This window comes from Myxine glutinosa, chromosome 3 (genome assembly GCF_964187855.1).
Source record: "Myxine glutinosa chromosome 3, kmMyxGlut1.1, whole genome shotgun sequence".
NCBI lineage: Eukaryota > Metazoa > Chordata > Myxini > Myxiniformes > Myxinidae > Myxine > Myxine glutinosa.
The window spans coordinates 32121489-32193577 of NC_136263.1; the positions used below are offsets into that span (position 1 = coordinate 32121489).

The window sequence follows — 72089 nt, forward strand, 5'->3', positions numbered from 1 at the left end:
AAGGTGCAGCAGCAGCTGTATGGGACACCTTGCTGGCGGTTCTCCACTGATGATATGAAGGTCGCATAGTGACTGATATTGTTTTTGTAGTGTTGATTGTTGTTATGAATTGTTTTCACAGGTCTATTCTTGTTTGAGCTATTCTGTATGGTTTATAAAAATCTCCTTCTGTTGTTCATCTTGTTCAGTTCCATCTTGATCTATCTCTTGATCTTCAGCTATGTTCTATCTCGTCCATGAGCCTTGACTGCATAAAATAAAACTATATATATATATATATATATATATATATATATATTGTTACAGATCGCGGTTTAAGATGTTAGTTACCGAGCGGTTTGGTATATGACCGCGACCTAACAGGATCCCTGACTCACCCGATTCACCCAGAACTTTGGCCGTATCGCACCACAACTAGTCAATAGGGAAAAGACAAAGGCGACACGGATGTGAAGAAGAAGAAGCAGAAGACAAAAAGGTTGGAAATACCACTAAATTTATTCCTACTATTTACATGCTCAAAGTAACCAAGGAGAAGGAAAGATAATAAAATAATATACAGAAGGATTAGAGACACAGTGCAAATTTTAGCTTACCTACAGACTTAATTAACCCAGGACAGAACAAACAAAAGACACTGACTCACGCGGGGAATTGCAGGAATGGCAGGATGTGGATGGCTGGAGGTGAACGCTGGGTGGAGCCAACGCGGAGCTTGGCGGAGCTTTGGTGGGGGTGAACGCTTGGTGGAGCCAACGCGGAGCTTGGTGGAGCCTTGGTGGAGGTGAACGCTTGGTGGAGCCAACGCGGAGCTTGGGGGATTGGTGTGACGGGTTCTCTCTCCTTCCTTAGTCCCACCCAGTCCAACAACTTCCTCTCTTGCTTAGTCCCACCCAGTTCAACAACTTCCTCTCTTGCTTCAGGACTCTTTCTCTCTCTTTCTTGGTCCCTCACTCTTTACCACCGACTCCTCACCGCAACCAACGCAACCACTTGACCACCACCTCTACTGACTGACTCTTCACCACTCTGCACTTGACGACCGACTCCCAACCAACTCAGACCAACTCAAAGTGCATCTCTCCTGACCAACTCCTCTGTAAAAACGCATCTCTCTCTGGACACGCCCTGCCTTGGGTTATATAGGCCCCCGCCCCTCAACCTTTTCGAACCTCCCCGATCGCTCTTCCTCCGCCCTCTCTAGCCAAACCCCTGGCTCATGGTTGGTCGAGTGGGGCTGGCTCACTCCTCCCTTCTATGACGAGGTGGAGACACGCCTTTCTTCCCCAACCCTGCCTCGTGGCCAATGGTGGTTGAAGAAAACCGCCCAAAATGCGGAAGGCAATTGGAAGGGAGGTTTTGGGAATGGGAATGGAAGTTTTGGGAGTGGGAATGAAGGGAATCTATCTCTTTCACTGGTGCAATGGAGTATTTCAATTAATGGAAGACACAGCCTTACACTAATACACAGAATAAGATATAACTATCGAACATGGATATTCTATGATTGGCTGACGTGTATGCTTGTGGACTAATTATGGAACGCCCTTTTGATCTTTACACAGCTCCGGAGGCAGGAGGCACAGAATAACAATAACAACAATAATAATAATTCACACCAATTTACCACAATACAACACAATCAAAAAAATACAGTCCTCATCTCCGCAACACTGCACCCTCCTCCTCTTAGGCACGTCCCGGGCCTACAACTTTTACTTTTAGTGTGACACGTAGGTGTAGTTCCCTCTATTTTTAACCTGACCCTGAGTGCGACAGTTTTAAAACATAAATAAATGTGTCCCGCTGCTCCATTGCACCCTGCCTAACAGACTTACGCCCACAGTTAACCGAATCGCGGAATGGTCTTCAAACTATACACTGACGGTGGGGAGCATTATTTACACTTGACGCTACTTTTATTTACAAAACTAACCCAGGACCTGTGATTGTTCTTTCTGGGGGGGGAGACAGTCTGCTCTGCATCGACGCACCATGAAAGCACCATAAAAACGCCTCAATACACACCCAAGCACCAATCGGTGCAGTCACCATTGTTCATGAAAATAAAAACAACAACCCCTAACCCTGCAGGTGTCTCTTGCTCTTCGGCTCCCTCTGCTGGTGATTATTATTTGTCTTCCAGATGTTGTCATTTTCATTTTGCTTTGCTTACTGGCGGCCTATTTGTATTAAAACTTGCACCCAATGTGTCCTTTTTATTTATTTTATTTATGGCCCACAGGGCCGACTAGTGTGGTTCACCTGTGGGGCATCGGTGCCCTGTGGCCAAGGTCCGCCAGCAAGATTTCGGGCCCTCATGGCCGGTTCCAGCAGAGGGGCCATGCCCCAACCAATGGGGTCCATAAGTGGTGCTCGGCCACAGGCATGTGGTCCATAATGTGGTGCATCGATGCAGACAGCTGGTTCTGGGAATTTCGGGCGCACAATGGCCGACCCACGCACGCTCCCCTCGGCACCCAATGGCGCACAGGTCATGTGGGAGACAAAAGGGGAAAGACAATTGAGCGAGGGGTAAGGTCACAAGGGTACACATCAATAAGGCAATGCAAGGCGAAATGCGTACGGAGGGCGAAGTGAGAAAGCTCGTCCCTACCGTACGTCACCCCCCTGTCACCTACCCTACCCTTGCCCTTACCCCATATGTACAAAAATCTACACATTTACAAATTCGTCACTACTGTCACATCTTCCCCATATTTCCCCTATACCAAATTCGTCTCCACAATCCCTCAACTTCAAAATTTGCCATCACCAAATTCATCATCAATCCTCATAAGGAGGCAGAGATGGAACATCAAAGCACAATGTCACACCCACGTCATGATGCGTCTCACATTCCAAAACATTTGCATCAAAAATAATTAAACATGGCATGGTGCGGAGTACCTATCACCTCAGGTGAGTGGATGCAGATGGTGCGAGGAGACTTCATCCTAACTACTTTCTAAATGACATTAACACACTTTACACTACCCAGGGTCTTTCCCTGCCAATCCATTGGCCAACTTACACTACGGGTTCTAAAAACCAATTCCCATTGACCAAACTGTGGTGCTTTTCAATTTGGGGTCTCACTCCCCCGATTCATCTCCCGGTGCCCTCGCACAATTTCTGGGCCGCGACGTGTAACTCTCCCAGCAGGTCTACCCACCTGCACACCCCCACCACTGCAGTTGCCTCCGAGGTTACCTGCTCCCTGCCCTAACCTAACTACCTGGGGAAGGCCCTCTGGCGCTCTCCCCACTCGGTGCCCTCTCTGGCACTGGGCTACCCGGGTCCGTCCTCCGGATCCTCGGGCCCCACTGACACTAACGGCTCCCAGAGCCCACCTGCGGCCTCACCTGGCCGACATCCTCACAGTGGTGGAGTGCCCAAACCAACTACACACACTAACAGGCTACACGCCCAGCCATTTCCACAACACTAATGCACCCATCCAAATACCATTCTGTCACCCGCACCACAGATGCCAATATCCAACCACAATTTACCGGTACCCTCTACCTAACACTTACACTACCCGCCCCGGGTATCCGTGATGGGGGTCCACTCTTCCCCCATTCACACCTTCGCACCATCCACTCCACTCCACAATTTCCACCATTCTCACTCCACGACCATCCATTCCAATCCTCCAGACCATTTATTCCATACACCTGTCTTTCATTCACCTGTCGTTGCACACCTGTGCAATCCTACCTGGTGCCACCTGCACCCTCCTCCTCTTCCTGGACCATTTGGTCAACACAACACACATCACCACTACTCCCTCATACACTGCTCCACACACCTGTTCAGTTTCACACCTGTGCAATCACACCTGTTCAATCCTCACACACACGGCATCATCTCAGCTAACTACTCCCCTCTGAAACTTGCGCTTCCCAGTCGTCCCTTTAAACTATTGCGCTCCCACGTCATTATAATCCACACTAATCTACCTGCGTCCCCACTACAGGTATCAGTCACTAACTAATCTTAACGTTACCTAATGTCATCTTCGCTAGATCCCTACAATTATCCAAGCCCTCCCTGGCTCGGTTGTCATAGCCACCCCATAAACTATTGCGCATTTGCCCCCACCTGTGAGGGATGGTGGATTTGCCATCCCACCACATCGGGGGTCTCTCTATCAATTTTGCTCGTCCATATTCCAACCAATTCTAAATTTTCCATTTACTGCCAATTCTACCCACTATTACAAATTTCGTATCGAATCACTACCATTATCACTATCACCCGTCTACTTATTACATCCTCTCGGTGCGCCAATTTACGTCTACAGCCCGGCTTCGTACAGCCGAGCAATGAACGCGGATTCTTTTGTGCCGGCGGCTGGATGCGTCCCGCATTCGGGGCAGGGGCGGGGGCTTACCCGGGCCGAGATCCCACGCACCACCTCGGCGTGGAGCCATCCAATGTCCCGATCTCGACCTGCCGGCACGTCTCAACAAAACGTGGTCGCCATAACGACCCTTCCTATCGGGCGGCCCGCTCCGCCTAGTGGAGCCCGGACGCGGCCGTTCCACGCGAGGCCCAGCGTGGATCGCGCACGGCGGTCCTTTCGAACCCGCCGTGGCTCGGATCCCCGCTGGTTCTCGCGGCACGCGAAGCTGCCCGACGCGCACCGAGGGCCTGATTCGGCTATAAGTCGTTCTAACCTCTAGCCTGGTTACCGTCGACGCTTCACCTGGATTCTTACAAGCATACGCTACCCCTTTCTTGCTCATACATGCAGCTGTTCCCATTCTCCTCGTACCTTTCCTTACACACCTCGGTACACTCATTCCGCTCGCCGACTTGGTCACACACCTGACCACCGAACACTTTGGCACACATTCGTTGGTCGCACACCTCACCAACACACCTCTTCGCGCCCCCTCCTCGGTCACTTCCTCTGTGACAATCACGGGTGTGCTCTCATTCGCACACCCAACCACGTGCCTCACTACCAACTCAAATGTGCCTTCCCACACACGCTCTACCATTCCAGGTGTGCATCCTTCCATTCCAGGTGTACATCCTCGCTCACCTGTCACAACCAACTCACGCTCCGTTTCACTCTCACTACTCTCACCTTCATTCTTGACAGCGCACTCACCCTTACTCTCGACAGCATGCGCTTTCCCCATGCACCCGTCCGTTACACACCTCTCTCGCGCACACTTTTTCGTTACTTCCTCCGTAACACTCACCACACCGCGCTTCCATGTACCCCCTCGCACACGCGCTTCGACCAACTCACTCTTGACGGCACACTCACTCCTCGGCGTGCACTTTTTCCTCACACACCCCATGGTCGGACATTCTCGCACACCTCTTTTTTCGCACACCTGACCTGTCACACACTTCACCAACGGCCTTTCACGAACACCCGGATCCAAACCAATCCCCAAGCCGACTGAAGCTTTCCTCACATCATATACATTGCCACTCACCTCCGTACTTCGTCTTCGCACCTCCTTTGCCACCTGCAAACTTTTTATTTGGTTAGTGAGCATCACATCATGAGTTGAGCACCGACCTTGCACATATTCCATTACCTCCTCTGGATTTCTCTCTTAGTTTCTGTCCGTCCCTTCTTAATTTCACTCACCTCTTCTTCCACTTCCTCTAGTTTTTGTTTAACCTCTTTTATTTCTCGGTGCGTCTCCTCAAGTTCGTCCTCTAGGGCTACCGTGACCGTCTCTATGTGCATCCTCACCTGCCGATCCTTTGTCTCCATTATCTCTGTCACCTCGTCCACCCTCATTGTCAGTTCCTCCCGTACCATCTGACATTGCCTCTGTGTCGCTATTAATTCGTTTTTAATTTCTTTTTGTGTCGCCTTTAACCCTCCGAGTACTGCAGTGTTCCTTTGAACCTGCTCCACTAACTTCGTTTGTCCCTCCGTCAGCTGTTCCACCTCCTCCGTCAGATCTTCTATTCCCCCTTGTAACTTTGCCGTATTATTTCTCACCTCTTTCTCTATACGCTTTTCACCTCGCTTTACCTCCTCGCGTAGCCCCGAAACCTCCTCACCCACACCTCGTCGTATCTCCTCTTTCATCTCCCCCATCTCTTTTGTAGATGCCACCCTCATCTGTCCCAATTCATCCCTCTGAGCATCCAGTTTGGTTTCTACCCCGATTTTCACCTCCTCTATCTGCTCTCCCATTTGTTTGATTTCCCTGGCAGATTGTTCCCCTAGTTCCCGCAATTTGTCCTCCATCCTATTTTCTAGCCCCATTAACCCATTTTTCACCCCCTCTAACTGATTCTCCTGGGCAGCCATTCTGTTTTCCACCCCCGTTAACCCATTCTTTACCTCTTTTATCCCGTTGTCTAACCCCTCAAAATTATTGTCTAACTTCCCAAATCTCTTGTCTAACTCCTCAAAATTATTGTCTAACTTCCCAAATTTCTTGTCTAATCCCTCACCAGTACCCCTCGCTTCGTCCCTCATTGCCCCCATTTGGCCCCCCATACTATCCATTTTTGCATTCAGTTGGGTCAAGAATAATCTGAGGTCAAACCCGGTTTGCCCAGCGTCCCCAGCCGCCACCGCGGGCTCGCCCTCCGCGGCGCCGCTATTTTGGGACTCTTCAACCACGTGCGCGAGCGCGCCATTTTGTGCGTCTGATACTCCCTCAACCGCCTCCTCATTGCTCCCCTCCATTTGATCCTGGGTTACTCCTAACCCCTCTATCTCTCCCAGCGGCATCCCGTCGCCTTGACCAGCCATGGCGCGATTTCAAAATTCGGGTTTTGCTTTAAACAAAACAAATTTCGGCAGCTCGTAATTTTGACCCAATTTTTTTTTTTTTCTATTCGTTTAAAAAATTTGGTTCGGGCCTCGAATCCCACTCCCAGACACCAATTGTTACAGATCGCGGTTTAAGATGTTAGTTACCGAGCGGTTTGGTATATGACCGCGACCTAACAGGATCCCTGACTCACCCGATTCACCCAGAACTTTGGCCGTATCGCACCACAACTAGTCAATAGGGAAAAGACAAAGGCGACACGGATGTGAAGAAGAAGAAGCAGAAGACAAAAAGGTTGGAAATACCACTAAATTTATTCCTACTATTTACATGCTCAAAGTAACCAAGGAGAAGGAAAGATAATAAAATAATATACAGAAGGATTAGAGACACAGTGCAAATTTTAGCTTACCTACAGACTTAATTAACCCAGGACAGAACAAACAAAAGACACTGACTCATGCGGGGAATTGCAGGAATGGCAGGATGTGGATGGCTGGAGGTGAACGCTGGGTGGAGCCAACGCGGAGCTTGGCGGAGCTTTGGTGGGGGTGAACGCTTGGTGGCAACGCGGAGCTTGGTGGAGCCTTGGTGGAGGTGAACGCTTGGTGGAGCCAACGCGGAGCTTGGGGGATTGGTGTGACGGGTTCTCTCTCCTTCCTTAGTCCCACCCAGTCCAACAACTTCCTCTCTTGCTTAGTCCCACCCAGTTCAACAACTTCCTCTCTTGCTTCAGGACTCTTTCTCTCTCTTTCTTGGTCCCTCACTCTTTACCACCGACTCCTCACCGCAACCAACGCAACCACTTGACCACCACCTCTACTGACTGACTCTTCACCACTCTGCACTTGACGACCGACTCCCAACCAACTCAGACCAACTCAAAGTGCATCTCTCCTGACCAACTCCTCTGTAAAAACGCATCTCTCTCTGGAGCTAGACACGCCCTGCCTTGGGTTATATAGGCCCCCGCCCCTCAACCTTTTCGAACCTCCCCGATCGCTCTTCCTCCGCCCTCTCTAGCCAAACCCCTGGCTCATGGTTGGTCGAGTGGGGCTGGCTCACTCCTCCCCTCTATGACGAGGTGGAGACACGCCTTTCTTCCCCAACCCTGCCTCGTGGCCAATGGTGGTTGAAGAAAACCGCCCAAAATGCGGGGGGGGCAATTGGAAGGGAGGTTTTGGGAATGGGAATGGAAGTTTTGGGAGTGGGAATGAAGGGAATCTATCTCTTTCACTGGTGCAATGGAGTATTTCAATTAATGGAAGACACAGCCTTACACTAATACACAGAATAAGATATAACTATCGAACATGGATATTCTATGATTGGCTGACGTGTATGCTTGTGGACTAATTATGGAATGCCCTTTTGATCTTTACACAGCTCCGGAGGCAGGAGGCACAGAATAACAATAACAACAATAATAATAATTCACACCAATTTACCACAATACAACACAATCAAAAAAATACAGTCCTCATCTCCGCAACAATATATATATATATATATATATATATATATATATACTGAAACGCAAAAGAAACTTACCACTTGTTTGAAATGTAATAAAATTGTAACAGTTCAAAATAAAACAAACCAACAATTGCTAATTGAAACATTGGCATTTTATTGATGACATGTCAAGTTTTTGACCAAGATACACCATCTCATCAGTTTGTTCTACAGTACAGAACAGCACAGGGTGCAATGTCAGTCCCCTTTCAATAGCGTGTGTGGCCACCATTGTTTTGGATACAGGCAGTGCATCGTCGGTGTATACTGCCTACCAGTCTTTGGATGGATTGTTGCTGGTTTCTGTCCCACTCAGTCCTCAATGTCTGAAGCAGCTCTGCCCGTGTCCTGGCCCTGCCAACTACGCGTCTCCCAAGCTCATCCCACAGGTGCGCTATGGGATTCAGGTCAGGGGAGAGCGCAGGCCACTGCATGGTGTTGATGTTCTCGCCTTGGAGAAATGCAGTGGTAAAGCGAGCAGCATGGGGACGAGCGTTGTCATGCTGAAAGGTTCTCAGTTCTGGGTGGTCTAGCAGGAATGGCAGCAGATGAGGTCGCAGGATGTTATCGACATACTGCTGGGCATTAAGATTCCCATCCACAACCACCAGTGGCGTCCTGTACCGGCCTGATATGGCGGCCCACACCATCACACTTGGGCCACCCTACCTGTTGGCTTGACGCACGCAACAATCGGCATATCGCTCGCCAGTTCTTCTCCAGACACGCTCACGCCCATCAGGACTGTCCACACAGAACCTTGACTCATCGCTGAAAGCGACCTCGTTCCACTGCGCCAAGGTCCACCGCTGATGCTGCTGGCACCATCTCTGTCGGTTGCGGCGATGGGCAGCCGTCATCACGGGGCCTCTGTATGGTCTTCTGGCAGTCAGACCATAGTCATGCAGTCGTCTTCGTGCAGTATCATTGGAGATCCGTGGGTTTGCACGCCCCGGAGTTTCTGCCGCAGTGCGGGATGCTGGACGGAATCGATCCCGCAGGTGACTTCGGACCATCTGCCTGTCCTGCCTTGCAGTGGTGACTCTTGGCCTCCCTGATCGAGGTCTGTCATCTGCAGAGTTGTGGAGGGTGTCTCTGTCCACCAGGGCCGATATCGTCTGATGTGAACAGCCAAGGCGACGTGCCACCTCACGGTAGCTCAGTCCGCCTTGCAGCATGCCCAGGGCATGCTGCCGTTGATCCCTTGACAATCGTGGCATGTTGATTGAAATGCCCATTTTGCACTGGCCTTTTTAAAGCCAATATCAAGACATCACGTGCAGCTCATTAAAATCATCCCATACCCCTTGGCTAATCACTGACAGTCAAAACGGCTGTTCAACAGCTGTGCTATGAAGTGACCATTGAAGGTTCAAGTGACCATCCGTGCCCGTTTTGTCTGACAGTGAGGACACTATTGTCCACAAATAAGTTCACACATTTACTACACGCAGTGTTATTGTTGATATTTAAAGGTTTCAAAGGTGGTAAGTTTCTTTTGCGTTTCAGTATACTTATATATATATATGTGTGTGTTTCCTGTTGCGGGCAACGTATGTGCTTTCGTCACCAGTAAATTTGAGATTGTGGGGGTTGTTGCAGGAGGAGAGATGTTCTTTGTGTGGAGGTTTGGGAACGGTGCAGTAGCATGCTCAGTAGTGAGTGTAGCATGCATGCTCAGTAGCATTGGCAGCAGGAAGATACAAGTGGCGGCATGATCAGGTGCAGGCGGTGGTAGTGCAGATGATGCAACAAGAGGTGCTGAGATCGAGAGAGAGAACAGTGGAGAAGGAGACCGATGGGGGAGAGGTGTGGTTTGTCAAAGAGGGCCATGTGGTAGTTGGTGGAAAGAGGAACAGGTGGAAAGCAAGAGGGCTGTCAGATGCTTGTGATTGGCAGGTGATGCCAGACCTAAAGCCACAATTGGTATTCCCAGAGGAGATCTGTGTGACAAGGTTGTGGCCTGACATTGTCATATGGTCAGGTGCAACAAGACAGGTCATCTTAGGGGAAATGTCTGTACCTTGGGAAGAGAACATGGAGGATGTGCACGAGAGGAAGATAGAAAAGTACAGTGAGAAGGGTTGGCGAGTTTCTTGTCAGCCATTTGAAGTGGGGTGTAGATGATATATTGGCAATTCCTTTTCTGCATTTCTTGCTCGGCATGGAGTGTGTGGGACAGAAAGGAGGAGGATGTGTGACAAAGTGGTCCAGGTTGCCTTGAAAGGCTCACTTTGGATTTGGAGGAAGTTTATGGAGGTATGTCAAACGGTGTAGGTTGATGTTGTGGGTGGTGGTTCATTTCAGCCTGAAGGGGTAGTGGCTGAGTGTGGAAGAGAAATGAAGATGTGTGAATGGTGTGTGTGCGTTGCAGGAGTGGGTGTGGTTTTGCGTTTGAGTGGTGCATGTTGTAAGGGTAGGTGGTCGGTTGGTTCGGTGTGATGTTTTTTTTTTTTTTGGTGTGTGAGTGAGTGGGTGAGGGCTATGAATTCTGAGAGTGGAGGCGGTTTTCTTGTTGTAGTCCATGTTCTCACTGGCTGGGGGTGAGGGTATGTTTGCTCCAGGTGTAGCTGCTGCATGTGGATGTGTCTGTGCCCCTGCTGGCCCACCTTCGCTGACCGTATCGAGGTTGAAGGGCCGAAACGGGATGATGCTGAGGACCTCGCCTGAAGACCCGGTCAGTGAGGGACACTTGTGACCAGGTGTGTTTTTAAATGATGTGTGTGTGTGTGTGTGTGTGTGTGTGTGTGTGTGTGTGTGTGTGTGTGTGTGTGTGTGTGTGTGTGTGTGTGTGTGTGTGTGTGTGTGTATTTACATGTGTGCGTGCATCACCAAAAAGGCGGTGGATCTGGAGTATCACCTCCTTCTTCACAAATATTCTGTATTGTAATTATGTCTTTAGTTTGCGATCACGATGGCTTCATCACCTCCAGAATTATTGAACGATCATTATATAAACACATCAGTGTTCCAGTCTCACTTGCTATCAGGAAGACTTGCTATCATCAGTGTTCCACCCATAAAGCAAAATCATGACATTCTGCTCCAAAATTTGAACATCATGTGAAGCATTAACTATATGTATGTATCATGTTTAAATACTCATACCATTTGTAACATTTGATGTTCTTTTACCAGTAATCACTCCAAAGGGTTTCTTGCACACCTGATCATTTAAAACTGGAGGTAGGTTCAAACCAATAAACTTTTCATTAATCACAAACATCTAAAATTATTTCTATCGCACATTTGCTTGGTAAGAAGCATGTATAGTGTATAAAAACCCAGGGAGAGGAGGAATGAATCAGGGTTAAAGGAAACTTGATATTCCAGCATGTTCAGAGGAAAGAACAGAGATTCCTGAATAATGTATCGAGACCATAATGCTGACAAAGAACAAGTCATTGACCTAATTAAAAGTCAAACCTTATGATTAATTGAGTCCATTTGAAGACAAAGGAAGTCTTACAATGAACTCTAATTAAAGGTAGAAATATACTTAGGTATGCTGAACAAATGTGCTTGAGGGACGTTATTGAAAGGAACCAAAAAAAAAGACCATTTTAATATCTGCCCATGGTTAGGTAATTTATTGTCTGAATTGGAAATTCCACAAACCTCCGTTAATACATCCAGACTACACATGGCTCCTTTTAATGTTTAATCTCCTCCAGGTCATTCCTTTCTTGCCAATGCAATATGTAGAATTATAGCATGAGTTTGATGTACAATGAAAAATGAAAATGGACTTTTTAAGGTATATAATGGATTAAACTTTTTTATTTCAATAGTAATTGAAGCTCATGAAAGAGTTGAGTGAAAGATGTTGCTGGCTCAACATATTGATGGTAGAAGGATCACGGTGAACGTGTGTTCCACAACATGTCAAAGAGATTGGAAAGCGGGATGGCGGATCAGGGGGATCAGCAAGAAAAGCTTAAAGGGGAATAAAAAGTGAAACCGTGTGTGTGTGTGCGTGTATGCGAGACTCTGTGCGTGCGTGCGTGACTGTGCTGCGTGCGAGACCCTGTGCGTGCGCGCGAGACCCTGTGCGTGCGTGCGAGACCCTGTGCGTGCACGCGAGACCCTGTACGTGCGCATGAGACCCTTGCATGCGCGCGAGACCCTGTGCGTGCATGACCCTGTGCGTTCGAGACCCTGTGCGTGCGTGCGTGCGAGACCCTGTGCGTGCGTGCGTGCGAGACCCTGTGCGTGCGTGCGAGACCCTGTGCGTGCGTGCGTGCGAGACCCTTAGCGTGCGTGCGTGCGAGACCCTGTGCGTGCGTGCGAGACCCTGTGCGTGCGTGCGAGACCCTGTGCGTGCGTGCGAGACACTGTGCGTGCGTGCGAGACACTGTGCGTGCGTGCGAGACACTGTGCGTGCGTGCGAGACACTGTGCGTGCGTGCGAGACCCTGTGCGTGCGTGCGTGCGAGACCCTGTGCGTGCGTGCGTGCGAGACCCTGTGCGTGCGAGACCCTGTGCGTGCGTGCGTGCGAGACCCTGTGCGTGCGTGCGTGCGAGACCCTGTGCGTGCGTGCGAGACCCTGTGCGTGCGTGCGTGCGAGACCATGTGCGTGCGTGCGAGACCCTGTGCGTGCGTGACGCTGTGTGTGCGTGCATGCATGCGTGCGAGACTGTGCGTGCATGCATGCGTGCGAGACTGTGCGTGCATGCATGCGTGCGAGACTGTGCGTGCATGCATGCGTGCGAGACTGTGCGTGCATGCATGCGTGCGAGACTGTGCGTGCATGCATGCGTGCGAGACTGTGCGTGCATGCATGCGTGCGAGACTGTGCGCGCATGCATGCGTGCGAGACTGTGCGCGCATGCATGCGTGCGAGACTGTGCGCGCATGCATGCGTGCGAGACTGTGCGCGCATGCATGCGTGCGAGACTGTGCGCGCATGCATGCGTGCGAGACTGTGCGCGCATGCATGCGTGCGAGACTGTGCGCGCATGCATGCGTGCGAGACTGTGCGCGCATGCATGCGTGCGAGACTGTGCGCGCATGCATGCGTGCGAGACTGTGCGCGCATGCATGCGTGCGAGACTGTGCGTGCATGCATGCGTGCGAGACTGTGCGTGCATGCATGCGTGCGAGACTGTGCGTGCATGCATGCGTGCGAGACTGTGCGTGCATGCATGCGTGCGAGACTGTGCGTGCATGCATGCGTGCGAGACTGTGCGTGCATGCATGCGTGCGAGACTGTGCGTGCGCGCGAGACTCTGTGCGTGCGCGCGAGACTCTGTGCGTGCGCGCGAGACTCTGTGCGTGCGCGCGAGACTCTGTGCGTGCGCGCGAGACTCTGTGCGTGCGCGCGAGACTCTGTGCGTGCGCGCGAGACTCTGTGCGTGCGCGCGAGACTCTGTGCGTGCGCGCGAGACTCTGTGCGTGCGCGCGAGACTCTGTGCGTGCGCGCGAGACTCTGTGCGTGCGCGCGAGACTCTGTGCGTGCGCGCGAGACTCTGTGCGTGCGCGCGAGACTCTGTGCGTGCGCGCGAGACTCTGTGCGTGCGCGCGAGACTCTGTGCGTGCGCGCGAGACTCTGTGCGTGCGCGCGAGACTCTGTGCGTGCGCGCGAGACTCTGTGCGTGCGAGACTCTGTGCGTGCGCGCGAGACTCTGTGCGTGCGCGCGAGGCTCTGTGCGTGCGCGCGAGACTCTGTGCGTGCGCGCGAGACTCTGTGCGTGCGCGCGAGACTCTGTGCGTGCGCGCGAGACCCTGTGCGTGCGCGCGAGACCCTGTGCGTGCGCGCGAGACCCTGTGCGTGCGCGCGAGACCCTGTGCGTGCGCGCGAGACCCTGTGCGTGCGCGCGAGACCCTGTGCGTGCGCGCGAGACCCTGTGCGTGCGCGCGAGACCCTGTGCGTGCGCGCGAGACCCTGTGCGTGCGCGCGAGACCCTGTGCGTGCGCGCGAGACCCTGTGCGTGCGTGCGAGACCCTGTGCGTGCGAGACCCTGTGCGTGCGAGACCCTGTGCATGCGAGACCCTGTGCGTGTGTGGAACTGTGCGTGTGAGACTCTGTGCGTGTGAGACTCTGTGTGTGTGAGACTGTGTGTGTGTGTGTGTGTGTGTGTGTGTGTGTGTGTGTGTGTGTGTGTGTGTGTGTGTGTGTGTGTGTACCATCAACAAGTGATCATTAGGTTTTGCGTTTCACGTCAATGATTTATCACCGTGTACTCTGAGAAGAACATGTTGCACTGAATATTGGGCAAAATATTGGTTATGTGCAAATGAATAAAAGCCCACAGGTAGATTAGGTGACCAGAGGGAGGAAATATTGTGCACAGCTGCAGCTATATAAAATGTGTTTGCCAGAAATCGAGGTCAAACCTGTAACTGTGCAATCACATTAATAGCTTGAGAGGGCAATTTGCTCAATAAATAGCCGCCTCTCCATACTTTAAATTAAACATAAATCAGGAAAGCTGTCTCTAAGTTGGAATACATTAAAGAGATAGCATAAATGATTGCATAAAACTTACAGTCAAATAATAAGAGAAACATTGATGGAAAAATAAATTCAGTTTGTTTTTCTTCACAGCAAACTGCCTTCAGTTGATCTTTTCCACCAGTACAAGAATAAGGTTGAAGCTTTGTACAGGGAAGAGAGCACTATGCTTGGGGATGAGGGGCGAAATGGAAATATTGAGGAGAGACTGTTGGATGGGGTTCCTGCCTTTCACCATACTAGCTCTGGTCTCATTCCCCAGGAATATCTTGGTCACGTGATTGCGCAGGGGACAGGGTTTTGCAATCACTTCTGTGTGTCTGTGTCTGTCCAGGCCATAACTTTTTTTAAACCATTTGCGCTATTGTTATCAAATTTTCACCAAAGCTTTATAAAGATATTATGGAGAAGACAAATTAATAATTTTGTCAAAAGGGCAAAGGTCAGCATCACATAAAATCGTCAATTTTCATCCGATTGACCTGAAATTTCAATTTACCATATCAGTTTTGTCATCAAATATTCAACAAAGCTTTATTATGGCAAAGGTCAGCAAGAATGTAAAGGTCAACATTGTTAATTTTCATCCAAATGACCTGAAATTTTAAAGAATTTGCATTTTACATCAATTAATTGGTTCACTAATCAAAAGCTACAAGCCAATTGTCTTTTTCTTTTGTTTTTTTTTAACATCAAAAGGTAAAGGGAGGTTGCATAAAATCGTCAATTTTTGTCCAATTGACCTGAAATTTAAAGAATTTGCATATTGGGTTATATAATTGGCTCACTAATCAAAAGTTAGAAGCTGATTGTTTTTTTTTAGATCAAAAGGTCAAAGGTCAAGTTTGCATAAAATCGGCAATTTTTGTCCGATTGACCTGAAATTTCAATTTACCATTTCAGTTTTGTCATTAAAATATTCAACAAAGCTTTATGTCAAAGGTCAGCAAGAATATAAAGGTCAACATTGTTAATTTTCATCCAAATGACCTGAAATTTTAAAGAATTTGCATTTTACGTCAATGAATTGTTTCACTAATCAAAAGCTACAAGCCAATTGTCTTCTCTTTTTTTTTTTTTTTAACATCAAAAGGTCAAAGGTCAAGGTTGCATAAAATCGTCAATTTTTGTCCAATTGACTTGAAATTTAAAGAATTTGCATATTGGGTTACATAATTGGCTCACTAATCAAAAGTTGGAAGCTGATTGTGTTTTTTAGATCAAAAGGTCAAAGGTCAAGTTTGAATAAAATCGGCAATTTTTGTCTGATTGACCTGAAATTTCAATTGACCATTTCAGTTTTGTCATCAAATATTCAACAAAGCTTTATTATGTCAAAGGTCAGCAAAAATATAAAGGTCAACATTGTTAATTTTTATCCAAATGACCTGAAATTTTAAAGAATTTGCATTTTACGTCAATTAATTGATTCACTAATCAAAAGATACAAGCCAATTGTCTTTTTCTTTTGTTTTTTTAACATCAAAATTTAAAGGGTCAAGGTTGCATAAAATCGGCAATTTTTGTCCGATTGACCTGAAATTTCAATTTACCATTTCAGTTTTGTCATTAAAATATTCAACAAAGCTTTATGTCAAAGGTCAGCAAGAATATAAAGGTCAACATTGTTAATTTTCATCCAAATGACCTGAAATTTTAAAGAATTTGCATTTTACGTCAATGAATTGTTTCACTAATCAAAAGCTACAAGCCAATTGTCTTCTCTTTTTTTTTTTAACATCAAAAGGTCAAAGGTCAAGGTTGCATAAAATCGTCAATTTTTGTCCAATTGACTTGAAATTTAAAGAATTTGCATATTGGGTTACATAATTGGCTCACTAATCAAAAGTTGGAAGCTGATTGTGTTTTTTAGATCAAAAGGTCAAAGGTCAAGTTTGCATAAAATCGGCAATTTTTGTCCGATTGACCTGAAATTTCAATTGACCATTTCAGTTTTGTCATCAAATATTCAACAAAGCTTTATTATGTCAAAGGTCAGCAAAAATATAAAGGTCAACATTGTTAATTTTTATCCAAATGACCTGAAATTTTAAAGAATTTGCATTTTACGTCAATTAATTGATTCACTAATCAAAAGATACAAGCCAATTGTCTTTTTCTTTAGTTTTTTTAACATCAAAAGGTAAAGGGTCAAGGTTGCATAAAATCATCAATTTTTGTCCAATTGACCTGAAATTTTAAAGAATTTGCATTTTACGTCAATTAATTGATTCACTAATCAAAAGATACAAGCCAATTGTCTTTTTCTTTTGTTTTTTTAACATCAAAAGGTAAAGGGTCAAGGTTGCATAAAATCATCAATTTTTGTCCAATTGACCTGAAATTTAAAGAATTTGCATATTGGGTTACATAATTGGCTCACTTATCAAAAGTTAGAAGCTGATTGTTTTTTTTAAGATCAAAAGCTCAAAGGTCAAGGCTGCATAAAAGCATCAATTTTCACTTTGTATTTTTTTTTTTTTACCGTTTTCGTCATGTTTAGCATATGGAAGAAGAAGACGTCTGAATCCAAACTGATGTGGATGGACTTTGCATTTTCAGATGTTTTTCAGTTTAATTTTTGTTGTTGAACATAAAAAGTGAAATGAACAAATCACCGAACTGCAAGTTTATAATTGGTTGTTTTGATTCTATGTTTTCGACCTCTTTATTATGATGTTTAGACGTCCATACACAGTCTTCTGCAGTTCCATACTTTGACCGTCTCACAAAAGAGGTTATATGCCTTTCCATCATCTAGCAATTCCCATATATGCCTCCCCACAAAACACCATCCAAAAGTTTACAACAATTTCCAGTTCCCCCAGGATTTAATAACTTTAGCTATTTCCTTTATGATGACCTCCTGATTTTATTTTTTTAAACCACACCTTGCCAATGACATGATGGCAGCAGGCAAACTATGGTACAAAACAAGGAGCATACCGATAGGTTGAATTATTTCCTTTCCACCTATAAACAATCACCCAACAAAGTTTAAACTGTAGAGTTTATGGTTGTGGCAAATAAAGCCTTGACATGGCCGTTTAGCATTATTTCACAGTCCATTTGGTTATGCCCCCAAGATAGAATGCTTCCCGCCAAAGGTTTACACCAAATTTCATTTCAAAATCTCGGAAATGACGCCATTCGAAAAACGTGGAAATTCACGGAAACACGCAAAGTTCCAATCACACCCATTGATCGTCAAACTGCAAAACAGTTGCATCTCAAACCTTTTTGATCCCATCTTTACAGTTTTATTTTTGGGCCAAAATAACTTCAAGTGATTATGTATTTCACCATCCCTACACATACAACTCATGATCTATGAGGTCAATATGTCTCTTCTCCTGGGAAGGTGAGGGATCCCCAACAAATTTAGCAACGGAACTTCCTTCTACCTATTTAACTTAATTTCAAAATCAACACAAACAAAATAAATAAATAAATAATTTTTAAAACATTAAAAACATAGCACAAGGTGAACAAATATTAAGAAGCATTCCACTGACATAATACATATATCAAACATTCTTGGATCAAGCTTGGCATTGCAACTTAAATGTTCCATTTTCTTATTGCTTTTGGGGAATTCTTTCTCTTTTGGCCAGCATTGGCTTTTCCATGTGGAACGTCACATGGTTTTCCTCATCTGGCTGGTAACAGTCTATTACAGGTTTTCCTAATGGTATTAGGATTCCACCACAATGTGCAGACTGACATCACACACAGAGCAGATGAGGCAAGGGGTAATTTCCCTATCTGAAAATCATTTATGAGCCAACAGGGTTTTCACTGTCAATCCAATAGCAAAAAGTTCCAAAGAGCAAGTCAGTTTCTGAATCTTGTAATTGAAATGGTAAACAGTGTAGCCATCCGTTAAATTTTGAAATCAACCTCTGCAGTTGTAGTTCAGGGTCCCTGCCACTGGGATAATGTAGGCTTTTTGGCTCAGTTGCATATTGTCATAAACAAATTAAAAAATGCTTTCCCATGTCCCTACACAGTTGTCTCGTACTCGGCGAGTTCACATGGTGCGTTATCTTCTCGATAGCGAATGGTGATGACACCTGGGTTAACATGTTCAAGAGTACGGATACAGCGGCGTAGCCTGCGGTCAACCAAGTGGGCGTCCCATGCAGGGTATTTTTTGCGAGGCATGTCAATACGAATTACCTGACCCTTTCTACGTGTGAGGTTCTTTCGTAATGTTGCTAGTGGTATTCCATGTTGGTCTGGTGGCCAGTGCACTGAAATATGTCGAGAAACAGCAGTTGACGCTGGTATGGTTGGGCGAACTTGGAAAATAGGGCCTGTGCTGGCAGAGCTGTCCAGTGTCACCGTAAGTGTCTGCTCCGTTTCGGCACTAGGAAATCCTTGCGATGCTCTTGAAATAGCTCGCGACTTGCGTTCAGAAGTATTCTCTACCAGGCTCCAGGTCCTTTCAGGTGTTGCCATTGGCTGACTATCCATGATGTAGAGTGGGCTGTCACTAACGGCTGTGCCATTAACTGGAGGCACGGCCACACCAGCACTGCTTTGGGTCTCAGAAATTTCAGTTGTCAAAGTGACCACCTCTGCGGTTGAAGGCTGGTGACAACAGCAGAGGCAGCTGCAGCCAGGAAAATGCGGCCCACCCGTACAGCTGTCACCATGGCAACATTGTCGATGAGAGTGGAGACAAGTATAATAGGTCAACATAAAACCAATGCCAGCAGCAAAGGAAGCAAAAACAAGGCAGAGCACAGCAAAAGCTTCTTCATGTGAAAGGTGTGGGCCACGGTAGAGAAACCACAGAGCTGCTAGGCAGCCATTTTCAGTAAGCAGTAAACACTGGAACGTCGTGAAGCAGCAGCGCCCCGAGCCGCTTCCACCGCCGCCTCCAGCCTCAAACCAAGTGAAGATACACACAAGACCAACGACCATGTCACAAAGTATCTCTTCCCATTTGGAGGTGCAAAAGTCAGTACCAATGTGAATAACCCAAAAGGTTACAAGACACCAGTGGGTTACAAGGAAGAGGCCAAAGTAGAGTGGGAAAAGTGAAGCAAAAAGAGCAAAGGCAAGAGCACGTGATGCTGCTGTAAAAAGGTGCCAGAACATCATCGTCATCGCCGCCTGGCAAGCAACTGGCTGCTTGTCGTCCCTCAGGTCATGCAGGGCCTTATGATAGGCAGTCACAGCCCAAGCCATGGACAGCAGAGATCCAGTAACGCAGAGTCCTATGGGAAGATGGAAGGAGGTCAGTATTTCAAGAAAAGCAAAAACTAGTGAATAAAACCCGGAGATTACCGTGTGACGTAAAAGTAAGTTCATTGAAGGTTGTGTGCGAATCTATCCACCATGGAGAATCCATTGGTGCCATAACCGAGGCAGATGACAAAAAATAGGTTATCTTCCAGTCGTTAACAATGGAGAATTGTAACAAATGTTAATAAGAATAAAATGCTTTGCGATTATTGAAATCCTCAATTGAGCGCATTTGTACCAACTTAAGATGTTTGATGTTTTCCTATTTGTGTTGGAGAACTCCACAAAAACAATGCTTGTGGTTGGCAAGATCCTTATTCAAAACAGAAGACACCAAATTGAAATCCAGTTGAATTAATATATATTTGGTAAAATAGAAACCAAGGTGCAGAAGAAAAAGAAAATTCGGTAAAGTAAACATTTTCAGTTCCAAATGATCGTTTAGTGATCACTCGGCTTGCCTGCTGGACACCTACGCTATGTGCGTGTTGGTGCCTTGTTTTGGTGCCTTTTTTGTACAAGGTACAAAAAATATGAAAGAATATGGAACTTGTGATGTGGCCTTGTTTTTAATGTTGTTTAATATTTGCTAATCCTTAGCTTTGCAGGGAATGTTTCTCTTCTGAAACTCAGCATTTAAGCATGGAAACATGCAGATAGTGGACAAATAAAATTGGAAACATGCAGATAGTGGACAAATAAAATTGGAAACACCAGGGTACAGTACATGGGTGGTAAAACATGTACGCAAAGTATGGGGCCGCCACACGTATATGACTGGCACATGAAATATGCACATCTCTTCACGGAAGCCCTCTCGTCATGAATATATTAATGGGCCTGCGGCTCGATTCAGATATTAAGAGCAAGAATGGCTGCAAGAGGAGACCTCGGTGACTGAACGAGGTGTAATTGTTGGTGTGCGTTGGGCAGGTGGTTCAGTGACAAAGGCTGCGGAAATTGCTAACATGTCATGAGGAATGGTCTCCGTGTCAGCCGGAAAGGCATCATCAAAGGGCAACAGCCCCCGACTGCCTGGTTCCCACAGAACAATGTCCAGGTTGCTCCATAATGGTGTGAGGTGCATTTTCCTGGCAATGCCTAGGTCCACTCATTCCATTAAAAGGCAGAGTTGATGCAGTTCTGAGTGATTTTCTGCATCCCATGATGTACCATTTCCATTTCCCATTCTTGAAAGTGGTTTAAAGATTGTTGATTTTCACGATTTTTCAGTAGAACAAATTATTTTTAACTGACCGATACATTTAAGCCAACGTGTGGATCTCAACGGAATACTTTCATCTCATCTCCCTGTCAAGGCTGGAGTGACCCAAGGCAGTGGTCTAGGCCCCATCCTATTCCTAATCTTCATCAATGATCTCTGAATCTCTGGAAAATCCTCTTTATCCATTTGCTGACGACTCTACCCTCTGTCGTGACGTCTCTCATCTCCCCGTAGCCTTCGGAGTAGTGCTCACGTTTTTTGTACACCACTCCTTTTCTATTCCATCTCCAGGCGCTGCATGATGTCATCGCCGGGCACCGAAGGCACCGAAGTTAACGCGCGCTGAAAGGAAGTACTCAGTTTTCATTCCGGTTGTTTTCTTGTTTTCGGTCCTGGCGATATCTCAGCCATCCTTTGAGCTAGGAAGCAAACAGATTATTTTTAGTTTTTTTCATTAATCAATTAATTGCTTAATTACTTAATTATAATTTATTAAGTACTTATTTATTTCCTTTCTCATCTGGGCAATATCCCATGCACCTCTTGAGTTAGGAAGCTGATATTTGGGCATGACAATTACCAAGTGATTTGGCTGTAAAGGGTATTTTTGATTAATAAATTAATCGATTAATTATTTAATTATTCGATTAATGACTTAATAAATCATTTTTTTTAAGTTACAGATTCGGATGAAACGGTGGTGGTTTAGGTATTCTCATAGCCAATTGATTAATTATTGAATTTTTTATGATTATTAATTTTTTCCCATTATTAATCATTTATTTATTTCCTTTCTCATCTGGCCAATATCTCAGGCACCTTTTAATCTAGGAAGCTGCTATTTGGACACGACAGTGACCAAGCGATTAGGCTATAAAGGATATTTTAGATTTATCGAGTAATCAATTAAACAAAAAAAAAATTCGATTAATGACTTATTCAATTAATTTTCAAAAAGTTACAGCTCTGGATGAAACACTGGTGGTTGAGGTATACTATTACCAAGCCAATTGATTAATAAATTCTTTTATGATTATTTATTGATTTTAATTACGCAATTAATCAATCAATTATTGTACACCTCTCCCTCCCAATAAAGCCTGGTGTTGGCTTAGCGATTAGGGTGCTGGCTTGGGATCCTAGGATCCTGGGTTCAAATCCTGGTCGATCGCTAAATTAACGCCAGGGGGGTTGACTCAGCCTGTCATTCTTCCGAGGTCGGCAAAGTGAGTACCAGTTCACTGGTAATTCGCTGTGTGTCGCAAGAGGTGACTAACAGGGTTGGTGGCAGGAAAGGCATCCGGCCATAGAACATTGCTTCAAAAAGGGGACCATGTTGCCCAAAAAAGGCCAACCCCTGCTCTGTGAGGAAAAATGGCCTTAAAAGGTGTTTTTTTCTTTCTCCCACCCAATACAGTCTCTATGTGCTGCATGGCAGTATCACTGGGCACCGAAGGCGCCCCGGCAATGCCACACTAGAGGATGTTATTTATTTATTTGGCATGGGGGCAGTGTATTCTGAATGTATCTGTACTTCTTTTTTTTTTAAACAAATTTCCATTGTGGTTGTCACATGTCATGATGTGACCAGAACTTGAGGTCACTCCAACAGCCCATTAACAGGTGTACACTCACTCCCATTTGTCTATGACTGTCTGAAAAATGTAGCACTGCCAGGCGTCTGGCAACCTCCAATTGTCATGACCGACCATTTGGAAGTCCAACCCCGCTCTATCTCTCCGCTTTCCCCATCCCCCAGTGTTCACAGAGTGTCTCGTCAAGACAAAAGCATGGAGAATGGTGGCAATCTTTCAATGCGCATAGACTTCCAATATAATAACCAAAACATAATACAGCAATTAAAACTGGTTTGATGAATATTGAAAATTTTTAATTTATGTCATTAGTCTGATGCAAAAAAGAGGCATAATGTGCATTTTAAGCTGTCAAAGCATATTTTGAAAAGGTTCCTCTGAGTTGCTCTGGCAGGGAAAATACACAGAGCAAATTAGCCTGCCTGATGGAATGATTTGAAGCTGTCAAGTCGATATGAAGTAGCTAGGCAACACTATAACTGCAAGACAGTTAGTGACAGTGAATCACACTGTCTGCCCTTTGTTATTTAACTCAACTGCCTTCAAAATTCTCCTAATATGTCCATTTCCATAAAATCCGGCGTCTGTTTATCCATGACAAGATGCATTACTATTCAGGGAGATGAAATATGCCATTGTTGATAAGGTTAAGTGTATGAAAGAGAGAAGAGGAGGGGGGGTGAGAGGGTCGAATGGGTCGAATGAGTCAAGAGGGTCAAATGGGTCAAAAGGGTCAAATGGGTCAAGAGGGTCGAGAGGGAGAGAGGGAGAGAGGGTCGAGAGGGTCGAGAGGGTCAAGAGAGAGAGAGAGAGAGAGAGAGAGATGGAATATTTTTTTTACATCATCACCAATATTCAATAATTACAATGAAAAAAATTATTAGGCCTTTGGAATTGACCGATTAACCGATTATGCTGATCGAACAAGTAATCAGTACGATTACAGATATTATCGCATGAGTTTTTACGCTGCAAGATCCATGATGACACCACTCATTAAATTTATGTTCCTGGTCAGATATTCCCCCCCTGGTGTTGGCTTAGCGGTTAGGGTGCCGGCTTGGGATCCTTGGATCCTGGGTTTGAATCCCGGTGGATCGCTGAATGAACACCAGGGGGGTTGACTCAGCCTGTCATCCTTCCGAGGTCGGCAAATTGAGTACCAGTTCACTGGTAATTCCCTGTGTCGCAAGAGGCGACTAACAGGGTTGGCGGCAGGAAGGGCATCTGGCCATAAAACATTGCTTCAAAAAGGGGACCACGGTGCCCAAAAAAGGCCAACCCCTGCTTTGCGGGGAAAAATGGCCTCTAAAGGTGATTCAGTACTGGTCAGATATTCCCATTCCAAAGGTTTGCCATAAGCATTGTCTGTTGTGTATGGTTAATGTGAAACTCTGACACAAAAAGCTTTCACAACAATTTGAAAGAACAAAGAAAGCGTTCAGCGTTTACTCAAAAATTCTCCAAAGTCAAGATATAAATCCGATCAGCACATATGGGAGCATCAGCTAAAAGCAATGCGTCCACATCAGGCCAGTATGATGGAATTGAAAGAAATTCTAATCAAGATGTTGGGAAGTTATGTCACAGACATCGAGGCATTTCGTGCTGCAAAGGTTGCCTCGAGTGAGTAATGAAATAAAGCATTTCACTTAAGGTAGTTGTTTGGATTTCCATTAGTTTTCTGTGCCAAACTGCCATTTAGTGCAAACAAGAAGTGCCCGAACTATTATTCACAAAGAACTATACAGTAATCGGATTGGCAATCTTCTTCATTCCCATAAGCCTTTTTTTCGAATATTCATTTCTTGCTGCACACTCGGCTGCCACATCATGGATAAAGTCGCAATTTAGCAGTTTTTACTCAATAATGTTTGTCTCAACAAATTCATTGAAATTTCCAATATATTTGATAGAAATTGATTTTTACTTGCGTTAATACTCAAGGGTTATGTGTAATACTGTATATAAAGATCATTCTAACCACTTAATGACTGACTGATATTAATGTTAATTCCTGGTGATGTGGAAAGTTGAAATTTTGCATGCCGACAGACAACAAAGCCGATTACCGATCCAATATATTGATCCCACCAGGAAAAATCACAAAAAAACCCCCCAGAAAACCCCAGAAAGCATCCATAAATGAAAATGTATGTAAGAAAAGCATAAGGGCGTGCAAAAAAAAAGAACAACAAAAACAAGACCAAAGGTCTAACAGCGGCGTAGCCAGGCTTTTAAAATATTATAAACCACAAACACATATGATTAGCTTTTTAAACAGTCGCTAATGGTGTTTACAACATTAAACAAAGAAATTTGGAGGAATTAAGGACTGAGGGAAGATCTTAAAGCACTGAGGGAAGATCTACTGTAATCTATATACCCCACAAGGGTTGGGGGTGTGCTCATTTACCAAGCAGATAGCTAGCGCTTGCCAAGCCAGCCATTCCTTAAGGGTTTTGAATGGAATGCTTACTCGAATGCTTAAACCACTTGGCGATCTCTCCACAAGAACCTTGGTAAATGAACACCCTATGTTCTTCAGACCCGACCATAGATCGACTGTAATCTATATACCCCAAAGAGGAATGACCCTTCCTGCAGCTCCCGTAGTGAGTGGGTGTAGGCCTTCATATAAATTAAAATGTTGGTCGGTGGACTCAGCCGTCGTAATGACGTCGTAATGACGTCGTAATGACATCATAGACATAATGACGTAACGGACACAAAACTGCCACTACTTTAATATGTAGAAGACAATATATTTGAACTTTCAGTACATTTGCAGTCACTACGAAGGGATTAGTGTTACGATTTGATTTACTATAATATTAACGTTACGTTATCATTATTGCGAAAATAATATTACTATCACAAAACCGAGGCGAATTCTTTACTTCCTCGGTTATTAACATTAGTGCCAAACACCGCTCATCACTGATTCATGAACCATACACCGCTTCAATCCATTGACTTTCCATTCATGACATTGGGATTAAAGTGTTATGGTTACATTTACTATATTATTATTATTATTATTATTATTATCATGAAACCGATACTACTGAAACGGTACATGACTATTAACAAACCTGGGCTTAATTTGTCCGAAGCGGTCCGAAGGTGAAGCATAACGCCCAAGGCCTATACGTACCGTATTGATGGAAGAGCCATAACGTCTATGCTTTCGATATTTGATGATCATTTTAACAATCGGTTTGTTTGTGTTTCACACTGAATGAAAAACGTTAGGGTACAGCATGGCGATTGTGATATATGACAGGTTCAACCATATGTTTGGCTTGAACAAAATTGGAATTTAAATGGCGGTGTGTGGAGTCAGCCGCCGCACCGCCGTAATGACATCAGATGTAATCACATCACCCTGTCATGTGATGAGATCCTCAGCTCTGATTGGTATACGTTTGAGGGGACATGCATACATACATACATACATACATACAAACAGACGGACAAACACTGTTCTAGACTGCTTAGCCGTATGGGCTATGCCGTAAAAAAATCTCAATCGATATCTAGCATTTGAAAATTGTAATTTCTATAACTGTAAACTGTTTCTAAAAAACATTAATTGATATCTAGCATTTGAAATTTGTAATTTCTATAACTGTAAACTGTTTCTAAAAAACCTCATTCGATATCTAGCATTTGAAAATTGTAATTTCTATAACTGTAAACTTTTTGTAAAAAAAAACCTCAATCTACATCTAGCATTTGAAAATTGTAATTTCTATAACTGTAAACTGTTTCTAAAAACCTCAATTTATATCTAGCATTTGAAAATTGTAATTTCTATAACTGTAACCTGTTTCTAAAAACCTAAATTTATATCTAGCATTTGAAAATTGTAATTTCTATAACTGTAAACTGTTTCTAAAAACCTCAATTTATATCTAGCATTTGAAAATTGTAATTTCTATAACTGTAAACTTTTTGTAAAAAAAACCTCAATCTACATCTAGCATTTGAAAATTGTAATTTCTATAACTGTAAACTGCTTCTAAAAACCTCAATTTATATCTAGCATTTGAAAATTGGAATTTCTATAACTGCAAACTTTTTTTTTAAAACCTCAATCTACATCTAGCATTTGAAAATTGTAATTTCTATAACTGTAAACTGTTTCTAAAAAACCTCAATCTACATCTAGCATTTGAAAATTGTAATTTCTATAACTGTAAACTGTTTCTAAAAACCTCAATTTATATCTAGCATTTGAAAATTGTGATTTATAAAACTGTAAACGTTTTCTAAAAAACCTCAATCTACATCTAACATTTGAAAATTGTAATTTCTATAACTGTAAACTGTTTCTAAAAACCTCAATTTATATCTAGCAATTAAAAATTGTAATTTATAAAACTGTAAACGTTTTCTAAAAAACCTCAATCTACATCAAGCATTTGAAAATTGTAATTTCTATAACTGTAAACTGTTTCTAAAAAACCTCAATCTACATCTAGCATTTGAAAATTGGAATTTCTAAAACTGTAACCTGTTTCTAAGAAACCTCAATCTATATCTAGCATTTGAAAATTGTAATTTCTATAACTGTAAACTTTTTGTAAAAAAAACCTCAATCTACATCTAGCATTTGAAAATTGTAATTTCTATAACTGTAAACTGTTTCTAAAAACCTCAATTTATATCTAGCAATTAAAAGTTGTAATTTATAAAACTGTAAACTTTTTCTAAAAAACCTCAATCTACATCTGGCATTTGAAAATTGTAATTTCTATAACTGTAAACTGTTTCTAAAAAACCTCAATCTACATCTAGCATTTGAAAATTGGAATTTCTATAACTGTAAACTGTTTCTAAAAACCTCAATTTATATCTAGCATTTGAAAATTGTAATTTCTATAACTGTAAACATTTTGTAAAAAAAAACCTCAATCTACATCTAGCATTTGAAAATTGTAATTTCTATAACTGTAAACTGTTTCTAAAAAACCTCAATCTATATCTAGCATTTGAAAATTGTAATTTCTATAACTGTAACCTGTTTCTAAAAAACCTCAATCTATATCTAGCATTTGAAAATTGTAATTTCTATAACTGTAAACTGTTTCTAAAAACCTCAATTTATATCTCGCATTTGAAAATTGTAATTTCTATAACTGTAAACTGTTTCTAAAAAACCTCAATCTATATCTAGCATTTGAAAATTGTAATTTCTATAACTGTAAACTGTTTCTAAAAACCTCAATTTATATCTAGCATTTGAAAATTGTAATTTCTATAACTGTAAACTTTTTGTAAAAAAAACCTCAATCTACATCTAGCATTTGAAAACTGTAATTTCTATAACTGTAAACTGTTTCTAAAAAACCTCAATCTATATCGAGCATTTGAAAATTGTAATTTCTATAACTATAAACTGTTTCTAAAAACCTCAATTTATATCTAGCATTTGAAATTAGTAATTTCTAAAACTGGAAACGTTTTGTAAAAAAAACCTCAATCTACATCTATCATTTGAAAATTGTAATTTCTATAACTGTAAACTGTTTCTAAAAAAAACCTCAATTGATATCTAGCATTTGAAAATTGTAATTTATATCTCTGCAAAATGTTTCTAAAAAACCTCCAGCAGCAGGTCGGTCATGCTTGCCTATAATCATAAAGCTTCTTTTTATTATGTACCTACGTACGAAGCACATTTCGTTATTGCTTACAATATGTAAGCATACCCTACTAGGGTTACCATAAACCTCGTGGTACCTCGATTTAACAATGGCAATAAAGGTTCATGTGGTGGCATGAACGACACGCATGGTGAGGGCCATTTGATTACAGGAACATGTTGAAGCTATCTAAATGCTTTGCAACATTTACTTAACTTTTGTCACACTGTATTAAGTAATTTGTGTCAAATTGTATTAAGTCCTTGATAGTCAGATCATTTAGCAAAACAAAATCAAAAACATCAAGATTTCTGGATTTGGTCAGTCGTTGAGTGTAGATGATACCACTCACTTCTACACTTGAAGATCTAAACAGCCATGGGAATCATACTAACACCAGTGGAATGAAGAAACAGCAAGTCTTTAACCACTTCAACAGATCAGTTTCTTTATCAAATCCTTAATAAGTTTTCTTCTCTGCCAGTATATTAGAGTTGGGGAGTCACTTAACAGTTATTTGGAGTTTGATGCCACACACGAGTGACATCTCATTCGTTTGCTTGGCGAAGGATCCGTCTCTTTTTCAGAACCGAACATAGTAGTCAGTCATGATCACATGACAACTAGTAATATTGCCATATCTACACTCGCAAAGTACCATTTTCATCTGCCTGTCATTCCTATCTAATTCAACTTAGGCACTCAGCCAAATTAGATTGGAAAAGGCAATAAACAACTGCCAAATCTGCATGACTCTACATGGCATGGACCAGAGATTTTCTGCAAAGTGAAGATGCCTTTTGCTGCATTTTCGATTCCATTAGGTCTCACATCAGAATGTGGCCCTACTGTCCTCAACTATGATGTATGTAGTAGCCTTTGCATAATCTCAATCATACCATTGCCTTATGTCATCATCATTGAAAGGCCCTCAGAATCAGCTTCTTCGTGGGAGATACCAATGATCTTGAAAGATTTGGTTTCTACAGCGTGAAGCCGAGCTAGGTGTGAGGCAGGAGCACCGGCCCAGAGGGGAGAGCAGTATTACATTGAGCTGCGGATGAAAGCCTTGTATTTGGTGAGGAGCTCAGGTGTGCCAAGGAAGGACTTCACATGACGGAGGATGCCCAGTCGGCGACTGGCTTTGGAGGCCAGCTTGGAAATGTGGTTTTCCCAGGAAAGACTATGGCAGATTGTGAGACGGCAGATACCTAAAAGCTTGAGTGACAGAACTTCTTCAAGTGGATGTTGAGAATGTGGATGGGAGGGTTTTCCAGATGGTCTTTTCAGAGACAAAGTGAGTATGTGAAATTTGTCAGGATTGAAAGACATGTTCCACTTGTTTGACCAGTTTGTGATTTTATCCAGGTCTGCAAAGAGTGAAGAGGCTTCTGCCTGCCAATCTGAGGGTTGAGATATGGAGCAGCAGAGAGTGGAGTCATCAGCAAAAAGATAGAGGGGATTTTCCAGAGAGTTGGAGAGATCGTAAATGAAGCCCAGAAAAAGCACAGGGCCCAGAACACTGCCCTGAGGAACTCCAGCCTGGACAGGAAGAGGAGATGAGAGAATTCCATTCAGAGCCACATGTTGACTGTGACCGGAGAGGAAGTCCACAAGTCATGCGCGGAGATTTCCATGGATACCGTTAGAGGAGAGTTTGGTGAGCAGGGCGGGGTGCCAGACCGTATCGAATGCACGAGATATGTCAGGGAAGACGGCTCTGATTTCCTGTTTGGCGTTGAGGACCTCCATCCATTGTTGAGACAGCAGAAGTAGCATGACCAGAGTAGAGTGACATGGTCTGCATCCCCCCAAAAAAAATTTTGGTACTTTTTTGTAAAATTTTGAATAATCATCAAAAACAAGCGTTGTACTTGTCGAATTATGACGTCATAATTAAGGGACCAATGATGTCATCATTAACATTTATTCCCCATGCAGAGTTCTTTACAATGAGCCACGTATCATTTTTTTCCAAGATGGCACCTGTGCCACGTGACCTATGACATCATAATTATCATTAAAATTATACAGGAGGAGGCGCTCCTATCGTGAAAATTCCATGTCCATCGGACCAACAGTTGCAGAGAGAAAAAAATTTCATACTGATCAGATCAAGCGTTGTGCTCGTCAAATTATGATGTCGTAATGCAAGCACCGATGACATCATAAGCATAACTTATTCACCATGGAGAGTACTTGACAATGAGCTATGTTTCATTGTTACCCTGCGCTCGCGAAGCGAAAAGCAGGGTTAGGCATTCGGTTACGTCCGCACGTGCGTCTGCATTTTTAAAATTGATTTTCTCGGCCACCGTTGGTCCGATTGACACAACATTTTACCATAGGAGCGCTTCCGCCTGTATAATTTTTGTATTCTTACTTATGACGTCATAGATCATGTGGTATGGACGCCATCTTGGAAAAGCGTTACACCTCTATATCTCCCAAACTGCTCAATGGAAAAAGTTGAGACAAGGCTCATTGTCAAGTACTCCACATGGGGAATAACTTATGTTGATGACGATGTCATCGGTGCCTGCATTATGATGTTATAATTCGACAAGTACAACGCTTGATCTGATCAGCATGAAAAGAAAAGTTGAACATTTGTATCATGCGTTTATTGAGTGCAAGAGATTGTCATCTCTGTTTCTGTATCTGAGCCGAATCTTTTGTAAATTTAAAATGGTTTTTTCTGTTACAATCTTTGTTTACGAACTTGCATGTAATACGAGGAAAAACTCTGTGATTTTGCTTTTGAATTTTTTGTTTGGAATTGCTAAGCTTGCAATTTATAAAACCAGAAAAGCCAGATTAGGTAGTGGAAAAAATGAAAATGCACTTTTTTGTTTTTTAGGGATGGTGTCAGCACGTATAAAGCTCGAACATGCTTATCGTGTAAACATGGGGAACCTTCTTGTGTTTGAAGAGTTATGGGGTATAGGGGGGTGTTTTGTGCAAATGCATTGGAAATGAGGTTGTGATTTGCATGTAAAGTGGAGTTGGAATACTTTTGGTTTTATACTTTTATAATAAAAGGACACAAAGTCTCTCTCTGTGTCTCTGTGTCTCTGTGTCTCTTTCTCTCTTTCTCTTTCTCTTTCATTCGCTTTCTCTCAGTCTCTCTAATGCTGCCATGGCCGTGACTTCCTGAAGGTGGGGATACACCATCCTGGATGTGGGGGATCTCTGGGTCACTCCTGGGAGATCGATCGACTGTCTGGGAATATAAAAGAACAACAACAACAACAACAACAACTACCCCAGTCTGTTCAGTCCCATTCTTCCCTCCAAGGCTTCAAGACAGCTGTTCACCACTACCTCAGGTCATCCTCTATTTATCCTCCTGATCTCTTCTATCTAAAATGACCCCATTCCTAAGCACTCCCTTTTTCCAGGTTATTGTAATCATTTCCCCCTCTCCCTCCCCTCTTTATATTTGTTAGTTGTTGGCATTTCCCCTTTCCCCTGCTGTTCCCATTATGTTGTGTCCCGATTTGTTTTGTCATAGCTCTTCCACGAGCCGAGACCATGTAGTAAAAAGTTAAAAAAAAAAAAATTCCCCTCATTTGCAGCATTTTCCACTAACGTATCCCCTGCAAATGCCGGGGTCCAACTGTGTATATACAGTCACGTGAAAAAGTAAGTACACCCCATGTAAAGTTTTGACTTTTTCAACACATTTCAACATACAGCTATTTGATCTTCATTTCAACAATATTGATCGATAAAGGTGATATAATATAACAAATATCATGAAACATTTACATTTTGTAGTCCATTGTATAATTTAAATAAACATAAATGCAAATTTCGCATGTGGAAACAGTAAGTACACCCTTGGGTCTAATAGGTGGTATTGCCCCCTTTGGCAGAAACAACCTCAAGTCAGCGTTTCTTACAACTGTCGACCAGTCTCTGACATTGACTGGGAGAAATTTTTTCCCACTCCTCCATGCAGAACTCTTTCAGCTGCACGATGTTTGAGGGGTTTCTTGCATGCACAGCTCGTTTCAAATCCCCCCACAACATTTCGATGGGATTTAGATCCGGGCTTTCACTTGGCCATTCCAGAACCCTCCATTTCTTTCATTTCAGCCATTCCTTGGTGGATTTACTGGTATATTTAAGGTCATTGCCATGTTGCAAGGTCCACCTTCGGTTGAGCTTCAACTTTCCGACAGATGGCCTCACATTATCCTCAAGCACCCTCTGGTACAATGACGAATTCATAGTGGATTCTATGATGGTGAGCTGCCCAGGCCCTGATGCAGCAAAGCTGCCCCAAACCATAATATTTCCTCCACCATGCTTTACAGTTGGTATCAGGTTCTTGTGGTCAAATGCTGTCTTTGGTTTTCGCCAAACATGTCTTCTGGTACTGTGGCCAAATAGCTCTACCTTTGACTCATCTGTCCAGAGCACATTGTTCCAGAAGTGCTGGTCTTTGCCCAGGTGTTCATTGGTAAACTTTAGTCTTGCCCTGATGTTCTTTCTGGAAAGCAAAGGTTTCTTCCTGGCACACCTCCCATGTCGATCAAATATGTGCAGCCTCTTTCTAATGGTAGACTCGTGCAGTTTGACATCAACAGTGGCAAGAGCTACCTGTCGGTCCCGTGATGACATTCTGGGGTTCTTAGAGACTTCTTTCAGCATCTTGCGGTCTGCTCTCGGGCTGAACTTGCTCGGGCGGCCTGGCCTGAACAAGTTGGCAGTTGTTTGGAATCTTCTCCACTTGAAGATGATCTTCTGGACAGTCGAATGATTGATTTCAAATTGTTTGGAGATCTTTTTAAATCCCTTCCCAGACTCGTAGGCATCTATAACCTTCTTTCGGAAGGCCTCAAAGAGCTCTTTTGATCTAGGCATGGTGACGCCGCACACTTCAACAACAAAGAGCAAACCAAACTAAATGTCTGAGGTTTAAATAAGACAGGTTCCTTGAAGATCCTCTCTAACGATGTTCTAATCATTTGCACCTGAGCTGGTGCACCTGATTCTAATTTTAGGTATTTGAAGTAGTGATAAATGTAGGGGTGTACTTACTTTTTCCACATGCAAAATTTGCATTTATGTTTATTTAAATTATACAACGGACTACAAAATGTAAATGTTTCATGATATTTGTTATATTATATCACCTTTTATTTATATATATATACATACATACACACATGTAAAATAAGGTGGTGTTTTACCATTGCCTTCACAGTGATAATCATGTCAGGGATGTGGCTACTGTGCCAGCGATAACTTGTTTATTCTTTGTTGAAAGACATTGGAGGATCTTTCATGTATCCTAACTTATGTTAGAGCATGGGTGTTCCTCGTTTAATGTCCATCTGAGTGACGGCACACTTTTTGATGTACTGCCCTATCTTTTTGATGCAATTCCATACATTTTATAGTCAGGTTAAGAATCAAGCCAAGAGACCACAACCTTTGTGCTATCCTGTCAAGCTTCTTTATAGACTATTAGCAGGAGTACCCAGCGTTGCACGGTGATGTTCTAATATTGTTGGCATTTTGAAGAAATCAATTTGGGTTTTTCTATTTTTTTTTGTGGGTGCATAAACACACCCCTACACCCACTAAGTAGAATTTATATTTAATACTAGGAAGATTACCCATCCCAATTGAAGGGAAAAGCTAGCATGGGATCCCCCTCCTCCCTTCCCCACTCTCTCTCCAATTCCCCTTTCTCTCCCTCACTCCCTCCCCTCTCTCCCCCACACCGCTCACTCCACAACCCCTCTCTCCCTCCCACAGTCCCCTCTCCCTCCCCCCAATCCATTCCTGCTCCCCTCTCTCCCCGAACTCCCTCCCCTCTCTTCCCCACTCATTTTCACGTGCGTTCAAACGGAAATACGTAACCATGCTAACGTTTTTTCAACCAAGTAAATCAACGATTACCTTTCCAATGGTAGATAATTCGGTGAAGGTACAGGGCAGGGGTTGGAGTTCAAAACTGCAAACACGTTTTTGGGAGCGAAATACGTTGCCAGTGAAAGAAGAAGAAGTTGTCGTGTGTGGACAATGGACATATATGGAAACACTCCGCTGGGACCCATATCAATAATAGTGTCGATATGGATGGCGTTCTTACACAATTGTGGCACTACTTTATTTATAAACAAATAATATTAATAAAGAGATGCATAATAAAAGAATACTGGATTTCTCATTTTTTTAAATTTCAGGTTATCAAGGCTCGTGGAAGCAAGAACACAGAACAGACAATGATGATCACGGGAGCAACAAAAGTTGACACAAAGTAGAATCCGAATCCAAAAATATCAATACCAATGGCCCTGGCCGGCAATGAAATAAAATCAAAGCACGGTGTAAAATAATAATCAAAGAATCAACTATGTCAGCTTTTAATAATCTTATACGATACAATCATGACGGGTGTTCAAAACTCAACACAACACAAAGAATTATACACACAAAGTTATGGATTACATCTGATGGATTATTTGCAATAAGGGAACGGGAAACGGGAACAGGTCAGGATTGGATTCTAAACATGAACATGTCAAAACGTTAGGCAGGATTCCTTTGGTGTGCTTCAGGCATAAATGTGTAATGCACAAACCTATGGTGTATAAGCACAGCCTCATTCGCTTCCGAAATAATTTAAAATAAATGCGGGTGGTGTGTAGGCACAGAACGCTGGCTTGATTGCTCAATGTCTCAAAAAATAACAAGTCGGGTGATGTAATGATGCCAAACCATTGCTATTGCCTATGTGCATATATAATACATTGTGTTTATATAGCTTGGATTGATTCCAATTCCACTGGGCCATAAAGGAATTATCCCATAGACCGGAAGGCTTGAAGCCTGAGGCCTGCACACACTGTGTGCTTCAGAACGCCTGTGACGCAGATGGGCTGCAACCTTTTGACATTTGATGATGCTTTTAATAGTCGCTGATGGTCTTTTTAACACTGATGAGAAAAGTTATAGGGACTGATGGCAATTGTGAATATAACACTTCTTTTAGGAGCAGTTTTACCTCACGTCCAGTGAAGCATATTATTTAAACTAGCAACGGTACCCGCCCTACGGGTGGGGCTTCAGTTGGGAGGCCCAAATGAAAAGGCAAAATATCAGAAATGGCTTTGAAGGGTTTTTTTTATTTTAAACGATTTATATAAACATCCGTTTATATAAATCACGTGCAAATATATTCACACGCAAATCATGTATATCACACGCAAATCATCAAAATCTAAACAGTATTTGTAGAATTTCAATAAAAGCCATATCACTGTTCATATCGGTAAATATTATTCCATCGTGTTTCAACTTTGGGCAATGGGCTCTCCAATATACGATGTGTTCACGGTTTGAATTACGTAACGTAACGTTTGTGATGATGTTTTCATTGTGACGATGTTGTGACGATGTTGTGACGATGTTGTGACGATGTTTGTGTTCACGGTAGTGTTTGATGTGACGGTGTGAACGTAATTTCGCAATGTTTTTCGTTTTTATTTTCGTAATCGTTTAATGAACGTTTAATGAGCGTAATGATCATTAAATGAATGAATGAATGTATTGAATAATTTGATGTGAACCGAAAGACGTCTCAGAGCTGTCACATTCATAATCGCTATGTCGTATGTACTCCCCATATGCGTTTCCTTCATTGTAAAAACTACCAAGTCAACAGTTAAAAGGATTTTGAGCCGATAGGTGTTACGGCCTTGGCAAGATCGATGGAGACAGCGATCTCTTAGCTTATACACCGCCCAAATAGTTATGTGGAATTCTCTCATGTAGAGATTAAACTCACGTCGTTTGAACTTTGGCCGAGGTCATTATTTACTTTTAATGATGTTTATATACGAATCAAAAAGAAGATAATTGGTTTTGGGTCGTCCTTTCCGCATATCTCGTGGGATTGCGAGTTGGAGAGACGACCGTGATGGCGGGGAGGGGGTTGGCATTCTCTCAAGCAGGGATTCAACCCATGTCCTTATAAAAGGTCTTTGTCTGAGGTCACTGAGTCCGATCGATGCAGCCGATCAGTGCAGCCGTGCAGCGATCAGTGCAGCCATTTGTGCGGCACCCGGGAAAATAACGTTATGCAGGAGTCCAAACCTGAAAATGCTGGAGGCCAAACCTGAAATTGGAAAAACAATATAGCCTATTTTACTCAAGGGGATCCCAGGATTACCCACCCAAAATAGCATTGCAATCGGTTCAGCCATTTTTGCGGTACCTTTGAATGGACGGACAGACAGACGGCCGGACAGATGGATGGACATTTGGTGAATTATAGTAAGATATACACGACATGACCAAACATATGTGGACACCTGAACATCACACATCTCATTCCAAAGTAATGAGCATTAATATGGAATTGGTCCCCCACCTTTGCTGCTATAACAGCCTCCACTCTTCTGGGAAGGCTTTCCACTAGATGTTGGAACATTGCTGTGGGGATTTGCTTCCATTCAGCCACAAGAGCATCAGTGAGGTCGGGCACTGATGTTGGGCAATTAGGCCTGGCTCGCAGTCGGCGTTCCAATTAATCCCAAAGATGTTAGATGGGGTTGAGGTCAGGGCTCTGTGCAGGCCAGTCAAGTTCTTCCACACCGATCTCGCCAAACCATTTCTGTATGGACCTCGCTTTGTGCATGGGGGCATCGTCATGCTGAAACAGGAAAGGGCCTTCCCCAAACTGTTGCCACAAAGTTGGAAGCACACAATCGTCTAGAATGTCATTGTATGCTGTGGCGTTAAGATTTCCCTTCACTGGAACTAAGTGGCCAAGCCCGAACCATGAAAAACAGCCCCAGACCATTATTCCTCCTCCACCAAACTTTACAGTTGGCACTATGCATTCAGGCAATTGCATTCTCCTGGCATCCGCCAAACCCAGATTAGTTCGTCGGACTGCCAGATGGTGAAGCGTGATTCATCACTCCAGAGAACGCGTTTCCACTGCTCCAGAGTCTGATGGCGGCGAGCTTTACACCACTCCAGCCGACGCTTGGCATGGCGCATGGTGACCTTAGGCTTGTGTGCGGCTGTTCAGCCATGGAAACCCATTTCATGAAGGTCCTGACGAACAGTTGTTGTGCCGACGTTGCTTCCAGAGGCAGTTTGGAACTCAGTAGTGAGTGTTGCAACTGAGGACAGACAATTTTTACGTGCTACGTGCTTCAGCACTCGGCGGTCCCGTTGTGTGAGCATGTGTGGGCTACCACTTTGCGGCTGAGCTGTTGTTGCTCCGAGACATTTCCACTTTCACAATAACAGCACTTAGTCGACCAGGGCAGCTCTAGCAGGGTAGAAATTTGACGAACTGACTTGTTGGAAAGGTGGCATCCTATGACGGTGCCACGTTGAAAGTCACTGAGCTCTTCAGTATGGCCCATTCTACTGCCAATGTTTGTCTATGGAGATTGCATGGCTGTGTGCTTGATTATATATACCTGTCAGCAATGGGTGTGGCTAAAATAACTGAATCCACTAATTATAAGGGGCGTCTACATACTTTTGGTCATGTAGTGTAAATTGGGTTTTTAACAATTGTTTTTTTCCAAACGTTTTCTGATTTCACTCTATATTTCGACAAATATTTAGGCCATGAGTTCCGATTGTATAAATATTGAATCAGATTTCGAATATCAGCTTTTAATAAGCCTATATAATACGAAATGTTGCCAGGAACCAATCACAGTGCACCTAGCCTCACACAGCCAATCAGTGTAACAGGGAACGGATGAACAGAAGCCAATCTTGTCATGTATATATATATATATATATATATATATATATATATATATATATATATATATATATATATATATATATATATACGTATATACATATATATATATATATATATACATATATACATATATATATATATACATATATACATACACATACATACAAACATATATATCCGTTGAACTTGGGGACGACTAAGAAGAAGACCTTTGTTGGTCGAAAGCTTGTCGAAAATTAAAGATCGACGTCCTGAAGCTACGTCCGTGTCTGATTTAATCTCCCGATTATTTATTTAATGCAAATGAGACGCCCTGCTCGTACTGTGGAGTTTCTACTATTTCTCACAGTTATATATATATATATATATATATATATATATATATATATATATATATATATATATATATATATATATATATATATATATATATATATAATTCCAGTAATCTCTGTGTGTTTGTTTGTACGTTTGTACGTTTGTACGTTTGTTTGTTTGTCTGTGACCGCTGTTTCTCGACAACCACGGGTCCGATATACTTTAAACTTGCCAGGTATATTGCTGAGGACCCGAGGATGTGCCTTTTCAAGGTTTGAAATTAATCGGACAAGTACTTACCGAGCTATGGCGATTTAGCCGTTCGCCGTTCGCTTTGGCGTTGCGAATGGACCAAACCATTGCATGTAAATAGAGGGGTGGGTTCTGTGGTCGTTGCGAATGGACCAAACCATTCATGTAAATAGAGGGGGGGGGGGGGGGTTCTGTGGTCGTTACTGCCACGTGGTTTCAAAGTTTTTTTTTGTTGTTGTTTGCACGCATGTTTTTTTGCACCCACGTACGGGCACGCCCTAGGATGTTTACACACACACACCCCTACACAAATTTTTTTTTTTTTTTTTTTTTTTGGCAAGGAACGGGCACCCACGTACGGGCACGTCCTAGCTTATATATAGTACGGGCATGCCCTAGTATATATAAATATGACACACACACACACACACACACACACACACACACACACGAATCGGGGATAATTTAATATTCCCTTTTACACAGCTCACTACAAAGGCTCAAGCACAGTAGAGCGATTTTTTTTTTTATCAAAAAAAAAAACGAACTTTGCTTTTCAAATTTTTTCAATATTTTCTTTGCCCAAAACACTCCCTGACACTGATGAACCTCTGAAAGTTTGACGAAAATCTGTTCAGCCATCTCTGAGAAAAATGGCAACACACAGACAAACGGCTCTCTTATAGTACAGATAATAATTATAAACACTGATCTTATATTTCATAAAAAGTGACATTAAAACAACATAGGTGTTCACAGGAAGCAGCACTTGGAGAGAGCAGACCAGCATGCTCATTGTGTCATCTGTGAATCCATAAACCATTTTGTTCTCCATCTAAAAATTTGAAATGTTGTAAAAGAACAAACAATTGTAATGTATTGTAGTTGTAATAGCTCAACAATTCATTTTTGAGTGGAAGAGCGTGCAAGGAGGAAGGGGGAGGTGTTTCCCTATTTTCACCATACTGTTCTTGTTTTACTCTACAACTAAGTAATAAAGTTCAGGTGTTTAAACTCTGAGGAATACGTAGTTATAACTCCCTACGTTAAGTCAGTTTGTCGTTCAATACTTCAAACTCCTGTTTCCACATTCGACCTCGACTCCCAACATTCCCATTTCCACCACTCTCATTCCAAACTCACCCTCAGGCAATGGCAGCTGTCCCCGCTGCACGAGCAAACATAGCTGGAACAGTAACTGTGGACCGCTGTGCAGAACAGCAAGGAGTAGTCGTAGTAGACTTACGTCCGTGTACTCATATCGCAATGCCCTCAATCTCTTGCACTTTGCTGCCTCGGGTTGCTGCATCTCTTGCCTGGCACATAGTGCGAAGTATGTGACTCGTAGATATCTGTCCGCCCAAGTATGTAGCCAAAAGCAGTAGGGAGTGGGAGAAGAAAGGTGAATGGCTGGTTGGGAGCAGGAAAACAAAATAATCAAACTGACAGACTAACATTATGGCTCAAAGTTTGCGATAACATTGACAGTTTGAGCAGCAGTGAAAAAGACAGATTACAAAAGAAAGTAAGGCCTTTACTGAAGCATTAATCCTTCATTTCAAAAAATATTGAACCATTATAAAATTCTGTGATGAAAATAAAAACACAACTCATTAGAAAGGTTTTATGATAAAGACAATGTCAAGGTTTATCTTGGATCACAAGATGGCCCAACATCTCTAAGCCTTTAAAATGGGTGAAATTAATGATTTGAATCATCATGATGTATATAGGCAAATGTAAAATAATTAAAATAGACCAATCAAAAATTTTAATTACTGAAAGCCCCACCTGAAAACCAGCTTTCAGTCATAGTCAGGGCCCTTAGGGATATTTTGGTTCAAATTCTTCCAAAAGCATCAAATTTGGCGCAGATGTTGCCCATATGCCATACTCTTTCGATTTTTGACGGGCGCCAAGGGCGGTACGATCCGGGGACCGTACCGGTCCATCACGCCATGTCACCTGACCTATGACGTCATAATTAGGATATGCATCCAATCACATGGCGTACTATAAGTGGTCAAAGTTCAAAATGAATCGATCGAAAAATGAAGGCAGGGATCCATTTTTAAGGTTTTCATAAAATCCAATATGGCCGCCAGGTCACATGACCCATGACGTCATATTTATGACATGTATACAATCATGTATACATGAACCCGGATCATGATCGCACAAAAATTAAACACAAGGATATGGCATACAGTTCATAAAACATCAAAATCCGTACCTTTGTAATTAGACTGATGAACTGCATATGCCTGAAAATTAGGAAATAGACATGTAAATATTTCCTCTAATTGTCAAAAATAAGGTCAGAGTTCGAATACCCAACCCAGAAACATAAAATGGTGAACCTCGCGTAAATCTTGATAAAAAACAAAAAAACCGACATGTTTGACTCAAAAATGACCTTTAAGATGACCTTGAGGGTTGACCTTGACCTCGAATCATCAAAATAACATCATAATTGGATTCCTCAACCTCGAAAACCCCTGAAAAGTGGTATCATACATGATTCCAACCCTTTTGGTTATTTAACTGATTTTCCTCTAATCCGGGTGGCGGCCATTTCGTATTTCGCCAATATGGGGCCCCCGGGAGGGGGGGGGGGCGGTGGGGGCGCCGCCCGTCAGAAATCGAAAGAGTATGGCATGGGCAACATCTGCGCCAAATTTGGTGCTTTTGGAAGAATTTGAACCAAACGGCCCCAAAATATCCCTAAGGGCCCTGACTATCAGTCCGAAGCAAAACAAAGAATGCTACAGGCCAGACCAGGTATTGTATAGAAACATGCACTAGGTTTGTTCAAGCAGTTTTACTGAATGTGACAGATTGAAAAGTGTTGTCAGAGTTCTTTACATAATAAAAAGAGTAACTAGAAAACATCTGAAAATGCAAACGCCACTTTGTACTTTGTATTCAGACCACACGTCCACCTTGTATTCAGACTTCTTCTTCTTCTTCTTCTTCTTCTTCCGCGTACAAAACATGACAAACAGTGAAAAACAAGAAGATTGACGACTTTAGGCGATCTTGACATTTTGACCTCAAAATCAAGAGGCTTCAGTGACCGAATATCCAATCCCTGGTTAAATTACAAGTCAATGAGATGGAAATTGATGACTGTAACCTTGACCTTTTTGACAGAATACAGTTTACTCTATGAATTGGGTCATTTTGGATGACTGACATATTGATATGACTGACAGTCATATTTTATGCAACTTTGACCTTTTGATCTAAAAAAATTAATCGGCTTCTAGCTTTTGATTGGTGAACCAATTCAGTGATCCAATATGCACATTCTTAAAGTTGCAGGTCAATTGGATGAAAATTTATGATTTTACGTGACGTTCACCTTCGACCTTCTGACCAAATTATTAATTTGTCTTCTCCATATTCGAATAATAAAGCTTTGTTAAAATTTGACAAAAGCTCAAATGGTAAAAAAAAGCAGTCTCTCAGTCATACATACACATACACACATATATACACATACACACATACATACACATACACACATACATACACATACACATACACACATACATACACATACACATACACACACACACACACACACACATACACATACACACATACATACACATACACACATACACACACACACACACACACACACGAAAACAAAGCCCAAATCTAAAGAGGAGAGTCCAGAAAAATAAAACACAAATATAAAATTAAAGACAAAGACCTAAAGGTAATGGTTGCTGAAAACAAACTGAAAATCAAAATGATAGCAAACCTACGGCGAGGATAACATGAGGAGAAAACAAGGCCAGATGTTTGTTTGAAAACTATCAAAATCTTCTACAAAATCAGTGCATCTCATGAATGTACCTGCCAAGGAAAGCAGGAGGTGGCAGCCTGATGGAACTCAATCAAGAACACAGAGCGACGACTGTAGGATTAGCAGAGTTCGTGAAAAGCTCAACAGACTAACAAACACAATTTGTGTACAAGCATGAACACATGCCAGAAAAGGTATCTCTCACTGACCTTGCAAAAAACTTCCAAAAACAGGTGCAAATAGAAGATGTCACCCACTAAACCGAAACAGCAACTAATACAGCCCCAACGATTGCAAAAAAAGACAAGAAAACAGAGGATTAAATATCAGCAGATATATAGTGACAACTAGGAGAAAGACAAAAGAGCAGGGAAATATTAAAAATAAAAAAGAGTTGGCCGTATTGGGGATAGACAAAGAAGGATCACTGGAATGGCTAAGAAGAGGTCAGCTCAACTGGGACAGAGAACGAATCATAATAAATGCCCAAGACCAAGTACACCACAGGAATGGCTTTAATAAGATGGCAGGACTGAGTCAATCGGACAAGTTTAGGTTCTGCAATGTAGAAACACAAAGCACGATTCACCTCCTATCGGATGTAAAAAAAAAAAAAAATCGTCAGAACAGCTGTACACCCAAAGGCATAACGAAGTATGTAGAGTAATCCACTGGCACATCTGCAAAAACTTCAATATCCCAGTTCCAGAAAACTCATGGAAATATGAACCAAAAGCAATCATTGTAAACAGGGACGTAACGCTCAAGTAGGACCTGATGATCCCATGCAGCGTGAACATAGAAAATAAAGCACTGTGACATTGTACTCAGATGCAAAAAGGAAAAGAAGGCATTGCTGATTGAGATATCAATACCCAGCGATTTTGGTATAAATAATGCAGAAATTAAGAAAATGACCAAATATCAAAAACCTCAAGAATGAAGTGAAAGATCCCTGAAGCTGAAGAGCACCAACATTGTACCAATGATAAATTGGAACAACGGAATGATAAAGAAGAACCTTACAGACATCTTTAAAAACCATCCCTGGGAAAATTACCGCAAATTAACTACAGTTGGAGGCTTTACAGGGCTCAGTGACGATCCTCAAAAGAGTTCTTGGAACAAAACTCTGAGAACAACAAAACTTAACAACTTATACCATGAATCCTTCACCGAAGCGGGGGTGGATACTTTGAGTCCTGGGAGGACTCCGTTCTGCCTTCTGAAACCCAATTATGGAGATAACTAACGAAACACACATACACACATTTTAAACACACACAAACATATGCATGTGATTGCAAAACCCCAACTCCCAATGGTTGGCAGATGAGCTAATGATAATCAGAGAAAGAGAGAGAGAGAAAGAGGGACAGGGGGAGGGTGAGATGAAAAACAGCTACATAGCGGGTATAAATAAGTCTTCAGTCACATGTTTAAAAGATTCAACTATTGTATTTCTCATTGAAATTGAGAGTTTGTTCCAAAGCCTTGAGGCAATTGATTGAAAGAAACTATAACCCTTCTTTTTGCAGAATTTATGTACAACAAGGGAAGGAGCTGCTGTAGAACAAAGTGAGTAATAAGATGTTCATTGCTGTGTAAAACATGATGAGATGTATACTGGAAGAGAAGATGACATGGCCTTAAACGCTTTAATAATTATTCTTTACTAGCTGAAGTACCTGGCATAGCCCAGGGTAATTCAATTGATTAGGTATTAAAATATTTCCTGCATGACAAATTGGGGAATGGTGGCGTTATGGTTTCATATGGATTACCAATATTGGGCGTTACACAATGCGCTTGTACATGGGGTGTTTGCAGTTTCGGTTACAAGAACAATCACGATGACATATAGTCACTCGGCTTCACGGACGGAAGGAGTCTTAAGGATCTTTGGGGTCTTAAAGGTCTTAGGTGTCTTTAAGATCTTAAAGGGTCTTCGAGGTCAAAAAGGGTCTTATGGATCTTCAAGTTCTTAAAGGGTATTCAAGGCCTTAGGGTTGTTAAGGATCTTTTGGGTCTAAAGGGTCTTATGGGAAGTTCAGGGTCTTTAAAGGCTGAGGTGGTGGATGAAAATACCCTTAGGACAATACTCGGGTCAGACTTAATTTGGTAGACAGACGGACAAACAGACAGACGACAAAATTTATTTCTGAGTAGCTGGCTACCAACAACAACAACAACAACAACAACAACAACATGCATTTTAAAGGCCATTTTCCCTGCTAGAGCGGGGGTTAGCCTTGCGGTCCCCATGACAATCTTCTCCATTTTGCCCTATTTTCTGCATCTCTCCTTGTTAACCCCCTTGCCCGCATTTCTTCTTCCACCATCTTTAGCCAAGTCTTTCTCGGTCTTCCCCGTCTTCTACTTCCTTCTACATTCATTTCCATCACTCTTCTCAACCAGTCACTTTCATCCTTCCTCAACACATGACCAAACCATCTCAACCTGTTCCTCTTCACAGCATCAATCACAGGCTCTATTCCCATCATCTTTCGCAATTCATCATTTGTCTTCCTCTCTCTCAACGATACTCCGCACATCCGTCGAACCATTCGCATTTCCACCCTTTCCAACCTTCGTTGCTGCTCTACGTTCATTACCCATGTCTCGCTCCCATAAATCATAACACTTCTCACACATGCAGCATACACCTTTCCCTTCAGCTTCAACGACACTCCCCTCATCATCAGCACGCCACTCAATTCCCGAAACTTCTTCCATGCACATCTCACTCGAGCAACCGTTGCCGAGTCTGATCCACCTTCTCCATTCAGCATGTCTCCGAGGTAGCAAAATGTTTTCACACCTTCCAGCTTCATGCCGTCTCCAAGATCCAACTCAACATTTCCTCCATCTGCAGCTCCCTCTGTGCACACCTTACATTTGAATGTAGCTGCCACACTGGTTAATGACCCTCTCAGACCACTACATTTTTGATGAACCCACTCAGCGCACATTGTACACTGAATGGAGTTCACTCCGACACCCTTCCTACACACAGCACAGGGCCACTTCCCAGTTCTTTCCACCTCACCACATGCTTTACCACTTGCCATCACCTTCGTCTTTCTGATATTCACCCTCAGACCTTTTGTCTCCATACATTCCTTCCACGTGTTCATCTTTTCCTTCAGTCCATCCATACTTTCCGCAATCAACACCAGATCATCTGCATACAACAACTCCCACGATAAACCCTCCTTTACGTTCTGAGCCAGCACCTCCATCACAGCTACAAATAGTAGTGGACTTAGTACCGACCCCTGATGCACTCCCACCTTCACCTCAAACTCACCACTGTTCCCGTCCTTCGTCCTTACAGCTGTGCGCGCTCTTTTGTACATTGCCATCACTACTCTGATCAACCATTCCTCCACTCCTAACTTCCTCAATGCCCATGTCAATACTTTGCGTGGAACCCGATCGAATGCTTTCTCCAGATCGACAAACCCAAGAAACAACTTCTTCCTCTTCTCCAAGTACTTCTCCTGCAACTGCCTCACAATGAAAAGCACGTCTGTCGTTCCTCTTCCTGGCATAAATCCAAACTGCATTTCGTCGAACTTCACTTTCTTCCTTAGCCTCCTCTCCAACACCCTTTCCAATACCTTCATTCCATGCTCCAATAACTTTATCGCTCGGTACGAGCCACACTCCAGAGGGTCACCTTTCCCCTTGTATAGAGGGACGAGGGTACTCAATTCCCAATCCACTGGAATGCGGCCTTCTTTCACCACCAGATTACAGATCTCTGTCATTCTCTTCACACCCCAACTTCCTGCTGCCTTCAACATATCTCCCACAACTCCCGTCGGCCCTCCCGCTTTTCTACCCTTCATTGCTTTTATCGCTTCCTCAACTTCCTTCTCAGTTATCTTCTCTGCCGGTCCTAAAACTGGGTTACTCTCTATGTTGCCATCCCATTCATTCTCTGTATTCAACAGCATTTCCATATATCTTTTCCATCTTCCTTTAATTCCATCTGGGTCGACAACGATTTGTCCCACTTCATCCTTCAAGCAACTCACCCCCATCACATCACACCTCTCTTTCGCTATCTGCTTTGCAATCCTGAATACTGCTTTCTGACCCTCTTCCGAATCCAAGCGTTCTCCGAACATTTTCCTACATGCCTCCTGCGCCTTTGCTACCTCTTTCTTTGCAGCCTTCCTGGCTGCCTTATAACTTTCATGCTCTGCTGTTTCTGCTCCCGTACCCTTCGCCTTCTGCCACTCCTTGAACTTCTTCCTCTTCTCAGCAATCCTCTTTCCAACTTCATCATCCCACTACCATGTTTCCGAGTGCCTCGGTGGTCCTTTTGTCCATCCACATACCTCACCAACGGCTCCCAACAGACTAGCTTTCATTGACATCCAACCACTTTCAAGCTCAACCACATCATCCTCTACCCTACTCAGCCTCTCTTTTAATGCCTCCCTCACTGTCACCTCTTTCAACCTCCACACCTTCATTCTCAGTTGGTACTTCACCCGCCGAGCTCTCCTCGCACCTTTCACCCTTACGTCGCAGACAACCAAGTGGTGCTGTGAAACAGCCTCCTCCCCCAGGATCACCTTTGTGTCTCGGAGGTGCCCCCTATCTCGCCTACGCACCATCAGGTAGTCAACGGTCGTCGTCGACCCACCTGACGTGTATGTAACAAGCTTATTATCCTCTTTCTGGAACTGAGTATTACAAATCAACAAATCAGCTCCATCAGCAAACTCCAAAATCCTTTCACCTTCTCCATTTCTCACACCATATCCGTAACCCCCATGAACTCCGTCAAAACCATCCATACTCCTTCCCACATGTCCATTTAGGTCTTCTCCTACCACAACAACTTCCTCATCTTTCACGTTTTCCATCAGCTTCTCTATCGCACACCAGAACTTGTCCTTCTCTTCATCTCTTCGACCAACCTCCAGAGCATATCCCGAGATGACGTTCACCAAGAGCTTTCCAATCATCATTTTCACCATCATCAACCTATCACTCACTCTAGTCACACTCACCACACTGTCTACAAACTCCTCAGAAAACAGGACACCAACACCATTCACGCCCTCCAGGCACCCTTGCCACACAAACTTGTATTTCTGTCCCTGCCTACCCTTCACCATTCTCACACCACTTCCCTTCCATCTCGTCTCTTGCACACAACATATGTCCACTCTTCTTCTGACCAATACTTCCACCACTTCTCCTGATCTCCCTGTCATTGTCCCTACATTCCATGTCCCAAACCTCAGAAACCGATCTCCACTTCGGGCTGTACCCTGCCCACATGTAGTTGTAATTGTCATGGTTCTCTTTTTGAGGCAATGTTTTTATGGCCGGATGCCCTTCCTGACGCCAACCCTCTTAGTCGCCTCTTACGACACGCAGGGATACGGCGTACCTATTTTTATCCAGGGTACACACTGGGAAACGTTTAAAACATGGAAATTCTGGGGGGTGGGGGGGGGGGGGGAGCGGCGTCAGCATCACGGCTGCGGTTTAAACATATTTAAATAATATTTAAACAAAACCATGAAAACAATCTGGGAAAAGTCTCTAAGTGAGAACGTGGATTTGAGAAAGCAGGAGCAGAGGTGAAAGAAAAATGAGCTGGCTACCCAACTCCAATATATATATATATATATATTTACATTACTTTGCAAAACTTTGGGTTATTCAAATGTTATTCATACTTTGAAGTAAATTCATCAAATTATCAGTGACTAATTATATATGTATATTATTTTACATTATCAGCCTTTATAGATACACCTGAAGCAAACTGATTAAGTAAATAACAAGAACAGTGTCATTTTATAGTATCAGTCAATCCTTTGTGTATCTGCACTTGGCCTTCATCAGTGCCATCGCTCTTTTACCAATACTTCCTGTGTATGGCTGAAGCACTCTTAGTTGGTAAACTTGTGCCAAATACCCTGTAGTCAATTCCACAGTTCTGTGTGGTTAGTTTGGTTCCTTTTTGTCTTCTTAGATTCCAGATAATCCCATATGGCCTCGATGCGACTCGTATCCGGACTCTGAGAGCGCCATTCTGATATATCAAGCGCAGCTGCTGTAACATTGTTCTCCAAATACTGTTTCACTATCGTGAAAGTGTGTTTTGGATCATTTTCCGGTCGAAAAATGATTCCTCTTCGATTAAACGATTTCCACTCGGAACTGCGTGGTGCTGCAGTATCTGCTTGTAATCTCTTTTGTTAGCATCCCATTGATTTTAATAGGTTTTCCGACACCAACAACTGAAATACAACCCCAGATAGTCATAGAGCCTCCGTGCTTATCAGTAAGCTGCAAAAGTAGTGTGTCGTAACGTTCTCCAGATCTTCGGCTTACAAACTGGCATCCCTTCGAGCCCAGAAGTACAAACTTTAATTCATCAGACCAGCGTATCGATTCCATTGTTAAGTCCTCCAATCTTAGTGTTGCTTTGCAAATTCCTGGGTTTTTCCACCCTATTCCATGGTCTCAGCAGTTGTTGTTTTTTTGCTGCAACAGCGCCATGGAGACCTGCTGCAATCAGCTTTCGATGCCATTGTTAATGTTCAGGCCTGCTCTCATTTCATTTGTTAGCTGCTTGACCTTTCTTCGATCGCAAAAGCTGAGCAATTTCAAGTGCTTGTCTTGCCTCGGGGAGGTTTTTCTGGTCTTCCTGCCCTTTTCTTTAGTTATACCGAGCCAGTTTCTTTCAGGCGTTACAAAGTGTACCTCAAATCATTGGAGATCTTTAGCTTTTCCGCTATTTTCTTCATAGTGTGCCCTTATTCTCGCAGAGATTGGATCTTCACACGCTGTCTGTTGAAGGTTGCTTCCTTGGCGCCATTCTGAACCCATTCAGAGACTTTCAGGCAAAGGAAGAAGTTGATGAAAAGCAATTTGACATATTCACTAATTTACAACTTTTTTTGTAGTTTCTTGTAATTTGCATTAATGTAACCGGTGTTGATTACTTCAATAAATTCATTATTATTTACTGTACAAAAATCCACAAACTCTTTCCTGTATGCTTTCATTGTGGTAAGTGGATATTACAAGCACATAATAATATAATACAGACTTGGCATTTAATATGGAATATTTTTTTTGTGGGGGTGAACTTACTTTTCAAGTTGACTTAGAACCAAAAGTTCATTGGAATTATGTTGAAATTATTCTAGATTTTGTTAATGTGACCTTTAAAAGAAACAAAAACCACATTTGACATTTCGAAGCAAATAAATTGATCCTTGAAAAGTGATGGAAACTGATATTGAACTCAATTCATAGACAGTACTGTGTTAAACTTCTGTACGTTTTCCAGAAGTATTTCTTTATTTTGCACATTAGCTAAAAATTTTTTTTTACAAAAACAAAAGTTAAATTACAACTGGGATGACGGACAGTAAAATTACAGTTCAGTACGTCGTGTAACCCCCACGAGCATTCAGGAGAGCACGCACACGTTGAGGCATGCTGTTCATGAGATTTGCCAAGGTTTGGACAGGAATCGCTTGCCATGCAGTGACAATAGCCTGCTGCAATTCACGCACAGAGGTAGGCTGCTGGTCCAAGTTGTCGATTTGATGCGTTAATTCTGCCCACAAGTTCTCTATCGGATTCATATCCGGGGACATGGCAGGCCACTCCATATGCTCTACAGCACAGTCAGCAAGAAAGTGTTGGATCATGCGAGCATGATGAGGCCATGCATTGTCATCTTGGAAGACAAAGTTTCCTCGAAAGGCTACACGAGCAAATGGAAGCAATGTTTCTTCCAGAATGGCCCTGTACTTGAACTGGTTCAGGTTTCCATTCAGAACAACCAGGTCCGTTTTGCCCCCTGCATGAAAAGCAGCCCAAACGGTCACCCCACCACCTCCAGCTTGGACTCTTGGCACTATACAATCTTCGTTGTAGGCTTCATGCACTTGTCTGCGCACTCGGACATGGCCATCTTGACGATAGACCAGAAATCAAGACTCGTCACTGAAGATCACGCGATTCCAGTGTCCTGGCTGCCATTGACGGTGCTCTCTGGCCGACTGCAATCGGTGCTGGCGGTGTTGTCTTGTCAGGCGTGGCTTTCTCAGGGGACGCCTGGCACGATAGCTTGCTTGAACCAGTCGTTGGTTGACTAGCCTTCTGGATGCAGGCACATTTGTCAGTTGCTGCCACTCAGCCCTAAGCCGATTAGCTGACTTTGTACGGCCATTGCGGACTAACCGGTGCAGCTGGCGATCATCCCTCCTTGTGGTTCTGCGGGGACGTCCTGGCCTCGATATTGGAGGAGGGACACCCCTCTGAGCATTTCGTTTCGGGATCTTTGATACCTGACCTTGAGTGATGCCATACTGACGAGCAATTGCACACTGTTTCATGCCGGAATTTCGTAAAGCCACCACTCCATGACAAACAGCATTGTCGAGTTGACGGACCATCTCCAGAGGAAGCGACAATAACTTTTGTAGACGTGCAGCAGTTGTTTTCCACTAATACAGAACGCAACAACCCTTATATACCCGATTGTGAAGCCAATTGTCAAATGTACCTGTCCGTACATTTTGTCACGCCACCTGTGATATAATCCTGTTATTGACTTCTTGCTGCGACAGACAATCAGTGACATGGTTCTTTTAACAAAGAAATCACCGAAGCGTAAAAGAAACTCACCAGATTGATATTCTGAGTTCAGAAAGGAAGCCCAAGTCAAGAAAAAAAAATATTCCATATTAAATGCCAAGTCTGTATATAGAAGCAAAAATACAACTTTTTCTATTTCCTAATTTATTTATATACTTGAAGTTATCTGCAATATAAAATTAACTTTCACAAAAAATTTAATTATTATCTACCTATATTGCACACTTCTAACTTCCCACAAATGCTTCATGGGGAATAGCAACACAAAAGTGAAAATGGCCCAAACTTTTACACAGTAATGTACATGTACGTTAAAATGGAACTTCCGGTCTTATTCGGGGTCTGTGATATACACAGAACTGTCCACTGATAAAAGCAGTATCAGTTTAGAACCAGCCCCCCACCCACATTGCTTGGGAAGGGAATGAATCCACATATGCATGTGTGGATCACTGGCCATTATCAGCATGGAGTGGACTCCCACAACTCCCTCAAGAGTTGAGCAGGCCAGCCATCCCATAAAAGTACATCTAATAGTACCTCTTCACTGGAATTGTGACCGTGAACCCATGTGTCACACAAGCATTTTCTACTCGGGTCCTGACCAACAGGGGACACCTGCCATGCATCCACCCTTTTAGACAGCTGTGCAATATGAATCGATACACGGACTGAAACGTGTCCATGGATCTATTTCCTTCCCAAGGGGAGGCCTGGCATTGCCAAAATGAAAGGGTTTCTAAAGCCTATGTAAGCCGACTGATACGGCAGGAAGCAGTGCCACTGGTGACACAGCATTAGGTAGTGGTTGGCTGTGTTTTTCAGAAACTGCAGCTGGACTGGTTTGACCATTTGATGGTGATATCTATCCTGCCAGCTTAAACGTAAAATTAATGTTAACCGGTTATGGGTACCTAAACAGCGTGGATGTGTGGCAGGCACTCCCTGTTGATCGGGACCCTTGCAGCAAATACTTGTCTGGCACAGAGGTTCATAGTCATCATTCCAGTTAAGAGGTGCTAGAGGTGTTCTCGTCAAACGTGCACACCAAATCATATTTTCTTCTGGAAATGCATTCATTATAATATTAACTAACTTTGACACAAAAGTAGTGGAAATCAGTAAGATGGCAGTGCTATGGAACATCTGTGTCTTTGGAACAAACAATAATAATAATATAATAAATAACGGTTAAAAAACAATTTGCATTAGTTATACATAGAATCTCAAAAAACAATTACTTTTGGAAACAGCAAAATGAAGGTAGATGCAAACATCAGACAACAATGCCATTTACATTGCTGCGATACTGCTTATGGCCCTAAATTGATGAATAGACAAACATTTACATGAAAGCATTGCTGAATTTTAATTAGCCCGTCCCGCACTCAGCAAGAGACTGGGTATTGCAATCACTTCTGTGTGTCTGTGTCTGTCTCGGCCATAACTTTTGTTTTCTTTTTCTTTTTACATTTGAGCTGTTGTCATCAAATTTTCACCAAAGCTTTATTATGATAATACAAAGGCAAATTAATATTTTGTCAAAATGTCAAAAGGTCAAAGATCAGCATCACATATAATCACCAATTTTCATCCATTTGACCTGAAATTTTAAGAATTTGCATATTGGGTCAATTAAGTAGTTTCGCCAATCAAAACCTACAAGCTGATTGTTTTTTTAGATCAAAAGGTCAAAGGTTCTGTAAAATCACCAATTTTCAACAGATTTACCTGAAATTTAAATAATTTGCATATCAGGTTACTGAATTGGTTTCACTAATCAAAAGGTAGGAGTCGATTGGCTTTTTTAGATCAAAAGGTCAAAAGTCGAGGTTGCATAAAATCGTCATTTTTTGTACAATTGACCAAGTTTTAAGAATTTGCATATTGGGTCACAGAATATGTTCACCAATCAAAAGCTAGAAGCCGATTTTTTTTAGATCAAAAGGTCAAGGCTGCATAAAATCATCAATTTTCATGTTGTATTTTTTCAACTGTTTTCGTTATTTTGAGCATATGGAAGAAGAATAAGACGTCTGAATACAAATGGATGCGGACGGGCGTTGCATTTTCAGATGTTTTGTTGTTGTTTTTTTTGTAATTAACCTGTTTATGTGGGCTGGAAAAGTCGTTGAAAAAAATACAATTGACAATTAACCTATTTAAGTACACTGCTTTCTCACCTCCACTCCATGCTCAGCTGACAGAAATGCAGAATGATGCGCCATGTCCACAAACAGCCCCGCCGGCAGCAACGGCAGCTTCCTTGACCAAGGTCATCGTGGATCTCTTGGGCTACAGCCACATCACCCTGGACAGTGGTGGAACACTCATCCTGCGCCAGCCAACGCAAGCTGAATGCTTGCACAAGTAGTGAGGGCAGGAGGGTGAAACCAAGAGTGACATGAAAACACCAGATGTCTCCACGGCTCAAATAGTCAACAGCCAGGAAAGCATCAGTTCCCGCGTTGGCCAGCAGCGTAACTAGGCCGAGGAGAAGCCACATGACTTCAACCATTGGGCAAGGCCTTGATGTTTTTTTTGACTTGCCTCGGCAGCATGCCCTGTTGTTCTCAGCACAGTTCCTTTCCTGGTGGTCATAAGAAACTCCATCACAGCAGCACCCAAGAAACTTCTTTGTCGCAACTTTTTGGTTCTCTGCTTTTGCCATTTTGTGTTGCAGCTCTTGTTTGGGCAAAGAAACCGGATGTTGGGATGACAATTGTGATTGTTCCAATGGTTGTGAGATTGGTTGAAGCTGTGGTAATGGCTGTATTGGTGGGGACACTGTCGCCTCGGTATTAAGAGTGGACGGTAAACTGTTGTTGGGTCCTGAACCAGTTAACGCAAACTCAGTTGACCTGCCACCAGTTCCTCCACCTCTGCCATGTGGTTTGGAGGGCAGCATGATGTGGCCTGCTCATGAGCGTCGTCTCACAATTATTGTAGCTTCCAAACTTGTGGCTTAAACCAGATCAAATGTCTGCAGGAGTACAATAACAGTGTAGTGTAAAGAGCAGAGACATTCTTATGAAATTATATCAAGACAATTCAATTATAATTGAACCAGCACAAAGCAGGAAAGCCTGCATATGAAAATTGGCAAATAAAAAAAGCATGAGATGGATGACAGTATATGAGAAAAATACAAGAGTACCAGTCATGGATATTTTCTTGCAAAAGGAAGGGAAAAGAACAAGCAAATCAAAATCTAGATAAAATTTGTTCATTCAATGCAGTGAGAATACATTTTCATCTACTTTGCATACACAATGTATGGTTGAGGGAGAGCTAATACTGACACGATTAAATTTACAAGTTCCCAAGGCAAGAACCACAAATCAAGAGCCAAGGCAGAGGCATCGACATATTTATCTACACCAAAGAAGAGGGAAAAATTATTACCAGTCCCAGCTTTCTCCTATTGTGGGGATGATTTTCCTTTGCTCCAAGAGATTGAACGACCTCCAAAGCAAAGCATACAGTTCCAGTCCTATGTGTCAAATTCCATGTCGAGTTTGAGCATTTATTTTGTGCTTGAATACCAATTTTATATTAGTAGACAGTGATCGAATATAAATATCCATGCCTGTCTCGGCCTCAGGGCTGGTTTCACTTGTTCTCTCATTTGCTCGCCTCTGGCACCGTCTCCAGCCCCTCCTCCGGCACCGTCTCCAGCCCCTCCTCCGGCACCGTCTCCAGCCCCTCCTCCGGCACCGTCTCCAGCCCCTCCTCCGGCACCGTCTCCAGCCCCTCCTCCGGCACCGTCTCCAGCCCCTCCTCCGGCACCGTCTCCAGCCCCTCCTCCGGCACCGTCTCCAGCCCCTCCTCCGGCACCGTCTCCAACCCCTCCTCCGGCACCGTCTCCAGCCCCTCCTCCGGCACCGTCTCCAGCCCCTCCTCCGGCACCGTCTCCAGCCCCTCCTCCGGCACCGTCTCCAGGCCCTCCTCGGCACCGTCTCCAGGCCCTCCTCCGGCACCGTCTCCAGCCCCTCCTCCGGCACCGTCTCCAGCCCCTCCTCCGGCACCGTCTCCAGCCCCTCCTCCGGCACCGTCTCCAGCCCCTCCTCCGGCACCGTCTCCAGCCCCTCCTCCGGCACCGTCTCCAGCCCCTCCTCCGGCACCGTCTCCAGCCCCTCCTCCGGCACCGTCTCCAGCCCCTCCTCCGGCACCGTCTCCAGCCCCTCCTCCGGCACCGTCTCCAGCCCCTCCTCCGGCACCGTCTCCAGCCCCTCCTCCGGCACCGTCTCCAGCCCCTCCTCCGCCATCGTCTCCAGCCCTCCCCCCAGCAATGGCATCTTCCGGCACGTTCTCTGGCCCCTCCTCCAGCACAAACTCTTCTCGTTCCTCTTCCGGCTGCTTGCCTGGCAGCACTCCATAGATTTCCTTCTGGCAGAACCCCGTGGCTTCCCCTAGGGCAGGGCACGCCGGCTTCCCCTCGGGCAGGGCACGCCGGCTTCCCCTCGGGCAGGGCACGCCGGCTTCCCCTCGGGCAGGGCACGCCGGCTTCCCCTCGGGCAGGGCACGCCGGCTTCCCCTCGGGCAGGGCACGCCGGCTTCCCCTCGGGCAGGGCACGCCGGCTTCCCCTCGGGCAGGGCACGCCGGCTTCCCCTCGGGCAGGGCACGCCGGCTTCCCCTCGGGCAGGGCACGCCGGCTTCCCCTCGGGCAGGGCACGCCGGCTTCCCCTCGGGCAGGGCTCGTCGGCTTCCCCTCGGGCAGGGCTCGTCGGCTTCCCCTCGGGCAGGGCTCGTCGGCTTCCCCTCGGCCAGGGCTCGTCGGCTTCCCCTCGGCCAGGGCTCGTCGGCTTCCCCTCGGCCAGGGCTCGTCGGCTTCCCCTCGGCCAGGGCTCGTCGGCTTCCCCTCGGCCAGGGCTCGTCGGCTTCCCCTCGGCCAGGGCTCGTCGGCTCCCCTCGGGCAGGGCTCGCCGGCTTCCCCTCGGGCAGGGCTCGCCGGCTTCCCCTCGGGCAGGTCTCTCCGGCTTCACCCCGGGCAGGTCTCTCCGGCTTCACCCGGGGCAGGGCTCTCCGGCTTCACCCCGGGCAGGGCTCTCCGGCTTCACCCCGGGCAGGGCTCTCCGGCTTCACCCCGGGCAGAGATCTCCGGCTTCATCCCGGGCAGGGCTCTCCGGCTTCATCCCGGGCAGGGCTCTCCGGCTTCACCTCGGGCAGGGCTCTCCGGCTTCACCCCGGGCAGGGCTCTCCGGCTTCACCCCGGGCAGGGCTCTCCGGCTTCGCCCCGGGCAGGGCTCTCCGGCTTCGCCCCGGGCAGGGCTCTCCGGCTTCACCCCGGGCAGGGCTCTCCGGCTTCACCCCGGGCAGGGCTCTCCGGCTTCACCCCGGGCAGGGCTCTCCGGCTTCACCCCGGGCAGGGCTCTCCGGCTACACCCCGGGCAGGGCTCTCCGGCTTCACCCCGGGCAGGGCTCTCCGGCTTCACCCCGGGCAGGGCTCTCCGGCTTCACCCGGGGCAGGGCTCTCCGGCTTCACCCCGGGCAGGGCTCTCCGGCTTCACCCCGGGCAGGGCTCTCCGGCTTCACCCCGGGCAGGGCTCTCCGGCTTCACCCCGGGCAGGGCTCTCCGGCTTCACCCCGGGCAGGGCTCTCCGGCTTCACCCCGGGCAGGGCTCTCCGGCTTCACCCCGGGCAGGGCTCTCCGGCTTCACCCCGGGCAGGGCTCTCCGGCTTCACCCCGGGCAGGGCTCTCCGGCTTCACCCCGGGCAGGGCTCTCCGGCTTCACCCCGGGCAGGGCTCACTGCCTTACACCCAGGCAAGACTCCGCAGATTCCCCCACTCTGTGGTAGGATTTGCTAGGTACTCGGTGGCACTCCCATACGGTGCTTTTCCAACTACCCCTCTGGCAGCATTCCCCGGCTTTTGTTCATGCACCACTTCATGGCTTTTGCTCATGCACCAATCCCCAGCTTTTGCTCATGTACCGATCCCCAGATTTTGCTCATGCACCACTCCCTGGCTTCTGTTCTGGCACCACGGCTCCCACTTTTGCTGCTCAATTAGGCCCCATAAATATTCAGAAGTGTTATATTCACAATCGTCAATGCCTTCCCAATAAGTTTTCTCTTCAGTATGAAATCTCTCGAGATCTCGTGAGATCTCGCGAGATCTTGCGGGGGAAGTCACGGTTTTTCGAAGCTGTCCCGACCTTCACGCACGCTCGAAGTTAAGTAATTGTACACAATTGTATTTTTGTCAAAACTGTATTTATCTTACGTATGTGTACCTTTAGTGCGTCCCTTGGAAGATTATCAGTGTTAATCTTTCATACCTGTATAGAGTGTTCGAGTATTTCGTGCCGCGATATATTGCGGCCTTGTTGTTGTTCTTTAAGCTTCCTACCTGGAGGCTTTGTTTTCTCTCAGCGGTCGATTGTGGTCCTGCTACTCTCGTTCTCTCAGTTTTTTCCCGTCTTTTCACCCCATAATTCCTTGTTTAAAATCTTAACTCAAAAAAAACAAAACATTTCCTTCTTTGTTCTTTTCGTTCGTTCGTTCTTCGACCATTTTCACCCCCATTTCACCCCCATTTTCACGCCATTCCGCAGATCTGTTTTGCCCTGTTCTTTTTGCCGACATATTTTGCCCTGTTCACGTTACTCATAGTTGTCCCTCTAGGCTCCCTCTCCCCGTTGGTTTTTTTTGTGAATATTAGACTGTTCTTCACAGTTCTGTTTAAATATGTTTAAACTTTCCCCTGCAGTGTTTTATTCAGTGGTATATTAGAACACGCTGTTTTTCTTCCTATTTAAAAGGCTCTTCTCAATTTTCTCTCCAACTCATTCTACTTCAAACAAATATTCAATCTCTTATAATTTTAAATCACTACATGCTCTAAATTCATATTCATTCCACCCCTCCTCCATCATTCTTAAATGGATCGCTAACTTGAAAATCACAATGAACCCAAATTGTTATAAATGTTCGTCTTTCATTAATCATCCACTTTCTAAACTCCCCCCTTGCACCTCCCCTCCTAAACTCCCCCCTTGCCTCTCCCCTCCGAAACTCCCCCCTTGCCCCTCCCCTTCAAAACTCCCCCCAACCCCTCCCCTTCAAATCTCCCACCCTACCATCCCTCTCCAATTCTCCCCCCCTCCCACCCCCTTCTCAAAGCTGCCTCCTCCCCACTTCATCTCCCTTCTATCTCATACCTCCACCTCCCCCAACCTTCTACTTTCCTCTGCCACCCCTCAAAGAACACCTCATTGTGCCTCATCCCATCACCATCAAACCTTTCGTCCTCATCGTTCCCTTTCTTGTAACTCTTCTGTAATCTCTGACACACTATTAACTGCTCTTCCTACCTCCCCCACCCATCTTTCATCTGCCCCCACCGGCTTCACCCCGGGCAGGGCTCTCCGGCTTCACCCCGGGCAGGGCTCTCCGGCTTCACCCGGGGCAGGGCTCTCCGGCTTCACCCTGGCTTCTCTCCCCTCCCCTCCCCTCTCCTGCACCCGATGCTCCCCCTCTCTCCTCATTAACGATATGGACCTCAAACATCCGGGGCCTTCGCTCAAACCTGATTGATCTCTCCATTCAGGTTGCTTCTGACAATCCAGACTTGATCTGCTTAACAGAGACTTTCCTCCTTCAAGATGTCTCTGATTCCTTAATATCTCTTCCTGGTTACTCCCTCCTCCGGTATGATAGACCTGAGCCTCGTCCTGGTGGTGGGGTGGCTATCTTTATCAAAAACTCTCTTCCTCACTCTCCTTGCACTGCCCTCTCTCCACCCCACCCCCCAGGAGTACCTCTGGCTACGGCTTCCTCTCCGCTCCCACCTTTTGTTCATATGTGTTCTGTTCCGTCCCCCAAACAGTGATGACTCCATTTACATGTCGCTGTCTGACAACATGGACCAACTTCTATCAACTCCTCCCAACTCTCTCTTCCTCATATGTGGCGACTTCAACTGTCATCATGCCAGCTGGCTGGGTGTGGGTTCCTCTCTCACCAGCCATGGCACCTCAGCAAAGGACTTCTGTGACTCTTTGGGACTGACACAATCGGTCAATTTCCCAACCCGGATCTCAGTCAATGGAGTATCTTCTGTTCTAGACTTGGTTATGACAAACTTCCCTGTAAATGTCTGCTGCTCTTCTTCTGCTCCAATCGGTTCTTCTGATCATGTGCTTGTTAAAGTGGACATCTCTCTGGCCATTCTCAGAGAGCCTCCTCAGCGTCGACGAATCTGGCATCTCACTCAGGCCGACTGGCACGGGCTGCAAGCAGCCATCAATCATCTGGAATGGTCTCCCCTCTCTACTGCTTCTGACATCAATTCTTCCTGGGAATTCTTCCAAAGCAAACTGCTCTCTCTCATGCACAGATTTATCCCATCTCGTCTTCAGTTGTCTTACCCTTCCTCCCATCCATTGTACACTGAATCTTGTGGTGAAGCAGTTGCCCTGAAACAACTTGCCTTTGCCTCTTGGAAGGCAAATCCAACTGAAGGAAATCTCAGTTCCTTCCACCAAGCTCGGAACAAGTGTGTGTCTACCCTCAGGAGTGCCAGGAAGCACTATCTCTCCACACTGAAGAATGAACTCTCAAACCTGTCTCCTTCCTCCAAATCCTGGTGGCGTCTGGTCAAATCCATTTCTGGTGTTTGTTCCCCCTCCATCCCCTCCCTCACCTCAAATGGCTACACAGTTGACACCGCACGTGACAAAGCCGAATGCGTCAACTCTGTGTTTGCCTCAAAATCTTGTGTCCCAAACCCAACTCTCTCTGTTCCCACCTTACCCAGTCGAACCCAATTGCTCCTGGACTCTGTGTCCTTCTCTCCTGACAAGGTGGAGAAGTTTTTGTCAAACCTCGACTGATTCTGCAACTGGACCAGATGGCATCAGCCCACGGGTCCTAAAATCCTGCTCTGCCGCTCTATGTCACCCTCTCTCTGTTCTTTTCACCCTCTCTTTTGCTCAAGGTCATCTGCCAGCATCTTGGAAATCAGCAAACATTACCGCTTTACACAAAAAGGTGCAAAAACAGATCCTTGCAACTACAGACCAATCAGCCTGCTCCCAATTATCAGCAAAGTCATGGAATTCCATCATTGCTTCGGATATCAAATCCTTCCTCTTCTCAAATGGCTTGATCTCTGATCATCAATTTGGATTCAGACCAGGTCATTCTACTCTGGACATGTTGCTTCTGCTGTCGCAACAATGGATGGAGGTCCTCAATGCCAAACAGGAAATCAGAGCCGTCTCCCTCGACATATCACGTGCCTTCGATACGGTCCGGCTCCCAGCTCTGCTCACCAAACTCTCCTCCTATGGTATCCATGGAAATCTCCACGCTTGGCTTGCGGACTTCCTCTCTGGTCGTAGTCAACGTGTGGCCCTGAATGGATTTCTCTCATCGCCCCTTCCTGTTCTGGCTGGAGTTCCCCAAGGTAGTGTTCTGGGCCCTGTGCTTTTTCTGGTCTTCATCAATGATCTCTCCGACTCTCTGGAAAATCCTCTCTATCTCTTTGCTGATGACTCCACTCTCTGCCACTCCATTACTCATCCCTCAGATTGGCAGCTTGCAGCCTCCTCACTCTCTGCAGACCTGGACAAAATCACAGACTGGTCAAACAAGTGGAACATGTTTTTCAATCCTCACAAATCTCACACTCTTATTATGTCTCTCCGAAAAGACCGACTGGAAAACCCTCCCATCTACTTTCTCAACAATCCCCTCCAAGAAGTTCTGTCGCTCAAGCTTTTGGGTCTCACTATCTGCCATGATCTTTCTTGGGAAAACCACATTTCCAAGCTGGCCTCCAAAGCCAGTCGCCGACTGGGCATCCTCCATCGTGCGAAGTCCTTCCTTGGCACACCTGAGCTCCTCACCACATAAAAGGCTTTCATCCGCAGCTCAATGGAATACTGTTCCCCCCCTCTGGGCCGGTGCTCCTGCCTCACGCCTAGCTCGGCTTCACGCTGTTGAAGCCAAAGCTTTCAGAATCATTGGAATCTCCTGCGATGAAGCTAACTCCGAGGGCCTTTTACTCACTCACCGCAGGCAGGTTGGTGGTCTTTCTGTCTTCTACCGAATCCTCTCCGGCCTTGCTCCCCCAGTTCTCTCTGTGCTCTGTCCCCCAAATATTCCTACAGGTCGCACAAGATCTGCCAGCAACCCTCTTATGGTTAAACTGCCAAAATCTGGGCTCTCTGCTCACCTTCACTCTTTCATTCCTCTTTTCTCCCACCTCTGAAACAATCTCCCCCACTCTCTTCAATCCCACTCCTCTCTCCAGGTCTTCAAAACAGCTGTTAACCACCATCTCTTATCTTCCCCCATCCAAAACCTTGATCTTTTCTACCCCCGCTAATTCACCCGATACACTTTTTTCGAAATTCCAACTTCTTTCCTGGAAGTCCTTGCAGTGTCCATATGTTTTATACCTCTCCCACCTTCCCCCAAGCCTTCTCCCTCCCACAGTTCTCTCGATGTCCCTGCTCTCAAATGTTGTGTTTGTGTCCTTCCCCCTCTCTCCCCATCTTGTCTACCGCTCCCCTTATTTTGTGTTTTATGTGTCGGTTTGCCTTTTTGTGTGATTAATGTGAGCTCTTTCACGAGCCTCGATCTTGTATACAAAAATAATAATAATAATAATAATAATTTTAAAAAATAGACATACAGCAACTGTTAAAACCATTATCAAATGTCGATGGGTTGCGGCCCATCAGTGTCACTGGTATTGATGTACACAGTTTGTGTGGGCCCCAGGCTTCAAGCCTTCGTATCATTCCTTCATGACCCAGTGGAATTGGAATCTATCCAAGCTATATAAACACGATGTATTAATTATATATGTATAGGTATACGCACATAAGCAATATAGCAATGTTTTGGCGTCATTACATAACCGGAGTTTTTTTTTTTTTTGAGGCAATGAGCAATCATGCCAGCGTTGTGTGCATATATACCACCCGCATTTTCTATTTTTGGAATTAAATTTTAGTTTTATTTATTTTCTTTTTATTTGTGTCCCCGCCCCCCCTCTCCCCAACACCCTCCCCACCAACCACGTTTAACGTCTTCACAATATGGGCACAAGTTAAAGTAGTTTACGATTCATCACTTACTGTAGTTTTTTGCAATTAATTGTTAATGGAGTGTTTCTTGGCACGTATAACTCTGTTCAAGTGTTCCACATATCTCAAAGCAAGTGGTGTGGGAGGGAGGGGGACCTATCTGTGTGATGATGCCAAGGAGCTCCACCATTCATGTCAACAATATCCCAGAGGAAAAATGAAATAAAAACATGCTGAAACTTGGGCTGAACCATGCAAGAGTATCTTTTGTTGTTGATGAAGTCGTTTTGGCTGTTATTCCTCCTCCTCTTCGTATTTCTAACACTCAGGGGTAGAAATTTGCTCTGACAACATTGGATGAAATAGATTGATCAAAACAAATTGCTCGGGAGCTTATAATCATCTGGCATAAATTTTTCAGAGAAACAAAAAAAGCCCCATTTTCAAAAGAGAGAGCTCCAATTCGGCCTGAGAGCAAAACAAGGAGGAAGAAGAAGAAGAAGAAGAAGTAGATTCAGCTCATGTGCAGCTTATGGCTGCTGGGAGCATCATGGCTACAGTGTGCAGCTGTGCAGCTTATGCAGTTCCCCCTGTAGGTTAGGGCAGGGAATTATGGAAATTGTTAAGGGTCTCGGCGAGGTCACCCACTATATTCATCAAAAGTCACAGGATCTTCAGCTAATCTTCAGCTTCAGCAACTAGCAGGCTGGACACCCGTCTTAACATCCATTAGACGGTTTGGAGATGGGTTGAGAGTCGACGCTCTGAAGACGGGCCGAGAGTCGACGCTCTGGAGAGGGGCCGAGAGTCGACGCTCTGGAGAGGGGCCGAGAGTCGACGCTCTGGAGAGGGGCCGAGAGTCGACGCTCTAGAGAGGGGCCGAGAGTCGACGCTCTGGAGAGGGGCCGAGAGTCGACGCTCTAGAGAGGGGCCGAGAGTCGACGCTCTGGCGAGGGGCCGAGAGTCGACGCTCTGGAGGCGGGCCGAGAGTCGACGCTCTGGAGGCGGGCCGAGAGTCGACGCTCTGGAGGTGGGCCGAGAGTCGACGCTCTGGAGGCGGGCCGAGAGTCGACGCTCTGGAGGCGGCCCGTGAGTCGACGCTCTGGAGGCGGCCCGTGAGTCGACGCTCTGGAGGCGGGCCGAGAGTCGACGCTCTGGAGGCAGGCCGAGAGTCGACGCTCTGGAGGCTGGCCGAGAGTCGACGGTCTGGAGGCGGGCCGAGAGTCGACGCTCTGGAGGCGGGCCGAGAGTCGACGCTCTGGAGGCGGGCCGAGGGTCGACGGTCTGGAGGCGGGCCGACAGTCGACGGTCTGGAGGCGGGCCGAGAGTCGACGCTCTGGAGGCGGGCCAAGAGTCGGCGGTCTGGAGGCGGGCCGAGAGTCGACGGTTTGGAGGCGGGCCGAGAGTCGACGGGCTGGAGGCGGGCCGAGAGTCGACGGTCTGGAGACGGGTCGAGAATAAAACTGTCGAGAATAGCAGAACTAAACCACTCGTGCTTCATCCGAAGATGTATGTTTTAAAAATTTAATTAAATAAGTCATTAATAAATAAATAAAAAATTAATTGATTAATCAATAAATAATTAATCGATTAAATGATTAATCAATCAATCAAAAATATCCTTGATAGCCACATCACTTGGTCACTGTCATGTCCAAATATTAGCTTCTGAGCTCAAAAGGTGCCTGAGATATTGGCCAAATGAGAAAGAAAATAAATAAATGATTAATAATGAAAATAAATAAATAATAATCATGAAAAAAATAAATTATTAATGAATTCGGTCACAGAACATAAAAACCACCACCATTTCATCAGAATCTGTAACTGAAAAAAAAAACTTTTAGTCATTAATCGAATAATTAAATAATTAATCGATTAATTGATTAATTGATAAATCCAAAATAGCCTTTGCAGCCAAATCACCTGGTCATTGGCATGTCCAAATATCAGCTTCCTAACTCAAAAGGTGCCTGGGTTAATGCTCAGAAGAGAAAGGAAATTTAATTAATTAAATAAGTACTTAATTAATCGCTAATAATTAAATAACTCCTCAATTAATTGATTAATCAAAAAACAAAAATGCTGTTTTTGACAAGGGACTTGCTCACCATTGTGCCGAAATTTCAGCTTCCTAGTTCAAAGGATGGCTGAGATATCGCCCGGACAAACAAACAAGAAAACAAGTAAACAAACAAACAAACAACCAGAGTGAAAACTGAGTACTCCCTTTCAGGGTGCGTCACTGCCGAGCCCCCTTCGGTGCCCAGCAATGACGATTTGCAATGCCTGGAGATGGCATAGGAAAGGAGCGGTGTACAACAAACAAACAACCAGAGTGAAAACTGAGTACTCCCTTTCAGGGTGCGTCACTGCCGAGCCCCCTTCGGTGCCCAGCAATGACGATTTGCAATGCCTGGAGATGGCATAGGAAAGGAGCGGTGTACAACAAACAAACAACCAGAGTGAAAACTGAGTACTCCCTTTCAGCGTGCGTCACTGCCGAGCCCCCTTCGGTGCCCAGCAATGACGATTTGCAATGCCTGGAGATGGCATAGGAAAGGAGCGGTGTACAATAATTCAGTCAAAACTATTGAACGGTTTGTAATCATGGAGGCATTTTTCAAAGTTGCTTTCAGAATGCATTTCTTTTTTCCCCTCTAGTTAAGTAAAACCTTGAAATATTGCATTTTTAAAAGCTGAATGATGATGATGTACGTTTATTGTCCAATGACTCCAATCCATAAACCATATTGTTTCTTAAACTCAAAACCTCAGCCACGACCCACACGCCAAACCCGCTCTAATCACGCAGACATGACGGACTAATGGTTAACTAGAACGGCACTCAGTAGAGAGCAAACCTTCACCTGGTTGGCCATATCACTCAATGGTGAAGAATCACTTAAAAATTCTACTATCTGATCCGGATCTTCACCAAAATTTAATCGATTCTTCTTTGTCACAGACAAAATCTGTCTACCAAGTTTCGTCCAAATCCATCCATAACTTTTTGAGATATCGTGCTATGTATCGTTTTTGGCCCGACCTCCCAATGGTGAAGAATCACTTTAAAATTAAATAATTCTCATATGCGAATCCATATTCAGATCTCCACCAAAATCGAATCCAATAGTCCTTGTCAGACACCCAACCGGTCCACCAAGTTTCGTCCAAATCCGTCGATAACTTTTTAACATATCCTTCTATTTATCGTTTTTGGCCCTATCTCCCAATGGTGCAGATTCACTTTAAAAATTCTAGTATCTGGATACGAAACCGGATCTTCACCAAAATCTAATAATTTCGTCCTTGTGACATACGCGACATCTCTGCCAAATTTCGTCCGAATCCGTCCACAACTTTTTGAGATATCTTGTTCACAAACAGACAGACAGACAGACAGGGGTGAAAACATAACCTCCACCCACCTTTGGTAATAAAGGTAATAAAGCCCAAAAATACCTAAGAGTGGAAAATCAAGGTTCGGGCGATAAAAATTAAAATAGACCCTTGGGTGGGAACAGGTCTTGTTCTTTTCCGCCGAATGCCCCCCACCTCCTTCCCCCCCCCCCCCCCCCCCCCTCCTAATGCGGGCTTGGTCCCCTGCTTGCACCTGCAGGGTCACGGGGAAATAGCGAGACTACAGAACCAGGTAAGACAAAGAAATGAGAAACAAAGCTCAGAGCAATTGGGACAAGTCGAAAAGCTGAACTATAGACGCCAATCAGGAGCAGGAAAGCGCAAAATCATTTAAAGTTGCGCAAATTTGAAGAGTGGCGTCGACCCCGCCGAGATGATGGGAAATTAACAGCAAATAACTATGGAAGCGCAGGAGCGTACAAAGGGAATGGGAAAATGAGAGGAGCTGTCCAAGGCTGCGAGGGAAGGAAGGAAAAGCGTGTCTGCTGAGGATCGTCTTGGGCTGAGACCATTGAGACGTCGACCCTCCATTAGATCATCGAGCACGTATCGGTATAGGGCTTCCCCATAGGCCGCTTCGTTCACGGTGCACCAGGTGCAACCTTACAACACGATCGACGACAACAATCAAGAAGGATCCTCAACAAGCGAGCAATTCATTTTTTGAGGCTGCAGCAGAGCGCAGGTGTCCCGGCCCTGGCATTGCGCGAGCGAGCGCCGTGTGGAGCCGCGTCCGCCGCACCGGTTCCCTCCCTCGGTTCGGCCATACCTCCTGGAGCACACAACTGCCGGAGCAAATCGTGCGAGGCACACCTTCCCGCGTTCCTTCGAGAACAAGCGCTGCCTCGCTCGCCTGCCTGCGTTCCTTCATTCATTCATTCATTCTTTATTCATTCATCTTTTACCTTCGTTCGCTCCCTCCCTCCTTTATTCCATGCCCAACCACCACCGTTACGTTTAAGCTCCGTTAATCACAAACTGTCTTCTTGAAAGCATTATTAAGCGACTTCTATTTCATGGTTGTAAATTTGCTTTTGGCTGAAAATTATATGAGTTTATTGCACTTCATGTGTCAAAACGCTTTTATGATCATGGAATATATATCTAAAAAAAAAAAAATAATAATTATATATATATTGTTGCGGTTTTGAGAACCCACACAGGTAACATCATTAAAGGTTAACGGTTGCACCCCATAGCTAGGCCACATGCAACACGTAGGTCACCTTAGGACGTTAGTTATTTCATAGTATGTGTTTAGGGATAAGGCCATTCCCAATAGTTGCATCTGCGTTGTGTAAAACAAAGAAGAGTAGGCCCCGTTCGTCCATTTTTGCAGCCTCCCTCCAACCAACTCCATTGCGCCTATCCTGTCTGCACCCCATTGCCCCTCGCAGTTTGTTACGCTTGCTTGCCAGCAGCGTTTGCTGCTCTTGCTCGCTCAAACCAGCCCAAAGGCCACGAGGTAAGGACCGAAAAGGGGGGCGGAGCGCAAGGGTGGGGGTGTGGCCACGTCAAGCAGCCATCAAGGCATAGCCGGTAAGACCTCAACAGCCAACCAGGGCTGAGGCGACATCACCTGACAGGGTATGGCTAGAGATTCCAGAGGGTTCGCTGGGCATGGCAATAAAACCCTTCGCGCGAGGCCCCCACCTCAGTTGAGTTATGAGGGGGACGTGCGTTGAGTTACGAGGAGGACAAGCTCAGTTGAGTTACGAGTCCTGAACGAGTTGAGTTTAGTTATGGGATAGGCGCTTGTTGAGTTCGGGAGTTGAGTTACGAGAGGGAGAGACGCACAGTGACAAGCCTTAAAAAGGATTGATTGCGCTTTACAAAGGACTGGCGCGCAGCACGCATTGCAGAGGACTACAGCGTACAGAAGGACTTTTGTGGGAAGGCACCATTGGTAACATCATTGGGGGAGTGGCGCATGGTACATAGCAATACCGGGAGCGCATATAAAGGCGCTGGTACACCTATTGCGTACGCGATATAATCGCTAGCCAACCGACCTTTCCCCGATATATAACTGTCCGCCTCGCGCCTACACCATGCGGAGAGTTGCCTACCATCACCATCTGCACGGTACGAGTCGGGGACCGGACGAGCTGTGGACCCTTGGACCATCAACCCGACCATCTACAAACCCCGTGTGAGTGAGTCGGAGTGTGAACGGGCCCATGTCCAGGGAATAAGTAAGACTGTATAAGGCTGCCCTGTGTATCTGCTTCTTCCTCTTCACTGTACATTACTTTTCTTCCTCTTCTTCTTAGTGTACAAATTGTTAATAAATTCTTGTGTTATTCCTTTTCCTCTTGGTCCGACCGTTTTAGTCATTTCCTCCATTGGTTAAACGCGGCACGATTACAACCGCTTAGAATCGGGTTTAGTTTTTGGTTAACAACTCGGATCGCGGATTGCTATCCGCTCGGCATATTACATCAACATCCGTGATTCGGGCGGGAGTTATTTCCTCATTTCCGGTCAGCGTTAGTACTTAGGTAATAGCGAATCCCTAGTCCTAAAAACCCTACATAACGCTGCCCGGGAAGGACGCCATAGCCCCCGGATCCCGTCGGTCAGTAAAAGACAAGGAGATTAACCCCCCCCCCCCCCCTTGATAAGGGGAAGGCCGACGTTTTGAGATCCACAACAATTGGTGTCGGGGAGTGGGATTTGGAACCCGAACCAAATTTTTTATCTTTTGGACAAATTTGGTCAAAATTACGAGTGACCCAAATTTAGCATTAACATCTAAATTTTAAATCGTGCCATGGATAGCCAAGGCGGTCGGATGCTGGAGGGGGTAGAGGAAGAGGAGTTAGAAATAACCCAGGACCCCCGAGAAGAATTGGGACAATTGGAAGAAATGGAAGAGGAAATTGGAAAGGGTGCAGCAGTAGGGGTGGCAGGCGAGCAAAATGCCGGCGCCTCGCACATGGCGACGAGGGCCGCGCCCGCTGCGCAAATGGGGGTGGTCGACATGCAAGCCTTCATGGCGCAATTCATGGCGGAAATGAAACGAGAGAATGACAGTATTGACAAAATGGCTAATCAAATGGAAGAAATGAAGGCTCAGGGTGAGCGAGTGGAAAACCAAATTGGGGGATTGAAAAATGATATGGGAAACCAAATTGGGGGATTGAGTAAGGGGATGGGAGAAATGAGGGCCGATAGTAAGTGAATGGAAAACAGAATGGGGGAGCAATTGGGAAATCAAATTGGGGGATTGAGAAATGATATGGGAAATCAAATTTGGGGATTAGAAAGCAAATTGGGGGGCCAATTGAAGGACATGGGTGGCCACATAGGAGAAATGAACGAGGGGTTAACGGGGTTGGAAAACAGGATGGCCACCCAAGAGAATCAAATGAAAGGAATGAAGGACGGGTTGACGGGGTTTGAAAACAGAATGGGTGGCCACATAAAAAGAATGGGGAAGGAAATAGACCGCAGGTCGAGCGGGAAGGTCGCGGGGGTATGCGATGAGGTAACGCGATGTGAGAAGCGCGGGTTAAGCGAGGGGGAGCAAAGCACAGCCGGGTGGACCGGGGAAGAAATCGCGACTCGGGGTATAGAAAAGCCGACGGCCGCTGAATTGGAAAATCTTGTTTTATGTGCGAAGCAGTCGTCGAGCTTAATAAAGAAAAAGAATTTATAATTAAAATCGGGGTTAAGTAGACGGCAGACTTAGAAAAGCAATCGTGGGAGGAAGAAATGGAATTTGCACAAAGTCCATGTTCGCATCATGATGCCGTACTTGCTAACCCCAATGGAAGTTTGCAGCTGCGTGAGGAGAAAAGGATCCCGAAGGTAAGCAGGGCTGTATATGGCGCGAAAAGGTTCGGCGCGAAAAAACTTTTCTTGGGATCCCGATGTCACCCGGGCGCTTGTGGAAGGTCCGTGGTGAGGTGTATGAAGGTGAATGGCGCGCGTGTGCGAACGGCGTTGGAGCGTGAGTATGAAACCGAGAGCGAGTAAGAGTGAACAACAGAGTGTATGTGTGCAGAGTGTGATAGAGTGTGAAAGTGAGAGTGAGTGCGACACAGAGTGTGCAATGGTTGTAGAGAGAGTGCGGGAGTGCACACCAGAGCAGGTGATTGGGTGTACAATAGAGTGCACACCCGTGAGTGTTACGGAGTACATAACGGGAGAGTGTGCACCAGAATGTGTGTGAGAGGAGTGCGTAATGGAGTGTGTGGAAGGAATGAGTGTGCCTGAGTGGTGTGCACCTGAGTGTGCAAGGCAAGAGGATGCACGAGCGAGTGCAATGACGGAGTGCATGGGATGTATGAGAGGCGCTGGAGCGCCGGGTTGTGTGCGCATGGAAAGGGTCACGTATGGCTGTGAGAATGCGATTCGGGCATCGACGCAGACCGGGGCAGCGTTTAGGCCGACAGATAGCCGACGCGAGCTCTCGGGGCATGGTGCGCTTTGTGTGCTGCGGGAGCCGGCGGGGATTGTTGCCGCGGCGCTCTTGCAAGGAGCGCCATGCACGTTTCGTGCCGGGCCCCACCCTGTATGGTCGGTGCCGCGCCTTCGCGGGCAAAGCGATCGGCATGATTCCGGGGGAGGAAGGTCAGGTCGGACCTTCGCCCCCTGGCAGGTGCGGTGCTCCGGCCGGGGGTAGTTGGGTCATCGTGGCGGAGACCGAAAGGCTCCGCGCCGAGATGGCGCCTGGAACCTCGGTCCAAGTATGCCTCCTCCCCAGAATCGAAAATGCCGGACGGACCCAACCAACAGGAGACTGACCATCCGCATACATTGCTCGGCTTTTCGAAGCCGAGCGGTGGAAATGTATTTGCACCGAGAGGCTCAAGTATAGTGGACAAATAGAAATAGTGATGTAGAGGGATGGTAGCTCTACCATCCCTCATTGGGGTAAAGGAGCAGTAGTTTATGGGGTTTGGCAGTATGAACTAGCCGAGGGCGGGCTAGGATATTGATAGGGACTTAGAGATGACGTTAGGAGACTTGAGATGTAAGTAGAGACATTGTACAAGTAGTGGGGACGTAGTCAGATTAGGTGGATGTTAATGACGAGGGATGTGCTTAGTATAAGGGATGACGGGGAGCACGAGTTTTAGAGGGAAATAGTTAGATTAAATGATGCTGTGTGTGTGTAGGAGTGTGGAGAGTTTGTGTATGAGCTTGAGGATGCGCTTTAGGCACAATTGAGGAATTGAATGGGAATCTTGGTGGTGATGGTGAGCAAATGAGGCAATGCTCGAGAATGATGTGTGTGTGTGTGAAAGTGTATGAATAGAGTATTGTGGGCAAGTGTAAGTTTATTGAGTGATTGGCTTGCATGGGGTGCAAGTGAGAACAATGAGTGGTGTGGAATAAATGGTGTGGAGTGAGTAGTGTGGAATGAGTGGTGTGGAGTGCATGGTGCGAAGGAGTGGATGGGGGAAGATGGACCCCTTCATGAATACCCAGGGAGGGTAGTTTAAAGTTAGGTAGAGGGAGTAGGTAAATTGTTTGGATATTGACATCTTTGGTGCGAGTAGTAGCAAGTTGTTGCTTTGAGGGGTGCATAAGTAAGTGGTATGGCTGGGCGTGTGAGCCTGTTGGTAAGTATGGTTATTGGGGCACTCCGCCACTGGTAGTCTGTCGGCCAGGTGAGGCCGCAGGTAGGCTCTGGGAGCCAGGTAGAGTTCAGGTAGAAATCAGCGGGGCCCGAGGATCCGAGGAGAGGACCCGGGTAGCCCAATGCCAGAGGGGGCATTAGTGGGGTGAGAGACCAGGAGGGCCTTCCCCAAGTTAGGGTAGTCGCAGGAGCTAGGCAAGCTTGGGTGACGACTCCAGTGGCGGAGGTGCACAGGTAGGTAGACCTGCTGGTAGAGCCACACCACCCAGCCCCGAAATTGTGCAAGGGCACAGTGAGAAAAATTGGGGGAGTGAGACCCCAAATTGGGAGGCACCACAGTGTGGTCAATGGGAATTGGTTTTTAGAACCACATAGTATAAAGAGGCCAATTGGATTGGCAGGGCAAGACCCCGGGTAGTGTAAACTGTGTTAATGTCAATTAGAAGGATAGTTAGGAGGAAAATCTCTTCGCACCATCCGCATCCACTCACCAAGGTGATAGAACTCCACACCAGTTTTTGCAAATGTTTGGATGAAAGACGCATCATGACGTAAGTGTGACCTTGTGTGTGATTCCATCCCTTCCTTCTTGGGAGGGATTGGGGACGAATTTGGATTAGGGGGAGATATGGGAGACGAGACGGTAGAGACAAATTTGTAAATTGTGTAAATACGGGGAGGGGCAAGGGTAGAGTAGGTTGACATGGGGGGGTCACGTACGGTTAGGGGCGGGCTTTCTCCGCTCGCTCTCCCGCGCCCCTCATGTCGCATTAC

The 72089-nt window shown here is 45.1% G+C and overlaps 1 protein-coding gene across 1 annotated transcript; it reads right to left on the reverse strand.

Annotated features, from left to right (window-relative positions):
* Positions 1-18355: 18355 nt before the first annotated feature.
* Positions 18356-54167, reverse strand: LOC137424251 (XK-related protein 6-like). Its single transcript, XM_068111711.2, has 3 exons — positions 53443-54167; positions 39934-40106; positions 18356-19964 (listed from the first exon to the last, which is right to left on the reverse strand). The coding sequence occupies exons 1-3, from the start codon at positions 54165-54167 to the stop codon at positions 18742-18744; spliced, it is 2121 nt and encodes a 706-aa protein (XP_067967812.2). The 3' UTR covers positions 18356-18741.
* Between the last annotated feature and the right edge of the window lie 17922 nt (positions 54168-72089).

Excerpts from the sequence above, each read along its gene's own strand:
- LOC137424251 (XM_068111711.2), bottom strand. The coding sequence starts at position 54,167 with ATGCTGCCCTCCAAACCACATGGCAGAGGTGGAGGAACTGGTGGCAGG. Across the intron at positions 40,107-53,442 it reads CAGCTGAGCATGGAGTGGAG|GCAAGAGATGCAGCAACCCG; the intron begins GTGAGAAAGCAG and ends ACTATGTGCCAG. Across the intron at positions 19,965-39,933 it reads ACAGCTGCCATTGCCTGAGG|GACTCTGCGTTACTGGATCT; the intron begins GTGAGTTTGGAA and ends ATCTTCCCATAG.